The sequence below is a fragment of the Centroberyx affinis genome, unplaced genomic scaffold (assembly GCF_046629955.1).
Source record: "Centroberyx affinis isolate AG114_WGS23_722 - 3 ecotype Tasmania unplaced genomic scaffold, CSIRO-AGI_Caff_v1 ptg002399l_1, whole genome shotgun sequence".
NCBI classification, from domain to species: Eukaryota; Metazoa; Chordata; class Actinopteri; order Beryciformes; family Berycidae; genus Centroberyx; species Centroberyx affinis.
The window spans coordinates 59,812-131,900 of record NW_027280651.1 but is presented as its reverse complement, the minus strand read 5'-3'; the positions used below and the strand labels follow the sequence as shown (position 1 = coordinate 131,900).

Here is a 72,089-nt window from a genome sequence, read left to right as displayed (position 1 = left end):
TAGCGAGTGCTGACTGTGCCGTATATTTGCCAAAAGTGGCCCAAATTGTTGTCAAATATTTGGGCCATATTTGCCATATCATATGTGGGCCACTTCAGGCTCACATCCAGATTAGCCAGTACCAATTGTGCCGCATCTTTATCTAAAGTGGCCCATGTCTGTTTTATGATATTTGGGACATCTTTGCCATGTATAATGTGGGCCACTTCAGGCTCACATCCAGATTAGCCAGTACCAATTGTGCCGCATCTTTACCTAAAGTGGACCACGTCTGTTTTATGATATTTGGGACATCTTTGCAATGTATAATGTGGGCCACATTAGGCTCACACCCTGATTAGCGAGTGCTGACTGTGCCGTATATTTGCCAAAAGTGGCCCAAATTGTTGTCAAATATTTGGGCCATATTTGCCATATCATATGTGGGCCACTTCAGGCTCACACCCAGATTAGCCAGTACCAACTGTACCAATTGTACCAATTGTACCATAGCCAGTACCATCTTTACCTTAAGTGGCCCAATACTGTTCAACAATATTTGGGCCATATTTATCATTTCAAATGTGGGCCACTTTAGGCTCACACCCTGATTAGCGAGATTAGCAGCTGTTTCTGTATATCTGAGGCTTGAGGGAGATTAATAGATGAAAAGAATTTATGCATCAAAGCCTCAGAATGACAGTCTGATTCAGAATTGTATAAGCGTTCATAGAATTCTAGATATGAGTTGTTAATATCCTTGTTGTTATAAACTCTTTTACCAGATCTGTCTTTTATAACTGGAATAGCCTGGGAGCTAGCCTTTGCCTTAACTAAGTTTGCCAAATATTTACTTGGCTTGTTCCCGAATTCATATATCCTATGCTTAGCGAACAGAATGGATTTCTGAGCCTCTTTAGACAGGAGAGTATCCACAGCCGCCGCAGTGGCGTCAATTTGAAGTCTCAGGTCCTCTAAAGGGTTAAGCTTAAACTCTCCCTGCAGCTTGCTTAATTGTTGTTCAAGAATTTGTTGTTCAGCCCTCTGCTTTTTCTTTAGATTTGCTGAAAATGATATAGTAAAGCCACAGATAACAGCCTTAGCAGTTTCCCAGAGTAGACTAGGAGACACCCCTGGGGTGTCATTCTCAGTGATAAAATGATTAAACTGTTCTGCAAAATACAGTCTAAAATTTGGATTCTTAAGAAGATGGTTTGTAAACCGCCATTGCCCTTTGGGGCGTTGGGGCATGACCAGAAACACTGGCGAGTGATCACTAATAATAATATTACCGATCAAGCAGGAAAGCACCCTCTGGAGGGCAAACCGTGAAGAATTTGGGCGGCAGGATCTCCGAGGCAGAGACGAGGATTTCTAAGATGGAAGACGTGGAGTCGGAAAGGGGTCCCATGTTGGTTGAGTTGATGAAACAAAACCGACTTCTACGGGAAAAAATGACCACTTTGGAGGGATTTTCACGTCGTCAGAATGTGAGAATCGCGGGGATTAAAGAAGGCACAGAGGGAAGAGACCTAGGCGGATTCATTAAAACACTGCTGAATGAAGCCCTGGAAATACAGGTGGATGACTTCTAGGAGGTGGACCGCGGACATCGTGTGGGTCCGGCAGCGGGCATTACTTCAAAACCAAGGCACATCATTGTGCGGTTTCTGAGAGACCAAGCCAAGTCTGCAGTCCTGGCCGCAGCTCGGAAGAAAAGACAGGTGGTCTGGAAAAATACGAGGATTTATTTCTTCCAGGACTATGCGCAGGAAATACAGGAAAAATGCAAAAAATATGATGACGTGAAGCGTTTACTCCAGAAGCATAAAATTGACTATGCTCTGAGATACCCGGCCGTGATGACCTGCACCATAGACGAGAGGAGACAAGACTTCTCCAGCCCCGCGGAGGTGAAGAAGTTTCTCATCGGTATGGGAGTGACGGGGGACACACCGGCTGCAGGGAGCGCTGCGCATTGGAGGACACGGAGGACTGACAACCTTATTCTTAAGTGTCATAAATATCCTTGATATAAACTATTACTTGTTTTTATCGATTGTTAATATGTTCAAGAAAGGCTCTCCATCGTGGTATGGGATGAGGTGCTGACGGGGCTGGAGGGAGCCATCACTGGGGCCTTCAAGTGTTACGGATAAGAAGTTAGGTTCTGTGTTCGATTGGGTATTCTGCCAATTGTGTGTTTGTAGAGTTCATTGTTCTATAGTATCTTCCTTACTTTGTCAAATGCCACGCTTTATTTTTTTACATCTTGATATAATTCAGACAGTACCAATTACAGTGTATGGTCCCATGCATAAGACTATAATGGATAGATCATGGTTAGTGATGCCTTGTCTATTGATTCACATACGTATAGAGCATTTAGATATCAAGGTTAATGGGTTTGTTTAAAATAATATCTTGGAATATAGATGGCTGCCATCATGTTATTAAAAGGAAAAACAATCTTGACGTATTCGAAGCAAAACAAGACAGATATCGCTCTAATCCAAGAAACACATTTAAATGATGACGAATCTGCCAAACTGAAGAGGGATTGGGTGGGTCAAATTTATTATAGCACATTTTCTTCTAGGAAGAGGGGAGTAATTATCTTAATAAAAAAGAACATAGACTTCAAAGTACATGCTAGTTTTTCTCATCAGGAGGGGAGGTGGGTTGTGCTAGATGCAAGTATGGAGGGTCAGAGAATCACTGTTGCTGCTATTTATGCACCTAACATAACATCCTCAGACTTCTTTCACGAGGTTTGTGATGTTATTAGGAAAATAGGGAATAGTAACATAATTATAGGTGGAGACTTTAACCAAGTCAGAGACACATTGTTGGATATATCTTCTCAGCCTAGCATTATCAATAATAAAGGAAATATAGTGATAGATGTATTGTCGGACGAGCTGGGTCTAGTGGATATCTGGAGGATATTACATCCTCAGGAAAAGGAATATACTTTTTATTCTATTCCTCATTCCACATACTCCAGAATAGATTATTTTTTGGTCTCAAGTACGCTGGTGAGTCAAATAACTGATAGTATGATAGGCAACACTGTATTATCTGATCATGCACTAGTTGTGTTGGTTATATCATCCAAAGTGGATGGGCAGCGATCACTAAAATGGCGCTTTAACAACTCAATGTTAAATAGTGAAGAATCTTGTTCATCTATTAAATCTATGTTTAGCGACTTTTGGGAATTTAATGAGGGGTCAATAGATGATACCGGCATAATGTGGGATGCTTTTAAAGCTTATGTAAGAGGTCGGCTCATACAATATAGTTCACTCATAAAGAAAGCAGAGAATCAGAGACTGATTGAGTTAGATCAAGAGATTAAAACGCTTGAGAAACAACATAGTCAACAACCAGACCGGGAAATATGGAATAAGTTAAATACATACAAGTATGAGATGAACAATATATTTCAAAAGAAAGCTGAATTTGCATTGTTTTGTACTAAACAAAAATATTATGAACAAGGGGAGAGGGCTGGTAAAATATTAGCAAATAGGGTGAAGCAGTTACACAATCAAAATATCATACCCTCAATTCATACTAAAGATGACATGATTACTACGGACAAAAAAGAAATTAATAATGTCTTCAGGACCTTCTATCAGGATTTATATACATCACAAGCAACAATAGACCAACAAAAAATAGAAGCGTGTTCTTCTACTATTGAATTACCATCACTATCTGAACAACAAATGGAGTCGTTGGAAGGGGACATATCCATTGAAGAAATACAATCTGCTATTCGTAGTCTTAAAGTGGGAAAGGCTCCAGGTGATGATGGGTTTACACCAGATTTTTATAAGAGATTGAGTGAGGATTTATCTCCAAGATTGTTAAAGGTTTATCAGGATTCTTTACAGAATAACAGTTGGCAAGCTACCCTTGCCAACTAGCATGAGATCTGCCACTATTACATTACTTCAGAAGAAAGGTAGAGATCCCCAGTTTTGTGGGAATTATAGACCCATATCCCTCCTTAACATTGATGAAAAAATCCTAGCAAGAATTCTTGCAAATAGACTTGAGGATGTACTACCAACTTTGGTGCACCCTGACCAAGTGGGATTTGTGAAGGGTAGGAACTCAGCTGATAACATCCGTAGGCTGTTACACATTATGTGGAAAGTTAAGAATGATGTAGAGCCTATAGTAGCCTTTTCGTTGGATGCTGAAAAGGCATTCGACAAAGTTGAGTATTCCTTTCTGTTTCACACCTTAGAGCGTTTTGGGTTTGGACCATCATTTACTAGGTGGGTGAAATTGTTATATACAAATCCGTTGGCCCTCTGTTCTGACTAATGGGATAATGTCTTCGTCCTTTAACTTAGGACGGGGTACTAGACAAGGCTCGCCACTCTCTCCCCAAATGTTTGCTTTGTTTCTGGAACCGCTAGCCATTGCATTACGGGCATATCAAAATATCAAAGGGGTAATGGCAGGGCAAGAGGAACACAAATTGTTGTTATATGCGGATGATATTTTGCTGGTTTCCAGCAATCCTGAAACGGCAGCTCTAAATATTGGTTTAGTCACTGAGTCCTTCTCAGAAATATCTGGATATACAATAAATTGGAATAAGTCAGAGGCTATGCCTCTATCTAGGTTTTGCCCACCAGCTATTAGGAAAGACTGGCAATTTAGGTGGAGGCCTTCAGATATGACTTATTTAGGAATAAAGTTAATTCCAGGATTGAAATAAATAATGCAAGCTAATCTTGCCCCAGTAATTGAACATATTAAAGCTATGATGCAGAATTGGGCCAAAATGAATATTTCACTTCTTGGTAAGATCAATTTAGTGAAAATGATAATAGCTCCCAAGCTAAACTACCTCTTATATATGCTTCCCTTAACTTTCCCGCTTCAGTTGCTTAAGTTATATAATAAAATAGTTAGTGAAAGGCCGTTGTTTAGCCATACCAAACTATATGCAGCCAAAGAAAAAGGTTGGTGGTTTATCTCTGCCAAAATTAGACTGGTATCACTATGCATTCTCACTCTCCCAACTATCTAAGATGAATCATTCTGCAGAACAAGCACCAGTTTGGGTCAGGATTGAGGAAGAATTGGTGTTCCCCTCTTCTCTAGAGGCTTTCCTAACCCAATCAGGCAGAGCTGTGCCTTTTAAGAACCCTCTTCTGTATTTTGTTAGAGAAACTTGGAACCAGTCACATCAATTAACTAGAGCTAACCTGTATCTCACACCAAGAGCCTCCATATGGTACAATAAAAAACTGAAAATTGATAAGAGGACCTTCATGTGGGAGGAATGGGTCAAATCAGGAATTCATGTATTGGGGGATGTAGCGGGGGAAGATGGGTTAAGACCTTTTGAGGAAATTAAGAATGATTATAGTCTAAATAATAAAAATTTCTGGAGCTTCCTACAGATTAGGCACTGTATAGCGGCAGTGATTAAAACTTCACCTGACCCTATAACTGGGATTCAAGAATTATTTTATAGAGGTTGGCACAAAAGAGGGAGTGCTTCAAGGTTTTATGATTTTATTAGGGATGCTCATGCACCCAAGTTGAAAGGTTTGAAATTGAGTTGGGAAAACGATATACCGTATTTCCTCTAATATTGGCCCGGGCCTTTATTTACCTCAACTGCAAAGGGGACCAGGCCTTTATTGGAAGCAGGCTTATATTAGAGACAGGCCTTTATTTCTAATTCCCTCTGTTTGACAAGTATATTTGCTCATATTTTATTACGATAATTACGGTAATCGACGGCGGCATGCTCCAGAGACTTCCGTCAGGAGTTTACCGGTGTCCACCGTTGTTTTTAGCTGCGACCAGCAGCCCTATAGCTCGCTCTGTCGGTCGGTTGGTTCACAAAAATTTCCCCACCCTTTGGCGGCCTATAGCCGCACAGTACGTGGTCGCAGCTATGGCAAATTCACGCTTGTTTCCTTTGTTTTTTTCCCCGGCTTGTATTTGGAGCCTGCCTTTATTTGTTTGTGTCGACCATGGCCCCGGCCATTATCGGAGACCCGGCTTTTAATTGACTACTGGCCATTATTAGAGGAAATACAGTATGTGAAGATATTTCTGAAGACGCATGGAAGAACCTAGTGGCCATATGTGGTATAAATGCTCTTGGGAAGCACAGTCACAACTTATCTTGTTTAAAATTTTAAATAGATGTTACTGGACTCCCAGTAAATTGTCCAAACTTAAGTTGAGAAATAGTGACACCTGTTGGAGATGTGATAAATATACGGGTACATTGGTACATATGTTGTATGACTGTGAGAAAATAAGATATATGTGGAACAAAATTGTATTAGTGTTGAATGAGAAATTATCTAACTCTCCAGCGGTGTGCTTACTTGGACTGTTACCAGAAGATAATAGGTTATCTAAATACCAAAGACTGTGGTGTAGAATGGCCACGACAACAGGATGTAGAATTGCATTGAGACATTGGAAGTCATCCACTGTTATTACCTTTGATGAATGGATGGAACTAACGTTTCGCATGGCATCATATGAAAGGGTAACTTATAGAGTTGCTGGGAGAGAGGATATCTTTACCGAGGTGTGGGGTCACTTTTTGATGATAACTGAAAGGACCGAGATCTAGATAAGGATTTATCCTTTTTATAAAGTAAGTGGTTACTGTGAGGTATAGGATCTGATCACGTGGTATTTTTTTGTTATTTATTTGTTTATTTTCATTTTTACTTGTGGCATGAATGTTTTGTTTTGGTTTGTTTTTTATGTTGTTTTCTTTGAGAAAAATAATGTAAATCTGTATGATGGTGATGGTTTATACCATGTAAGGACTGTACTATATTGTAAGATTTACGCAAAAACATCAATAAAAAAAAAAAATGTGTGCACTAAACCAGTGCTCCACATGTAACAATATATAATTATAAACGTCTTGAAAAAATATTGTAATAAAAATAGGTTGTAAACAGAACAGAACCGAAATGCTATTCAGACTCACCACACTCAGTCATGTAGGATACTTACGACTTAAAAAGGAATAATTTTAACATGGGTCCCAAATGTCCTTAGCCGTCCAAAATGGTCAGCCTGTGCGGCTGTTATGTAACAGAAACTGGGAGTCGATGAAAAGTCACCCATTAGCGCCGTCTGCTTGACCTGCCAGGAGTGTCAGGGCTATGGTCTCCACGTAGAATTTCTCTGCCTCCTCCAGTGTGACAAAGCTATACTTCCCGCTGTCGAACGAAACCTGTAGCCGAGCAGGAAACAGTAGACCGTATCTGATGTGGGCAGCCCGGAGCTTCTGCTTGATGTTCTTGAAGGAGGCTCTCCGTTTAGCGACTTCAGTTGTGAAATCCGGGAAAATGTGCACCGGGTGTCCACAGAAGGTGAGCGGGCCCTTCTCCCTGGCCAGCTGGAGGATGTGCTGCTTCACTCTGAAATGGTGTACCTTTACAATCATGGGTCTAGGGGGAGCATTTGGACCCAAGCCTGGCCGAGAAGCAAGGCGATGTGCCCAGTCTAACATCTCTGGTCCGTCAGGGATATCCATGCCCAGCGTCTCAGCGAAAAAAGTGCCAAGTGAGTCTCTCTTCATAGAAAGAGATGACCACCTGCGGACACTTCACATTGGCCTCTTTTGCCGGCACCAGGTCAGCTTCATCAGAATTCTTCATCAAAAGCGCTGCTGCTGTCCTCTTCTGTGCTGACTTCATTCTGCATCCCGGAGACACTGTCCACCTGTGATGAAAGATAAAGAGAAGTAGTATGAATTTATTGATGCAGTGAAAGAAAAGAAGAGGCCTGCAGGGCCCCTCACTGGCAACTCTGGCACACAAACACACACACAAGTGTCTCTTAATGGGCCTGCATTCAAACTATAGAGATGCTAATAAGCCACAACACCTTAGTCAAACTGATAAAAGGACTGTGTAACTTTACCTGCTGCTATGTTGGTCAGTCATCCAGCCACTCGAGGTCCAGTCCTTCTCCCCGGAAAGACTTCCGGTTCACTCCGTAGTCGAACCGGACCTCTTCGCTAATTGAAATGTCTTTGGAGGCCTGGAACAGGATGACATCCCTCGCTCCTTCTGGGAAGTTCATCTTGCAGTGGAGTGGCCTCGCATTGCCGTTCTTCCGCGAATGGTTCATCCTTCTGCCAAATGTGTCTTCAGATGGGTGACACTCGCAGGGGAACGTCTGGGCGTCGATGCAGAGATCGCGACCACCAGCCTTGAAAAAAAAAGGTAGCCCATCTCATCCTGCATGGACTCCATCATCCTCCTGCCCTCTGCTGCTGTGATTACCTTGCCATGATAATCACAAATGATGGAGCCCTTGGCAAAGGCTTTGGTGGCAACAACTCCTGTGGTCAAAAGAAGGTGACATTAGTGTGCTTGTCCATTATAGGCTTATAATTATCTAAGTGTTTGACTGCTGGATTAATGCTCTCCTGCTCACAAGACATTTTTACACTCTTTTATCACTCTCAACCTGCACCCTCTTGGCTGGTTTCCACTTTGTAACGATGTCCTCAGGACGGGGATGGTTGGCAGTCCACCCCTCATCCCTGATGACCTTTGCGACCTTCTGGACAGTTGGGGGGTGTCTTTGGGCTGTCCTTGGGCTGTCAAAGAGAGAAAATTAAAATTAAAATTAAAATTCTTGTCCACACTTGTGAATTCTACATTATAGAAATGTTGTTAATCGTTTAATTTAATCATTGCATAATAAAGTATTTACACTTACACAAGAGGTATTCCTCCCGCTTGCCATACTGCACAGCCCTCCACCTGCTGGCCAGTTGCTATCACCGGGAAGTGCTGGAGAAACGCTGCAACGTCTCTGCCGTCCTGTTCAGCGGTGTCTCTGCCTCTCTTCTGTCCCTGACCACTCCTCTCATCCCGACTCATCAGAAGAAGAGCTGCACGATGGAGAAGATTTCATGGTTAAACACTGACAAATAGCTGGACTGACCTTGGAAGCAGCTGTGAGAGAGAGAATAGTTGAATGTTGTGTGTTTTGGATGGTGACACATACCGTCCGAAACTGTTGAACAGGTTGGCGGTGGCCACGATACCCTCCAGGGTCCTAATCCTGTAGTGGACGTTGGCCACCGCTGTAGAGTGGGCCATGTAGTGTGCCGCTGCAGTTTTCTGCTCCTTTGCAACTTTTCTGATCTCTTGGCTGGTGATGTTTGGTAATTTGTAGCTGCAATGAAGAAGAAATCTCAGATTACAATCCCACTCTCAACCCTGAATTCTTTCAGTTCTTTTTTTTTTTACAGAAAATAATATTATTTGAATAATATTATAGAAAGAGTACAAAACCAGTCTATCAATGTAATCCTCTGATTCTGGTGTTACAGTTATTCATGGTGAGTTTTTTCAGCCTGTTAGAGAACTTACTGCAACCTCCTCCTCGGTGAGGGCAAATGTCGCAATCTGCATTGTGGCCGTTTTATGATGGCTGACTCCCACACAGACTCGTCCATTGACGGGCTTCTGGTTGACCCACTCTGACACCTGGAAAACAATGAAGGACACAGTGGGAATTAATGACATGAACAAAGTAACCCTGTTCTGTTTGAATCTGGACATGCAATATTTTCTACTGACTACATGCAATACTTGGTACCAAATGAGGATATCAGGATGGCTTCGCAGTAGTAGCGGAACAGCGTCTTTTCCTCTTCTTCCACATGCTGGTGCTTAAGGAGCTTCTTGTAGATGCCCAGCATGTCCCTCTTTGACTCGCGGAGGACTCTCTGGCAGTCATGGAGAGCCAGCTGGCCATTAATGAAGCGGTCGTACCTAGAATGATATGATAAAACAAAACACCAATGAGGAGGAGAGTTAGAGATTTTTCTGTATCACATAATCCTGGCAGCCTTCCAAGTACTATCCACATGAGAGAAGTCATTAAAGGAAAGAAAGAGTAGGGAGATTAACAACTCACCTTTTTTTGCATGTGGCTTTGCTGAGAGCCTTTGCCACTGGCTTCCTCAAGGTGTTGAGCAGCTCAATGTACGCCTGACACTTCCTGTGGAAGTCTGGGTCCGCTGCAGCCAAATTCAGGCGTGTCTTGAAATACTGGACAAACCAGATCATGTTCTTTATGTAGTTTATGATGGTGGATGGACCCATCTGCACTCCCTTCAGCCTGTTAAGGAAGTCTTGGGTTTCTTCAGGAGAAAGTCCATGCTCACCTCATTCCCGCTCGGCTGGATGTACCTCAGCATCCTGGAGACATTGTCTACCTGTGATGAAAGAGGAAGAGAAGAAGTGTGAATTGATAATGCAGGGCTAAATCAGTTATTATTGTGGTTATTACTGATTAATAACTGTTATTACTGATTATTGTGTGTAGACACACAGAGCTGCAGTCTCTGTGTGTATGGGTGTGTGTGTGTCAATGAGCCTGTTGTCACACTATAGAGATGTTAATAAGTCTACAGGCTGCAAAGAGCAACACCGGGAAATGTTTTCAAGTTGAAGCTCACTTTTTGCGTGTGTTTCAGCGGATGGACTGACTGTCACCAGGCTGCGCACTGGACTCATCCCTGACCACGTAGATACGCTCTTATTCTTAAATAAAACAGTAGATTGTCCTGCCATTGTTTCCAATACATAAACTGTGACAGCGCCACAATATCGGCATGGCCGGCACAACATAAACAGTTAATCAATGTATTGAAATGGATCTAAATCGCTCTGTAATGCGGCTGTGTGCATCACGTCATGTCTGTCATGTGGCGATGCAGCAGCTCTGTACTCAACCTGTCCGTCTCCTGTTCTGAAAACGTTCGTAAAAAAATATAAAATTCCACAATTTCGCCGAACTCGCACATGTTGTAACGGTAAAGAGTAACTTGATACTTTTCAATCGGACAATTCTAACGCTGCTCAACACTCATAAAGTTAACATGAGTGCAGTGCAGAGACTTCACTGCATATTCCACCAGTTGGGTTCTGTTGGACACAATGTAAAGACAATTTAAAGTAATTAACCCTAAAGAAAACATGTCCAGCCTGTGGGAAACACTAACGTCCGTTGTTGGGGGTCCCGACTCTTGAATTATGCTTGGTTGAGCAACTTGTTGAGTAGACCTAAAGACGGGTTACTTCCTTGTTTGCTGTGGCAATTATTGAATTTTTTTTTTTGTATAATAAATCCCTTTTGACTGAGAATGCCCTGCTTTTATGGTTTTATGTTGGCTTCTGGCACACCCATACAATTTTAAAGAACCTATTTGTTTTTATTGTATTTATTTAATTCGAGGGCTCCCACCTGTATAACAGGGAGTGGTGTTGTTGTAGTTCATTAATACACTTAGAATAGATTATTAGATTAGATTATTAGAATAGAATAGATTAGCCAAAATAATTTGGGTTCTTTTTTTTTTTAATGGTCCCTGGCCCGTTACAAGTATGAATAGGTGGGCCTTGAAGTAGAAAAGGTTGAGAACCCCTGGTGTAAGATGTTGGTGTTGCTCTTCATGCAGACCCTGGCCAGGTGGGTAGACAGTATGTCCTGGGGTTTCTCGCGCAGCAGGCACTGGATGATGCGTCGATCCTTCTCGCTGTGAGAGAAAAAGAGAGAAAGTAAACAGTGTTTATATATATATATAGTATAAGTAAGTAATAAGAGTAATAATAACAGTGAAAATTAAGACTGTTTTTCCTTAATTTGTGGCTGGATTGTCCATTAGACACATGTGAGAATCACCTTCTGTACAGTGAAACCAGCAAGAATAAACATAGTTCTATATACAGTGTGTTTGTGGAGTTTGTCTCTCTGACAGAGGAAATGCATTTCAGCAAATTTCACATGCAATAGAATAGAAACATCAAGAATTTTTTTCCCAAAACAACTTCAGAATCTTCTCAAGAAAATTTCCTCCTGCAGAAGAAAAATCTTCAGCTGTTTGAATAAAATCCTTTCAGAAAGGAAAAGAATCCTTTTCAAGTTTAAAACTTGTAAAGTCAGTGAAACGTTGGGGCTATGACATAGCCCTGGTTCTCTAAGGGAGAGAACGAGACGTCACCACATATGGGATAAGCCTTCCTGAGGCGCTTTGCTCCAAAGTCCTCTAAACCACGGCAGAATGGCTGATTGAGCTGTCAATCATCCCTCGTCAACTGAGCATATATATATGATGTGACAGCGGAAATTACCTCATTTACCCTTAATTCGCGGTGGCCAGAACACACTGAGGCACCGGACAGAGCGAGGCCCACTGTGGTGACGTCTCGTTCTCTCCCTCAGAGAACCAGGGCTATGTTATAGCCCCAACGTTCTCTTTCAGTCGAGACCTTGACGTCATCACATATGGGAACATATACCCCCCACACCGAGCTTGTCCGCGTCCCTAACCACACAGAGGAGATAAAATCCACATCTCGTGGCTCATAACACTATGACTGATGATACTGATGCACTGACCTAAATCATGGGGATCAAAAAACGAAGGCAAGGATGGCCGTGGGGAAATATGTATATATAGTAGGTTATATAAACATCGAACAAAAAGTTCGGAAATTTGTGTTTGGTAGATTATTTCTCTGTTGTAACAATGCTTCTTGGCAATACATTTTATACCGTTGGAAAGCCTGTTTATTTCCCTTTTAAATGGTGCCCCATTTGTAAGGAACATGCATTTGTGGGATGAGCAGCACAGCTGAGTATGTGGGTTGCGCTCATGAAAAATTTGCCAAATCTTCTCTGCCAATGCCAAACAGCTTATTCTGCTGTTGCAATTGACTCTTGTTTTGAGCTTCCGGTACCCCCAGGTGCTGACAATCAGGTACCTGATTGGCACCTGATTGGCAGCACCTGTGAGCATGGGCCCTGCTACAGTGGTCAATTGGTGTCTGCTCCAAGAATCGGCATGCCACGTTTGTCTGATCTCAATAAGGCCTGTGTGATAGGGCAACTTCAAGCTGGTGTTCCACAAAAGCAAGTTGCGGCATTATTTGGAGTGAGCCATAGTATCATCTCCAAACTGAAGGCCAAATTCCATGAAACGGGGGATGTCAGAGACAGACCACGAAGTGGGCGTCCCAAGAAGACGACACCCCAAGAAGACCGGTTCCTCACCCTTTCAGCACTTAGGAACCGTAGGCTGTCTTCTACAGATTTGCAGTCAAGGTTTGCAGGACGATATGGCACACGGCTCTCGGCCCAGACAATCCGGAACAGACTGCACGCAGCCAATCTCCGGGCTCATGGGGCTGCCAGGAGGCCTGCCATGACTGCCCTTCACTGTCAGGCCCATTTGCGCTGGTGTCGGCAACACCTGCACTGGAACCTGAACATGTGGAGGAACGTTATGTTCAGCAATGAGTCCAGATTCTGCCTACGGAAGTTGGATCGTAGGGTCAAAGTGTGGAGAAGACGGGGAGAACGCTATGCTGATTGCTGCACCGATAGAGTAACACCTTTTGGTGGAGGCAGTGTGATGGTGTGGGGCGGCATCTCCATCACTGGAAAAACGAGGCTTGTCATCATTGGAGGCAATCTCAATGCAGAGAGATATCGAGATGAGATTCTGCAACCGGTGGCAATCCCATATCTCCACAGTCTGGGACCGAACTCCATCCTCCAAGAGGACAACGCTCGCCCCCACAGAGCGGGGTTTATCAGAGACTACCTCCAGAATTTGGGAGTAGAGAGAATGGAATGGCCTGCCAACAGTCCTGACCTCAACCCAATTGAACACTTATGGGATCAGCTTGGGCGTACTGTTCGTGCTAGAGTGACCAACACAACCACGTTGGCTGAGCCATCCCACAGCAGTGTGTGACCAGGCTGGTGACCAGCATGAGGAGGAGGTGCCAGGCTGTTGTGGCTGTGTATGGTTCTTCCACACGCTACTGAGGCTCCTGACTGTTTGTTAAATGAATAAATTGTAAAATTGCCAATATGTCTTGTTTCTTCCTTGTTACTGATAGACTTCAATCATCCAATCCACCAAACAACACCAAACAAGAGTCAATAGCAACAGCAGAATAAGCTGTTTGGCATTGGCAGAGAAGATTTGGCAAATTTTACATGAGTGCAACCCACATACTCAGCTGTGCTGCTCATCCCACAAATGCATGTTCCTTACAAATGAGGCACCATTTAAAAGGGAAATAAACAGGCTTTCCAACGGTATAAAATGTATTGCCAAGAAGCATTGTTACAACAGAGAAATAATCTACCAAACACAAATTTCCGAAATTTTTGTTCGATGTTTATATACATATATAACTTATGATGGTGCTTGTGGGTTACAGGACGTCATTACTGACAACACACTATTACTGGGTCAAGAGGCAAAGGTGGTGGTGAGTGTGAGAAGCTCTGTAGACTGTGTGGAAGAGCGAGTGAAGCACATTCTCAGCGCTTGTAAGAGCCTTAAACCGAACCGCATGGCGAGACACAAGTTGTGTGAGATCTTGGCCCAAGAGGCTGAGAGGCGAGGCTGGCAGGTCTACAGAGAACCACACTTGACCAATGCAGATGGTCAAATGAATGTCCCTGACTTGGTCATGATCAAAGCACGAGTTGCGATGGTCATTGACGTGACGGTAAGATTTGAGTCGGCTGAGGGGACACTCAAGGATGCATACCAAGAAAAGGTTCTCAAATACACACAGCTGGGCAAGGCAGTGCGTCTGAGATGGCCACTTGTCAGAGAGTCAGAATTGAGGGTTTTCCACTGGGAGCAAGGGGCAAGTGGTTAAACAGGAATGAATGGGTGTTGGAGGGAATGGGAGTCCCGCTGCGAAGGCGGCAACAACTGGCAAAGCTGTTTAGCAGGAGGACTTTGCTGTATTCAGTGGACACCCTTAAGGTGTTCCATGCACTTGTTGCGTGATTTATTTGATTGTTCTGTTAGACTGTTATTTGGGGTTCATTGAGAAAGTTCGTTTGTGTGTTCTTTATTAAATTATTCTGAACAATAACAGTCAGTTGGGTGTGTTCATCCCCGGTTCTTTTAGGGCGTTCAAACCCGGTGTTCGTTGGGCGTTCATCCCTCGGTCGTTTTGTATAGGGGTGGCCGGGCCAGGGAAGCGTTTAATAGTAGCCGAACTCTGTCACAGTGCCTTAGGGAATTATTTGGTTGCGTTCAATAGTTTGGAAGAGCTTGGGCTGTTCTCCACCTCGGTGTGGTCGAATCCCCGACTATGGATGACGAAGGGGTGGGTGATCCCCTGAGGACGTGCCTCGTTAAATGTCACGAAATGGACGTATACGTTGGCTCAGTTCTTGAGTTCAAGTATACTCTCTGTCAGTCAATATGGAGAAGGTATCGGTGGCGGCTGGCAGAGCATCCATGGTTGTGGAGTTCGATGGTCAATAGATTGGTATTGGTGGCGACGAGCGGGCTGTCCATGGCCGAGGTCCTACATTGTTGCAGCTCCGCCTCGGTGGGGTTGACAACGATGTGAATTCTGCCCAGTGCTTCTGAATGTCAAAGTGAAGAAATGCAATAAAGCGCAGGTAACGGTGGAAGTAACTATGCCCCTCTTAAAATCAGCAACATCTTTGTCTGCCATGTTTCACAACTTCAGAGTGTACCATCAGGTTCAGGAATGGATGGGTAACTCGCTACCACTGGAGGAATGGGGCTGGAGGATCCAAGACTCATGCCTCATTCCCATCCATTCCGCTCCTCAGTCCTTGTTGGAGCTTGTGCGCTGCAATTGTCAGGTTGCGTCAAGGACTTGATTGCTCCCTAGCCTGTTCAGAGTGCAGAGGTGTGTGCGCGAATATGTCGGCACAACATTTGGATGAGGACATGGAGTGAAGATTACATGTAGGCCTACAGTCAAGGCATGTTTCAAGCTTGATCTCATTTAAGGTTTCAATCTGTGTGCTGATATGCATCATGGTTTTCATGGAAAAACATATTACTAAGACAAATTTGTATGTGAAAACCAATGTATAGACATAAATTATATGAAAATAGCATGTTCAGAAGCAGAGATACGCACTTCTTTGTGTGATGCTGTGACATGAAGGCCCCGAATTTCAAGTCCTGAATTTACATTGATCCACTAAGTATATAATGGTATACTTTTAATATGTTATTTGGATGTCCCTAGGGATCACACAAAACCTTGAATGATTACTATTGCAATTTTCCCTGGGTAAAACCACAGATTGACTGGACTATAATGAATCTATTCAGGGGTTAATCACTGTGGCACACTACAGGTCTCTGTTTTAAGAATGTTGACAAACTGCTTCTGGTTGAATTTTGCACTGGGGAGGCTATGTGCTGGGGACAGTGCAACAAGACAGACAGAGAAAAATGGTTTTAAACATGGAGAGAAAAATAAGACAGCAAGGAATTCCAAAAAAAGGAATAAAGTAATATATATGATTTGTTAATACATTTTATGTTTAAGTTTTCACTTAAATTTGAACAATGCTTACATCGTTGAGACTGGGAAAACATCCTCCTCCATCCAGCACATGGGCTGCATTTTACGGGGTCTCAACATATTCATGTTTCAATTTTCTTCCTGTTTTTTTACTCCTAAACATGATCCAATCTTTTAATGTTGTACATCAAATCAAAAGCTTACATTCTCTTCTTTCCAACAAGCCCAGGCTTTCCATGCTAGCACAACCTACCTGGTTAAAATTAACAATTTAGTGTGGTCAGTGAATTTTGCACTGGGGAGGCTGACTGAGTGACACTGTGGGATTATATGATATAAAGCAATGAATAAAAAACAATGAACACCTGGAATGGTAGATTTAATACAAAAATCTAAAGCTGTTCAGCATGCTTTAGAAAAATGGTTGGCAAAAAACATTCATGATTCATTCCCATGACCCACTGGGCAGCGTCCGGGAAACCAAAGTCTTTGGGTTCCGGGGGGAGTATGATTGCAAAGCTGAAACGGCCCTGCCCATTTGCCATACCCTGGGGTGTCCCATGGCAATACTTTTACATTGCAAATGGACTGTCCATTTGCCATACATTTGGGGTGTCCAATGGCAATACTTTTACATTGCAAATGGACAGGGCCATATCTCCAAAGTGCCTTGGGCTAGGAGGCTACAACTTGGCACACTAAGAGTACCACATGGGGGAATGAACATACTGCTTTTTCAGCCTCCTACCCCCAGGCACTTTGGAGATACAGCCCTGTCCATTTGCACTACCCTGGCTCTAATACAAATGTATGGCAAGTGGACAGATTAACTTTTGTTGACCTTTCAATCAATCAAGGGGTTTTAAAGTGATCCCCACTGAATTTCATGCCCAAAATTGAATCAGTTGATGTATGCAGACACCTATAGAAGTGTACATTGGTTGCACGTCATTCTGACACTCCTGGAAGAAAATAGCCCTGTGAAGGAGGTGGGAGCCTGGGGTTGAATATCCTACATCAGAGTGTGGAAAACAACTTCCATTGTCAATTCAGAGCATTTGGAGCTTTATTGTCCAAAATATGAGCTGTCCACTTCCAATACTTTTAAATGGAGTTACCCTTACTAAAAAACCCCATTCATTCTTAATGGCAAACGGACACTGTTTGTATGCCACACAGCATACAAACATCCCAGAGATATGAATGCAAGCTTAGATTGCTCTAGGGGGCCTGCGGATCAACATATGTTGACCTCAGCCCCCAACGATGCAGTAGAAAAAACGTTGCCCCACAATGACCGACTCCACACAGATCTTCTCATGCTCTAAGACGCTGACCCCGTCCGATGTGGGTAGAGGGAGAAAAATGGAAGGCTTTTTTTCTACAGCACCTAGAACCCCCAAATTTTAGGAGTGTAAACTAGATGGATCAAGGCGCCTGTACAGTAAATTTGAGGGTTAGGGTTAGTCCATAGTCCAGTTTGTCCATTACTAGTGTCCAATGGCAATACTTTAACATTGCAAATGGACAGTGTCCAATGGCAATACTTTAACATTGGCCAGGGTATGGTAAATGGACAGGGCCATATCTCCAAAGTGTCTTGGGGTAGGAGGCTGAAACTGCAGTATGTTCATCCCTCCATGGGGTACTCTTAGTGTGCCAAGTTCCAGGCTTCTAACTCCTTCCTAAGGCTACTTTCTTCCAGGAGTGTCGAAATGACACGGAAGCAACGTACAGTCATAGAGGTGTTTGCATAGATCAACTGAGTCAATTTTGGGGTTGAAATTCATTGTGGATCACTTTAAAAACCCTTAATTGACTGAGAGGTCAATGAAAGTTCGAGCAGATCGGAGAGAGCTCTCTCCCTCCACACTCCCTGCAAGTTTGTTTAAACATAAAAGGAGAAACGGTGTGAAAATTCAACTTGTTATTTATTGTTTGGTTTTTGCAGCATTGATTCCTCAGGATGAGAGGGTCTTACTGTTAAAATGTCACCCTCCAACTCACCCATTGCTGAGATATGACCCTGTCCATTTGCCATGCCTGAGGTGTTCAATGGCAATACATTTACATTGCCTTTGGCCTAATGTTAGGGTATTGCCATTGGACACTGTCCATTTGCCATACCCTGGGGTGTCCAATGGCAATACCTTTACATTGCAAGTGGACACTTTAATGCACTTTAATGCAAAAGTATTGGCAAGTGGACAAACTGTCCACTTCCAATACCTTTCAATGGGCAAAAAGTAAGGGAAACCAATAAAAATGAAGCACGCTTTTATTGAGGTCCATTGAGCTCAAAGTCGGGTCCCCCCGGAGGGCTGCCTGATAGTCGATCAGGCAGCCCTCCGGGGGGACCCGACTTTGAGCTCGGCAAATTTGGTGACGATTGGACAACATGAAAATTTCGAGCCCTCTGATTGGCCGGAAATGTACACTAGCAATTGTCTTTGGGTCTGCCATGCCACCCCCCGAATATCAGCTCGATAGGACGAGTAAAAAAAAAGTAAGCCACCCGGACTGCTTTGGGCCCCGTCCCCGCCAAAAGTGTTTTGTTTAGGTCCTTTGGGCCAAATTTAGCGAGTTTCCATGAAAAAATGGTGATTTGGGAGGAAAAAAACACATATACCCACTTATAGTCTAATTTCCCCCATATACAACAATGTAGTGTCCAATTAACATTGAGGGTATTGCCAGTGGACAAAGGCCTGGCCAGCGGACACCCCTGTGCTTCGCTGGTGCCCCCTGAAGGAAAAACGAGGTCGGCACGAGCAGCGTCCACTTGCCCATTCCCACGCATTGGCATTGTACACTTTTTTTCGTCTCAAAGCCATTGAGACCACATTGTTGATGATAAAACACTCAAAGAAACTGTGTCAAATCTCAAATCATCCACCTGTTGCCTTGATGTTTTACCCACTAGCTTCCTTAAAACAGTTTTGAGCAGCCTGGCAAAAGAACTAATACTTGTAGTTAACAATTCTCTCCAATCTGGCATTTTTCCAACGGCTTTGAAAACTGCAGTCATTAAGCCGCTCCTAAAGAAGAGCAGTCTTGATGCAACTGTACTGGATAACTATCGACCGATATCAAACTTATCGTTTTTAGGTAAAGTTATTGAAAAAGTTGTTCACCAACAACAGTAACTTTTTAATGCTGAACAATTGCTTCGATAACTTTCAATCAGGATTTCGGCCCCATCACAGCACTGAGACTGCACTCATAAAGGTACTAAATGACATTCGCCTGAACAATGACTCAGGTAAAGTCTCTGTTTTAGTACTGTTGGATCTTAGTGCTGCCTTTGACACTGTGGACCATACAATTCTATTACAAAGATTAGAAAACTGGGTGGGACTCTCTGGAACTGTCCTTAAGTGGTTCAAGTCATATCTTCATGACAGAAAGTACTTTGTCTCCATTGGAAACTGTGTGTCCGAGCAGATGGCCATGACCTGCGGGGTTCCACAGGGGTCCATTTTGGGACCTCTCCTGTTCAATCTCTATATGCTTCCGTTAGGCCAAATCCTACAAAATAATAAAGTAGCCTACCATAATTATGCAGATGACACGCAAATCTACATATCACTTTCACCAGGTGACTATGGACCTGTTGAAACTCTGTGTCACTGCATCGAACAAATCAATGACTGGATGCGGCAAAATTTTCTCCAACTAAACAGAGATAAGACCGAGATAATTGTCTTTGGAGGACAGAAAGAAAGACAGAATGTCTGCTCTCACCTTGACTCCCTGTCCCTCATAACTAAGAGTCAAGCCAGAAATCTTGGCGTTATCCTGGACTCAGATTTAAATTTCAATAGCCACATCAAATCGGTAACTTCGTCAGCTTACTACCATCTAAAAAATATTGCAAGAGTCAGAGGACTAATGTCCAAACAAGACCTAGAAAGGCTTACCCACGCCTTTATTTCCAGTAGATTGGATTACTGCAATGGTCTGTTCACAGGGCTTTCAAAAAAAGCTCTTCGGCAACTCCAACTTATTCAGAACGCCGCTGCCAGGGTCCTGACGAAAACTAAGAAATACGACCACATTACACCAGTTCTAAAATCCTTACACTGGCTACCAGTCACTCAGAGAATTGATTTCAAAATCTTGCTGCTTGTCTACAAATCACTCTGTGGCTCTGGGCCCAAATACATCTCTGACATGCTTGTGCCATATGAACCTTCTAGGAACCTTAGGACATCTGGGGCTGGCCTACTGGCTGTCCCAAGAGTTAGAACAAAACACGGTGAAGCAGCGTTTTGTTATCATGCAACACAGACCTGGAATAACCTCCCAGATGATATTAGACAGGCCCCGACTCTGACCGCTTTTAAGTCAAAGCTAAAAACTTTCTTATTTTACATTGCCTACTCTACCCTGTAATGGCTAAAAACGTATCTTTTCAGCTCAGCTTTTAAATAACCTTAATTTTAACTCTTTCTGTTCAGGATCCCAACAGAGCTGACACGGGCAAGTACGAATTTTCATTCGTCTTGTCCAGGTAATGCTTACTTGCTCATGAGTGAACACTATATGTGGGGGGGACAGAGCTTTACCCTGTATGATTCTCATCCATCTCTGGATGGTGAGGTTTTTGACCAAGAGGAGAATCTGTGATTCTCGTCTGCCTTAGGCAGTGAGATCTGACGTAAATATCAGATCAAGAGTAGAATCAGGAAGGACAGGGGAAAAGAAAATTACAGAAAAACATATGGGTTCACTCACAATGTGCATCTAAAAGTGGAAGTATTTGTTGTATTTGTTGTGTTCTTTCATCTTTCTATCTCATTTGATTTGAACTGCACTAGTTTACTTTTTAAGTCTTTTATCTTTTGTATCTCTTGTCTGTATTTTTGCACTTTTTACCTTTACTGTATTTTTATCACCCTGTAAAGCACTTTGAATTGCCCCAGTGTATGAAATTATACAAATAAAGCTGCCTTGCCTTGCCTTGCGTACAATGGCAATACGTTCCCATTCAAAATTTGTCCACAAAGTCCACATTTCCCTAACCCCCCGACATCTTTTAACTTGCTATTACATTCAGAACTTGATAGCTTCGGGCCTGATGGATCAACAGCCTAATATGACAAAACTGACAGTTATCTAAATGCAAACTTCCATGTTTCAGCTCTGACTGCTGTGCTGCCATGAACCCAGCCATCACTGCTAGTGGCTATATTTAATTAGTTAAATTTATTATTGAGTGTTAAAAAAAATAGTTCAGCTACATACCCTTTATTATTGAGGAGACAATCCCTAGAGGATTATGACACGGAGCGTGAGTGTTGGTGGTGATACGAGGGGAACTGGGGTCTCTCTGGGAAATATCCCCACATCATTGAAAAGGGGAAAATAAATATATATTATATATATAAATAAATAAATAAATAAAAATTTGACCAAGATGAACATAGAGCACAATATGTGATGGGCAAGCTCCTTCCTAAGGGTTGGGGGGCTGCCTCAGACGGGTGCACCCATGAATGCTGGTCACCTGACCTCTGTCCCCTTTGTCTTGCCTTCTCCCCTGCTTGTGTTTTGGGGCTGCCCACCCTGTGGTCGGGGTTCGGAGCTGGGGGGGGGGGGGGGCACTGTATCTGGGAGCCCCCTGCATTCCCCTCCCTCATCCCCCTTGAATTTGCATGGCGATTCATAGGGGTTGGGACGCAAGCGTATTCACCGGCAGTTACTGACATATACCTGATTGGACAGTCGATGTAGGCGGGACAATACTACGTATGACAACAGAGTGCGACAACAACTATGTTGTTATGACAACAAAATGGCCGTCATCAGCTTTGTTTTTGGCTGCAGTTTGAGAGAACGGTGTGAGTGGAGCGCTACCATCATTCTGTATCTGCTCCATCACTGATTACATTTGGGGGTTGGCATGCTGGTAAGACTAAGACATCACTCTGGGCTCTGGCAACTTGTGATGAGCATTTGTCGTTATTTTTTACATTTTATAGACTAAATGATTAATCAGTTTATCAAAAAAATAATGAAAATAATCATAGTTGCAGCCCCAGTTCCAGATGTAACCACTTACTGATACAGATACTATAGTGTAGGCTCATGAATAAAACGCCAGACTCTTAACAAGTGCCGTTTACTTCAACAGGCTAACAGCAAAGAAAACATATTCTCAGTAGCGGCATAGCATCGTACATTCAGTAGTAGCCATCTTGAATCTGTCTATACACAGCGTCTCAACTAGTACCTACTTTACGACAGTGCCGCCTAGTGGTAGAAAGTAGCACTAATATAAATGATGGAACACAACAGATACAGATACAGATACAGATGTAACCAATTGGTAAGGGTTCTAGATTAATCTGTCTTTGAAAGTTCTAAATCTAAACTTCAAAAAAGTACTACCTAGAGCCAGAAGGCGTTCTCCTATGAACTAAAAAAAAATTTGAGGAGGCCGCTGCCTGACAGCCTTTAGGTACAACTGTATTGAAAATGGGTTAAAATGGACAATAGTAGAACCCTTGCAAGTTGTCTGGTATAAGTTTTGAGTTTTTTCTTTTTCTTTTTTGGCAGCCTTGTATGCATCTTGTATAGACCAATATGGCTATTAATATGAAAAACTGAAAAATAGCATCTGTCAAAAATACAGAAAAGCAGCATCTGTACTTTCATTTACTACAAATTGCTCCTTAAATGCATTCTTTACTTTTTCTTCTCTACTTTGTATGACTCAAAAAAATATTTTTATAATTTTGAAAGTTGTGACCAGAAGTCCTTCTTGTTATTTTGGCTTGCTTGACACTAGTTGCCAAAATCCAGGACGGCCCAGTGAATACCTTCCCCTCCCTTCTCACTGTGCGTAACCTGGGAGTCTTCGCCACTGCTTTCAAACTGCGTGTCACAATGAATCCTGATTTTCATCTTCATCACAAGTGTTGAGGCCACACTTAATTTGGAATATTGCCCGGTTCACTGCCAGTGTGAATGGGACACTCATAGTGTTTCATGCTTCGGAGTTGAAGTCATGCCCGTTTTCCATCCCAGCACAGAGGAGGTGTAAGTTGCCAAAAATCTTTCAACAATGACTTCAGCTTGTGGATCACTATTTTATTATGGCTAAACAATTTAAATCCCACTAGAATGTGTATTCCCATTTCAGGTGGATGGTAGAGACGAGACTTTCTTCCATTCCTCAGGATGCCTTTGCCAATTTGGTCAACATTTCCCACATGTAAGATTTTCTTTTAAAATAGCATCATTTGCCATACATAACATAACTCTTTTACAAAGAAGAATAAACAATATTTATTCTTTATGTTGTAATGTAAACTCCATTTTATTTATTTTTGAAATGAACTGAACATTTATGTGTGGTATGTGTACAATGTTTGCACAGTCTAAAAAAACATGGTCATCAATCAGAAAAAAACACGCAAAGTCTGGCTGGCAGGCCTGACTGCAGCTAAGAAGATTGTAGTCCAGCATTGGAAACCTCCTCATGATATTTCAAGTACTCACTGGCTTCGGAGCTTTTTGGACATTCCTTACCTGGAACTATCATCAGCAAGAGGGGTAGACGGATAGTTGGGTTAAACAATCAAAATGTATTTGGCAACCTGTTGTATTGTCTGTAACTTGACGGCGTTACAATAAAAAATAAATGATAAAAAAAAAATAATGCAGGACAAAAATGTACAAGAGTAGTATCTTTATTCAATATCTGAAAATATTAAAACTGTATGCCTAAGTGCAAACCATGTCTCTGAAACCAAATGTAGAATGACCTTTGGTTTCTGATTTGTTTTTCAGCTACATCTCTGATAATGAGACTTTAAGACTTCTGGAGAGGCATTCTTTCCATAACCTGCCCTGGGCAACCCACATGTAAGTACCCTTTAAACATTGCAACTTGATTGTGATTAAAATGAAGCCACTCCATCAGCCCCACCATGAACACTGCGGTAGCCCTTGGAGTAGTTCTCCATCATGCTGCATCTATCCTGCATTAGTACTGCACTGGCCACTGTCCCACAATTTGGTTCAGAATCCAAATCAGAAGCACCTTTATCCGCCAAGCACTGTTCAATACATGCACAACAAGTTTGACTTGGTTTTCACGTCAGAGTTGTTACTGTGGAAGCATATTGCATTAATCTTGACCAAAAAAAATCACCAGGTAAGTACAGTGTAATTAGTCATTGTTTTAAAAAGTAATTGTTTTGTCATTGGTATTGATCAACAACCCCCCACAGATATGGGACAGTAAAAACTTGAATTACTATATCATTGCTACATAGCATAGAACTGCCATATGTAACACAAATTTTGTCTGGTTGTGAGGCTATTTCTTGAGCCTCTGGAGGCTGTAAAGTGAATAGAGAAGCTACAGTGCAGTAAACACCTGGGCCATATGAACCAAACTGCCTCATATTAACTCATTTTTTTTTTTTTTACAGCTGAATGTAACTAAAGCAAAATACAATGGTATGCAGCATGTGACACAACTTAAATCAGCACCTATGGATCCGAGTGCGTCTATTACATTTTATGGAAGAGCAAGATCAGATCTACAAAATGGTATGTTTTGTATTGAAATCTGAGAAAAAATGAGGAAGCCTCTCTGTGGTGGTCTAGGGTGGCCATTTATAACTGCAGAATCTACAAGCCAGCTCACACGTCATCAAGCTACTGGAAGCTAATGCCTTGAAACCTGGCATGTGAAACAGATTTTTTTTTTGTGTGTGTGTGTGTGTCTGTCTCTGTCTGTGTGTTTGTGTATGCGTCTGTGTGTGTCTGTGTGTGTGTGTGTGTCCAACAGAGAAGTAAGAAGTATCAAAACACTGGCACAGATTGACCCAGAAGCATTTAAGGATCTGCCTAATTTAAAGTATCTGTAAGTGAAATCTCATTTGCTTTCGTTAGTCTACATAAGTATATCACGTTTTTCACAGGAAAACCATACATAAATGGTGCTAATATGCTTGATGCTATATCGTTTCCTATCTAGAATTTAACTCTTTGGTGTCATTATTGCTAACTGAAATTTGTTTTGATACAGTGGTATTTTCAACACAGGTCTCACCTCCTTTCCTGCCCTACAGTACATTCAATCCAACCAAGAGGAGTTTATCTTGTATGTAGCATTTGAATACTGTATCTAATGGCACATCTCATTTGTTAGTCAAAGTAGCTGAACTTTACTCTTGTCTGGTGTGAAATATTTCATGTCCATATCATCTCAACAGGGAGATAGTGGATAATATCTTCATAGTAATACCTGCAAATTCTTTCAATGGAATATCTGAAAATAGGGATGTAACGGCATATCGAATTTCGCGGTATCGTGATGAAAAAATGTCTCGATGCCGTCGTGGGAAATCTACCACGATATTACATGGTTATTTCGCTAGTAGAGCTGCGTTCTACTATGTCTCCTTGTCGAAAATTGTATTGTTTTTGTTTGAACAGCAGCAGAGGGTGCAATCATACTAGTCAAGAAGACAGACTCCCGTCATCCTTTGCGTGCAAGTCAAGCACTGCGTCTTGTCTTGACAGGCTCAGAGTAGACCCAACGAGAAATGGCGGATGAAGAAGATGAACGTTGCGAAGAACCACGAAATGAAAAATGTGAAGTTCAGATTGCCGATGCTCCATCGACTTTTAGAGCTGATGTATGGCAGCATTTCGGTTTTCCCGTTTCAAGAAATGACAATGGCGAAAAGGAAACTGACAAATGCAAAACAATGTGCAAATACTGCCGGGCGACGGTCAGCTACAACACGGGAAATACATCAAACATGAGAAGCCGTTTGGCACATCACCACCCAGAAAAGCTCCGACCACAACAACAATGTACTGTGATGAAAAAGCTTCAGCCAGGCCAAAGGACCCTGAAAGAAGCATTTGGAGCCCCACTTCCTCATAACAGTCCGAGAGCTGAAGAAATAACAAGATGCATCGGTGAATACATAGCCAAAGACTTAAGGCCGTTTTCTGTGGTCGACAACGATGGATTTTGGAGGTTAGTAAACACGCTGGAGCCGAAGTATACTATTCCATCACGGCCATACTTTAGTCGCACAGTGTTACCAGCTCTGTACCAAGAGACAAAAGCGAAAGTGACACAGACACTATTGTCATTACAGACAATGCACGAAACATGGATGTAGCAGTAAGAGAGGCCGGACTGTCCCCACACATAAAGTGTTTTGCACACACTTTAAACCTTGCGTCACAAGCGGGTTTGAACATAGGCCGCGTCAGTCGTCTGCTGGGTGGAGTCAAGCGTGTAGCAGCGTTTTTTCACCGCAGTTCAACTGCCACAGCTGTGCTGGCCTCCAAACAGAGAATGTTAAACCTGCCAGTACATAAACTGATAATGGACGTAGTCACACGATGGAACAGCTCGCTCGACATGCTTGAGCGTTACCTGGAGCAACAACAAGCAGTCGCTGCAGCGCTACTGAGTGATGAAGTCAGGCGCAACGCACATGACATAGACACTCTGGACCAAGCCGACATAGTAAGGCTTCTCACACCGCTGAAAAAAGCAACCACCGTGTTGTGCGATGAGTCTCGACCTACAGTCTCTCTCATTGTGCCCCTCAAGCACATGATAGAACAGAGCATGGCAGAGTGCGATGAGGACTCCACCACCATCGCCAAAATGAAGAGAGCCATACTGAAGGACTTGACAGACCGATACCAAGGGGAGCAAAACAAGTTTCTGCTAGAAAGCACTGCGTTGGACCCCCGGTTCCGGAGCTTGCGCCAGCTAAACGACGGACAGAGGGAGGACGTTTTCAACAGGCTGAAGGTGAAAGCAACACAGATGCAGAACCAGGTATTTATTTAAATATTCTTTGTGTGTGTGTGTCCAATCCAATCCAATCCAACTTTATTTGTTAAGCACTTTAAAAACAACCACAGTGGACCAAAGTGCTGTACACAAAAGATAAAAACAGAATAAAATAGATACAGATATAATAAATTATTAAAAGGCATAAAACATAACAGCCATACAATAATAAAAACAATAAAATAAAATAAAATAAAAATCAACGTCTCACAAAGTGCCAAAGGCCAAGGAAAAAAGATGGGTTTTAAGAAGAGATTTAAAATCAGACAGGGAAGAAGCCTGTCTAATGTACAAAGGCAGGTCATTCCATAGCTTTGGAGCTACTACAGCAAAGGCACGGTCCCCTCTGAGCTTCCGCTTAGTCTTCGGTACAGTCAGGAGCAGCTGATCAGCTGACCTGAGAGAGCGGGTGGGCATATATACGTGTAAGAGCTCAGAGAGGTAGGGCGGGGCAAGACCATTCAAGGATTTAAAAGCAAATAAAAGAATTTTAAAATGGATCCTAGTATGTATAGGCAACCAGTGAAGTGAGGCTAAAATGGGGGAAATGTGCTCATATTTACGTGTGCCAGTTAAAAGACGTGCGGCAGCGTTCTGTACCATCTGGAGACGGGTGATGGAGGACGCAGTAACCCCAACATACAATGCATTACAATAATCCAGCCGCGTAGTGACAAAGGCGTGGATCAGAGTCTCAAAGTGGTGCCTTGAGAGAATTGGCTTTACTTTGGCCAGCTGCCTCAAATGGAAAAAGCTACATTTAACAACTGACCTGATCTGGCTGTCAAGCTTAAGGTCAGAGTCCACTTTAACCCCTAAGTTTGTGATGGTAGGTTTGATAAACTGGGCCAAGGAACCCAGATCTACAGGGGGGGTCCCAGTGGTGCCACCAAAAACCATCACTTCAGTCTTTTTATCATTAAAATTTAAAAAGTTAAAAGCCATCCAGGCCTTTATGTCATCAAGACATTTAAATAACATTTTGAGTGAGTGTGTGTCGTTCTTTTTAAGCGGCACATACATTTGACTGTCATCTGCATAGAAGTGGAAAGAAACACCATGCTTCCTAAGTATGGAGCCAAGTGGGAGCAAATAGAGGGAGAAGAGAAGAGGGCCTAGAACTGAGCCCTGTGGGACCCCACATGAGAGAGGGGCAAAGGAGGACACAGAGTCACCAAGGCTGACACAGAAAGTTTGATCCGCCAAGTATGACCTGAACCACTCCAGTGCTATGCCCCTGATGCCCACCCACTGTTCCAAGCGCGAGATCAGGATGTTATGGTCCACTGTATCAAATGCAGCAGTCAAATCTAAAAGCACAAGAACAACACAATCACCAGAATCGGTAGCTAAAAAGATATCATTAAAAACTCTTAAAAGGGCTGATTCGGTGCTGTGCAGGGTTTTAAAACCGGATTGGAAAACCTCGAGAATATTGTGCTCTTCCAAAAATGCCGTTAGTTGGCTGTGGACTATTTTCTCAAGGATTTTTGAAATAAAAGGCAGTTTGGAAATAGGCCTGAAATTAGCAAGAACTGCTGGATCTAGACCAGTTTTTTTAATAAGAGGTTGCACTACTGCATGTTTAAAATGTGCCGGGACCACACCTGAGGACAGGCTGCTATTCAAGACAGCAACAACAGATGGCCCTAAACTGGGAAAAACCTCTTTAAATAGTCGAGGAGGGACAGCATCGTTAGGAGAACCTGAGGGCTTCAAATGACCAACAATCTCCTGTAAAAAGGACAGAGTCACAGGCTCAAACTGGTCGAAGACAGCAGAGCAGGAGACGGAGATTGAGGGGTCATAAGCAGAGGGTGAAATAAGAGCCCTAGTAGAGGAGACCTTATCAATAAAAAGTGAAGAAAGTTTTCACAGACAACAGGGGAGGCCTCCATACAGACAGCCTGTGGAGCATTAAGAACTGAGTCAATGGTCTTAAATAAAACACGAGGCTTGTGACGGTTCAAAAGAATAATATCAGACAAGTGTTTTCTCTTAGCATTTCTCACAGTTGTCTGATAACTACGCCAGCAGTCCCTTAGCATTTGGAAAGACACCTGCAGTTTGTCCTTCTTCCACTTGCGCTCTACGGCACTCACGTCTGACAGCGCGAGTCCTGTCATTTAGCCAGGGCTCAGATTTGGTTTTAGGCTGCCTGGTTTTTAATGGAGCCACAGTGTCTAAAACAGTTTTGCAGGTGGAATAAAACCATGAGCTAAGCTCCTCTGTATTGTACACAGACTCAGGAATGGCGCAGTTGTGATTAAAAATGGCCAAGAACTGAACAGCAGTGGAAGAGTTAATGATGCGACAGCGCCGAGCAGCAGCGGCAGGTTTAAATGTATCACAGGCCAGAGCAACATCAAATACAACAGGCATGTGATCAGAAAACACTGCGTCACAAATCTCCAGGTTAAGAACAGGCAAGCCATGTGATAAAACAAGATCAAGTGTGTGTCCGTATTCTTGTGTGGGTCCAGATACAGTCTGCACAAGATTAAAAGAGTCAATAAGATGTAAAAAGTCCTTTGCCATTGGCTTATCAGGACAACACACATGAACATTAAAATCCCCAACAATAAGGACGCGGTCATATTTAGGCATAGTGTCAGCCAGGAAATCAGAAAAGTCATTTAAAAAGTCCTTATTGTATTTGGGAGGCCGATAGACCACAGCACACAACACTGTGTGAGAGCGACCAAGCTCAAATAAGCTCAGCTCAAAGCTGGTGTACGAGGATGGAAGCGATAGCTGCTTACATTTATAGTGAGTCTTAAAAACAGTGGCTATTCCTCCTCCTCGGCCCGACGTCCGCGGGGAGTTAAAATAGCAGCAATCCTGAGGTAAAAGTTCAGTGAAAGCGCTGGACTCACCAGCCACGTCTCAGTCACACAGAGAAAATCCAATCCTCGGGACGTGAAGAAATCCTTTAAAATAAATGTCTTGTTCGCTAGCGATCTAGCATTCACCAGGCCAAACCTGGCAGGAACCGGCGGGTCCGCGGCATTAGCTGTCAGGGGAGCCCGACACAGAGGGCGCAGATTGCCGTGATTCACCCCGCGCCAGCGGGGACGAGGAGAGCAGGGGCCGCAGGGCTGGAACATCTCATCCGGGCCGACGACAGGTACCAGCCAGGCGTCGACAGGGTCCAGCGATCGCCGAGGAATAACAAGGCTAGGCACGGCTCCATCCTTAGTCCAGGAAGCTGAAGAAGAACCCGCCAGACAAGCCTTTAACCTCACCAGCCGACCACTGCGTTTACCCCCTGGCGGCGGGTGCGCTTACGCCGCAGAGGTGGAACCGGGGCTAGGCACAGGTGAGCTGGGATGCTCGCCAGGAGCGGGGGCAAAGATCCATGTCCACCATGATCCAACTTTACTAGATCTTTGGAAGAAAATCGAAGATCTAGCAGTGTTTGGCGATCGTACACCAGTAAAGCGTTGACATTTTGAACAACAAGCGAGACAAACAGTTCAAACACACACAGCACTAGCAGTGACATACGGCAAGCCACACACACTGGCGCCATCTTGACTCCTGCCGTTTGAAGAGGATGCAGAGGGGTGCACTGGATGTTCCTGTTTCAGTCTGTGTGTAACTTGTTCAGGTAACTTTTAAGTTGTGTGTATGAGATAGTGAGTGTGACTGTGCAGGGCTTGCCTCTGTTGCTCTGTTGCTTTTGTGAAAAGAAACAAGATGAGACATTTAGGAAGTTTTTTCTACCTCTGCTTGCTTCTACAGAACCCTAATGAAACAGAAGGGGAAGGAGCAGCACTGGGCAGCCCCACACATGCAGCTGGACAGCCTGAGCCTGGTGATGGCCTGCCACACACAGCACATAGAGCTGAGAAGGAACAATCTCCTCCTTCCAAAAAGACAGCACTCAAAGATCTCCTTGGGGAATCTTTCACTGAAGGAGTGGACGGCGCACAGCCCAACATTGGGATCCAGACTGAAATTGACTTGTACCACAAAAAGACCTCTATTTTACTCTCTGACTGTCCTCTCAAGTGGTGGAGAGACAATGCACGGTTTTACCCACTGCTGTCATCCATGGCCAAAGCATATCTCTCTGTCCCAGCAACCTCAGTACCGAGCGAGAGTTTTTTCTACAGCAGGGGACATTGTCAACGCCCAAAGATCCCAGCTTCTACCTGGAAATGTGGACATGCTCATATTCCTAAAAAAAAACCTGTCTGATGATGAGTGAGTGAGTTTGAGTTTACAGTTTGTTTGAGTTGAGTTACTTGAAAAACTAAAGTGAAACTTGATTTATTTTATTGCAGGGTCTGATTATTTTATTTCCTTGTTTGTTATTTGATGTGTGAGATGCAGTGGCACTAAGAAAATGCCTACTTTCTGTGTGTAGAGTAGGTAAAAAAAACACTGGATGTTCCTGTTTCAGTCTGTGACTGACTGTCTGACTTGACTTTATGTTTTTGGCCCTTTAAAATAAATGCCTGCCTAGCCTACTAGGTAGGTAGGTAGTAGCATAGGGGGTACTAAAAAACACTGATGTTCCACTGTGAGTGTGACTTGTTTTGTTTACAAGATCCAGCTGCTGCAATAATATATTATTATTTTATTTTATTAAAGGACTGCTGCATTGTTTTTGTTTTGCAATTGTACATAGTTCAATCATTAATTGCCAAAGACAATTCATGCCAATTTTTTGCACATGCTTAGGTCATGGCTGGCTACTTTTATTTTATTTTATTAAAGAAGGAAAGCAGAAGCACTTTAAGTTAAAAGGAAAAACAAAGTAGTTTCTATGAATAAAAAATGCTGGACACGTCAGATTTATCATTTAATAAAGGACATTTTTTTCAAGTCATCATTTTTCTTAGTTTTTTTTTTTTTTGAATATCGTGATAAATATCGTATCATGGACTTTTTATCGTGGTATTATCGTACCGTGAGTTTTTGGTATCGTTACATCCCTATCTAAAAATGATCTATCCATGTAAGTAGGATTTAGACAGTTCTGCTTCCTCTGTATCTCAAATGTTGCTTTTCTTTGATATTACCATAATATGTACATTAGTCCAGCTCTGCGCTACTATTATCTACTAGCTGGGCCCCAAATGGCAGCGAGACTTAACTCTGAGGTCATTTTGAGGACTTCATTATCCAGATATCATCTAAGGTGATATCAGTAAACTGTACACAGCCCCAGCTGATCTGTGATCAATTCTGAAAAATTCATACCATGTGTTTTTATTTTAAAGATAAAACATGCATTTTCCATTTTGATTTGTCACTTCCTGTATGCAGAGAAGATTTCCCATCAGTGGTCCTTCCTGATCAAATGGGCTCATATGGGCAAAATCAGGAAGTCTCATGGATCACTGTTGGGTGGATTTTTTTGTTCAGCTCAAATACAAATTTTTGTCTTACGAAAATGCTACATAGTGAATATTTGTGAAGTTTAATGAAGATAGAGTTTTTATCTCTTATGGGGTTAGTGAGGTTGCATTACCTAATTTATTTCCTCATGATTTTGGCCATATTGTTGTGATCATCATATAGGCTCAGGGCAGTCTCATGAAGCATATCTGAACATCTGAACATATAACAGGAATAAGCCTTTCGCATATTGATCTGGATAAAGAATGTGGACAAAGTGACCCCAGGTGGACATTGCTTACATTATACATGAGCACATCAAAGTATTAAATATGTTACATCACATGGGACAGCCACAGGAAAGTACAACCTACTGCCACTGACAGACAACTTGAGCCCAAATATGTACTGTATGGAAATTGAGGTACTTCAGATTTATAACTGAATAACAATGTGTTTTTGTAGTATGTTGAATAGCAATGGCCTGAAAGAGATCCATTGCTACGCCTTCAATGGGAGCAGACTTGAGAAAGTGTATGCAGTTCTTAAGTATTGTGTTGTTGACAAAAGTTTAAAGTGGTAATCCACGAGATTGTAATTTTATTGATTTTGTCTCCATCTTTGGTGCTATGCAGTCATTGCTGTGGTGTTTAAATTTTGTCTCCATCTTTGATGCCAAGAGGTTATTGCTGTGGTGTTTTTTAAATTTTGTCGCCATCATTGGTGCTAAGCGCTCATTATTGTGACATACTTTTCCTTGGATTTTCTGTTGATGAAATTTGAGTTTCTGTAAATGTAGATTATTCCAAATAAACTGGAAACATAAAACGCATCACTTCCTGTGCACCAGACCCAACACCAGGTTTAGAACAGCAAATGTAAAAGCTTTCATAAACAGGGTTGGATCACTATTGTGTCATATCAATCAGTGATAGAGAGTAGCAAAACGGACATTTATTTATATGAAAATTTCGTGGATTATTACTTTAAGGAATGATATCAATTACAAAACTTCCTAAATATTGCCACTTTCCCCTGCCCCTAATCTATTCTCATTTGCTCAGGTATCTTCACAGGAATGTGGATTTGGAAAGACTAGATGAATTTGCTTTTTCTGGCGTGATTCATGGCCCAACTCTCTTGTGAGTGATTGAAAAGTATACAGTGTTTGCTAGACAGGGATTATCGTTAATTATCTGTTCTCTCTGAAGGAACCCCAAATCAGCTAGACATATGTTTTTTTTCATAATTTTGTATTTTACTGAATCAGAGAATATCCTAATTCTACCCCTACAAAACACACTGAGCTCAGACTGTAAACCAAAACAGGAGACAGGAACAGCCTTAGCCTTGTATCTAGAGCTGCAACGATTAATCGATTAATCGATTAGTTGTCAACTATTAAATTAATCGCCAACTATTTTGATAATCGATTAATCGGTTTGAGTAATTTTTTAAGAAAAATAAGTCAAAATTCTCTGATTCCAGCTTCTTAAATGTGAATATTTTCTGGTTTCTTTACTCCTCTATGACAGTAAACTGAATATCTTTGGGTTGTGGACAAAAAAAGACATTTGAGGACGTCATCTTGGGCTTTGGGAAACACTGATCAACATTTTTCACCATTTTCTGACATTTTATAGACCAAACAACTAATCAATTAATCGAGAAAATAATCGACAGATTAACCGACAATGAAAATAATCGTTGGTTGCAGCCCTACTTGTATCCATATAAATTCAGCTTCGTTCTCTTTGTCTTCCCAGAGACCTTTCAGAGACCAGAGTGAACTCTTTGCCGTCAATAGGACTGGAGGCCATTGAGAAATTCCAAGCTAAAAACACTTGGACCCTCAAGAAACTACCCCCACTTAGAGCCTTTCTCCATTTACAGAGTGCTGAATTGACCTTCCCAAGCCACTGCTGTGGCCTCAAAAAGTTGAAAAGATGGAGAGGGTGAGTAAGAGAATAGAAAGTCCTCTAAAAAATGTTTTCCACGCTATACTTGATTACTTCTGGTATTTGTTCTTCTTTTTTGTACATTTCCCCCATCTATTGAGTTACTGTATGTTCCACAAGAGTTATGTCAGTTGGGGTATTCATTTTTATGCATTTTAGTTTAAATAATTTTTATAATGATTTTAGTTCAAACTTCAAAGTTCATATGCATTTAATTAATTTGCAGTTAATTACTTGTTATTCTCTGATGAATAATCCTTGCCTTCTGTGCTCAAGACACACTGAGGCAGTTATTTGCAACCTGACCAGGGCTGGCTCGGGACAACAATTGCAGAAATCTTCTGGAACTGTCTCTCAGAGTTATAGGAGACACAAAACCTACTACCAGCATCCACATCTGAAAGATAGCTATGCTCTCCAAACCACTGGCAACCCATATCACTATCATTACTACTACAACAGCTACATTTGTCCTCCGGATGAGTGTCAAAATGACGGCTTTTACACAGAGTTGTCTACGGAGCGTCCTGACAAGGATTTTGACTATGCACTGTGCAATGAACTTAACACAGATGATCATGGGCTTCCCTGCAGCCCCCTTCCTGATGCGTTCAACCCATGTGAGGATGTGATAAGCCAAGGATTCCTGAGGGTGTCTGTCTGGGTAGTTAGTCTGTTAGCCATTCTGGCTAATCTCCTGGTAATGTTCGTCTTGCTGACCAGCCACCAGAAGCTGTCTGTCACCCGTTTCCTCATCTGTCACTTGGCATTTGCAGACTTCTGTATGGGGATGTACTTGCTGCTCATTGCATCTGTTGACCTCTACACACGCTCCCAATATTACCACCACGCAATTGCCTGGCAGACAGGAGCTGGCTGCAATCTAGCAGGGGCGTTATCCATCTTTGCCAGCGAGTTGTCTGTTTACACATTAACTGCAATCACCCTTCAACGCTGGCACGCCATCTTCTTTGCAATGAGGCCAGAGAGGAAACAACGACTACGCCATGCAGCTGTGTTGATGCTTGTTGGTTGGGTGCTTTGTCTGATCCTAGCGCTGCTGCCAGTGGTTGGTGTGAGCAGTTATCAGAGGGTGAGCATCTGCTTACCTATGGATACTGAGACAACTGCTGGTCAAGTTTATGTGGTCTCTATCCTGATGCTCAATGTCTTGGCTTTCATAGTGGTATGCTTGTGCTACTTCCACATATACTGTATGGTGCACAATCCCCAGCACCAGTCGAGCAGATGTGATGCCAGCATGGCCAAACGCATGGCTGTTCCTTCTATGGCTTGTCTGCAACTCTCCACCGACCACTAATCACTGTCACAGATTCAAAGGTTTGACTCACTCTTGAGTTTGAATTCAGTAAATTTTCATTATTTCTTTTCCTGATAGCTAAAATAAGGACTAATCTGTTTGTCCCCACAGGTGCTGCTGGTGCTCTTCTATCCTATCAATTCTTGCGCACAGCCATTTTTCTATGCTATACTCACAAGGGGATTTCACTGGGACATCCTGATGTTGCTGAGCCGGATGGGGCTATGCCAGCGCCAAACACAGCTCTACCGAAGCCAACTTGTCAGTGTTACTCCCCACATATGCTTTCCTCACAAGCCAGCGTTCAAATCTCAAAATTTGTCAGTATGGGAAACACCAGGCAACAAGCTGTAGGTCCCCCCTTTGATCTCCCATCCCCTAGTAGAGCATGAAACTCAAAAGGGATAATTGTCTTTCTGTTCATTTATAAATGTGATGAAATTAAACATGTAGTATGTAGAAGTAACATACACAACAGTAGCAAGCAGATGCTGCCTTCAAATGCAGTTGGAAATATTGTAATTATGGGTAGAGCACGCTTGAACTACCCAATAAAGTGGTAAATATGACTGGGAAGGTCAAATTTTACATGATTTTAGGTGTCACGGTGCTTTTATCCAATAAACTTAAAATATCAATTACAGCACTGATGCAAACATTCTTCTCTTCATTCTGCCGTTGCAGCACAAAGTGCCTCTGTACCACATGGTTTCTAAAATAGTCACCAATAAAGCTACTTTTGTTTCAGGGTCTATTGTTATTTCTGACCAAAAATAACAAGATGTATTTACGACTTTCCACTCAGAAGTAGGAGCTTACAAGGAGCACTTGAAGGCAGCAAGACTCTTTTGCCAGATCGCTGAAGGGCGGCCAGAGCTTTGTGAGTGGGGAAAATCAAGGACAATGAGGTAAATATTGGCGTTTTTTTGGTTTGTTTTTTTTACATTTTTGTTCAGGGATAGCAAAGTGTACACATATAACACACATATAACAACAGTTCAGGCATAATAACAACACTTTCCCCCTTTTTTTTCATGTCCACATACATTAACCCCACACCCTAGCCCCTACTGCCTAGTAGTAGTAGTTTGTCACAATACCAAAATTTTGACTTTGATACTGATACCAGCTTAATCATCGCGATACTGGTTTCGAAACAATACCATGGCAAAAACCTAAAACATAAGGAAAAGTAATGGAATATTATATTAGATAACAGAACATGGAACATAAAATTATTTATAAAATTATTTCAATAACAGAACATATTTTGACACTGTTGAAACTTAAATAATATTGATGTTTTTAATTAATAAATTAAATGAAATTAATTTAGTTAATCAAATAAGTTGAGCTATGTGTGTGTCATATAGGTACCATATAAGAATACTAAACCTGTCCATTCTGTAATCATCTTTGGCATCAGTGTGTGAAATTAAGAATCCAGTCTGTAGAAATCCAATAGGCCTACAACAAAAAACACTTTAGAAAATCCAATAGCCTAGTTCAAAAATAATTCCACATGTAATAATCTTTCCAAAATAACAGATCAGTTACTCAAGGACTTAAGGCTATTGTAGTTATATTTAACTAGAAAAGGCTAAATTTTCTAAAGAAAATTTAATTGTGCTTGCCGCCCTTGCTTCTCTCTCCGGCGCTACCCTGCCACCACGACCACGGGCTGCACTGTACACCGGGTTAGCTTCAGTTAGCTCCGGATGCTAGCCCTGTTAGCTCTGGTACCATACATCCATACTATATCCGTTCCAGCTCACCCCGTCTCCTCCAACTATCCCCGTCTCCGGATCCAAGTCCCCGTTCGCCGGCTTCTCTCACCGGCGCTGCCCTGCACTGATACCCCGGGTTAGCTTCAGTTAGCTCCGGATGCTAGCTCTGTTAGCTCTGGTGCCCACGTTCGCCGGCTTCTCTCTCCGGCGCTGCCCTGCCTTCGTCTGTGTCACAGCTTCCTCCATGCTTGTCTGTCCGCCACAGAACAGAGGGCCGTCAGGTGGACTGAGCTCGCGCATATGCATCGAAATAACTGGTGATACGATATAATTGTATAGATTCTACTTTAGCTTCAGATAGCTTCAGTTAGCTTCAGCTTACATGCAGGTCAGCCTGCTTAGAGAAACGGGCTCGGGAGCTCAGCGGAGAGCAAGATGGCGGACAGAGTGAAACCTAACTGGCGGACAAAGTGAAACTTAACTTTTTGGCTCTGTGATCCTATGATTGAGTCCCTCTGGTTCTCATCATTTTCTCATGTATTGCGTCTAAAATGGCATTTAATCATTAATATCTCAAAAACCTTATTATGAATCTCTTAGAAAAGTAATAGCACACTTCCCCTAAATGAGCCACACATTTTGATGTCTCATATGTCTATGTACTGTAAAAACTGTAGGAGTAGCGCGCAGAAGTTTCGGGAAAAATAATAATAAGTATGTGAGATAATAGTTTGCCTACGGCAAGCACAATAACTAGAAAAGGCTAAATTTTCTAAAGAAAATTTAATTGTGCTTGCCGCCCTTGCAATGTCCCTGTCCTGGCCCCTGTCCAATTTGACAAAGACTAGACTCACTAAATACAAGAGCCAGTTGTGTTCAAAGGCATTGGGATACTTTTCTCAACACTCCACAACAGTATGTCTGCTATCGAACAAAACTAGGGATTCCCATCTTTCCAAGGACACTGAATGCACCACAAACAACAGCAAGCCCATGTGGAGAACTCATGGTCTTTGTCCCCATCTGCTGGCTGTGTCGAAGCACTGAAGGAGAAGACAGACTGTGACCCACTGAGAGAGAGAGAGAGAGAGATAGAGAGAGAGAGAGAGAGAGAGAGAGAGAGAGAGAGAGAGAGAGAGAGAGAGAGAGAGAGAGAGAGAGAGAGAGAGAGAGACCCACAGAGAGAGAGAGAGAATGTATTCCCCATGCCAATAAAGCCCCTTTGAATTGAAATAGACTAGAAAAGGTTACATTTTCTGAAGAAAATTTGTGGGCTTGCTTCAGCAAGAGAGGTTGAAGACAGTTGAATTGATGACAAAGTGTTTAAATGTCTGTATATTTTGAGTATTTTGATCTGCTGTTTGCAGTAGTAGCTCATAGCTACTAGTAAGAAGAAGTAGTAGACTACTACTACTACTTCTAATACTACTATTTCTAATAGGTAGTAGGTAGGTAGTAGCAGTAACAGTAGTAGCAGCAGTAGTAGTAGGCCTAGTACTACTAGTAGTAGTAGTAGAGATGTGTGTGTATGTTACACAGTGAAATACACTGTAGATGGTCATGTTTGACTACAGCAAATGACTGGATCACTTTAGAAAAACTTTAGAATAATTAGGTGGCAGTGACTATCAGAAATGACTGAATACAAGTCTTCAATGTTAACAGTACTAGGGTAAACGTCCCTATTAAGCCCACGTACCATATAAGCCCACTTGCAACTTCTGAGTCAAATAAAAAAAAACTACATCATCATTTTTTGCTGTGTGATGTTTCTTCCAATGAGGATGCTTGTTATATAAATTACACTTTTTATTGTAAGCCAATCAGATTTGTCGATATTGAGTTATCGACGTATATGTGTGACATGCGCCTGCTGATCCCAGAAGAAGTTGCAAAAAAACTTTGGTGATTTTGGTACCCTCAGAACATTACATTTTTTGCATATTTCTACTCCTGTTTTTGGTTAGTACTCATTTGTTATCAGAATTTAAGTCATTAGTGTTTTGAATAAGACATATGTTAGAATATTACTTGAATTAGAAATATTGTTTCTTTTGAAATCAAAATATGAGTTTTAGCATGCTAGCAAACAGACCACATGCTGCATCAGTACAGTAGCTGCATAGTATGGTTCACTGCATTGACATAAAGCATGATAAGCATGTATAGTTTACATTTTTGTATGCACTTTATATTATTATACTGTTAAATAGACAATAAATGTGTTTGATTATCTTCATTTATTTTTTAATTAACATTTTTACCTGGTGGGCTTAAAGGGGACACTAGCAAAAAAATCACACTGTCTGGGGTGGATGTAAATGAGTATAGCTAATTACTTCTCTGCATGATCAATTTATACTTTTCATGTTATGTTAGTGCACCATATATAGATTTATTTCATATAGTTGGTTTTTTAATGTCATGTGCGTATAATAAAATATTCTGTCTTTTAACCATAAATTCACTGATGTTCCCTTTAAGCCCATCTGCTCCCATTAAGCCCACCTGACTGTGTTGCAATAGGGATTTTCTCCCTTTTGACCTTTGAACCATTTTCCTCCCTAATTTTGACCTCACCTGATGTATCAGCTCCATAATCCACATAGTTAATACCCATATTTAAATATCAGTGATATTGCATAGGTTAATTCATTCTGGATAGGCCTATATTCTATCCTAACATTAACAATATATTTTTTTTTCAAACTGTTTTTCTTTCAGTCAGTCGGTCTTCAGAAATCTTCATAAAAATATCTGCACTTTTAACCAGCTGGCTGGACCAGAAAGTTTGGCCAATTTCAAATGCCAACAGCACTCCATAGGATAGAGATACAGACAAAATGACAACACATATTGAAAGCTGAAGTATTGAAGAGTAATTTCCACTATAGTTTTGAATTTGTTCGTAAATAGTTTTTTGGCTACATTCCAAAGACGACATGTTGTACAGGCCATAGGATAGGAGTGGAGACAAAATGAAAAAAGCTATTGAGAGCTAAGAGATTACAGATTTGAATAGAACAAGTTTGTATTGTTAAGATTTTTTAGATATTTATTTATTTATCAACAAATCATGAAGTGGGCTTATTTGGAACACCCATGGGCTTAAAGGGTACGTTAGGTACCCATTAAGCCCATGCCAGACTTTTGACATATTTTGACAAATTAAACAATAAAAACATTAGAAATTGGTATAAATGAATTATTGACACTTCAAATGAGAAATTAGACTTTCATTTTAACTAAAATGTTCTCACTTAAATTGGGGCAGTATATATTAGAAATGTCTGAAAAGCGGATTTGGTGGGCTTAATAGGGACGTTTACCCTATTTCAATAGGGCTCCCACTGTACAGGGAGAATCAACAGTGCCATGAATAGGCCACCAGGTGGAGCAGCAGTAGTTGTAATGGAAGCAGAATCAGTCATTTAATGTTAATTACACCTGTATTGTGTGTGTGTGTGTGTGTGTGTGTGTGTGTGTGTTTCAAAACTACAACTGCTACCACTTAGATATTGGCATTGTGAGAGAGAGGAGAAGTATATGAACAGTTTGATGTAAAATAAATGTGCTGTGAAAATTGTGGGAATAGTGGCAGTTGCTGAAGCAAGCCCAACTAAATAAATAGATAGATAGATAGATAGATAGATAGATAGATAGATAGATAGATAGATAGATACACAGAGAGAGATATCTACTGGGTGAAGTACAGCAATGTGCAAACAGCAGCAAGATTTGTGAGCGTTGTGACAGGAAAAGGACATCCAATGGAATACAATCACCGTAAAGACTGTCAATCATCGGTGTATTCCTGCACTGTCTGGTGCGCAGTGGTCGCTACAGCGTTCCTAGGCGATTGCTAGGTGGTTGCTAGGGTGTTGCTAGGTGGTTGCTAGGGTGTCACTGGTGGTTGCTAGGTTACTAGGGAACAAAAACAATCCAAGGGAAAAAATAATTGTTTCCAGGATTTACGGTCACTGAGTTACGATAATTTAAAACTTAACAGGTCGCTGTAGCGCCCCCTATTGGCGAAATTACACGAAATTTTACAGGTCGGCTGAGACATGATATGTGCACAACTGTACAAGATGGGATAGCATAATGCATTCATGAGTTATACCAATTTTTAAATCATAGGCCCCGCCCACAACATGTGATCAAACTTTGGAAGCGTATAACATCAAAACGGTATGGAATATCATAAAACAAATCAGCAAATTTGAGCAGGACGGTCCAGACATGCTGTGCGCCAAATTTGGTGAAGATTGGACAACATTTGTACGAACAGTAGCCAAAAAACTGTTTTGGACAAAATTCAAAATGGCGGAAAATCTAGTTAGGAGGAAATGGGCCCAGGGAATCCAAGGAAAAAAGAATTTTGATTCTACATGCTATTGTTCAAAAGTTATTGACCAAAACGTAAAAAGGGCTGTTATAGCGCCACCATCAGGTCAATTGGTGTGATTTTTTACACCAGAGTAGAAGGGGAGACTTTGAACCTATCCACCACCTATCCAGCTCTTATGGTTTCTGAGCTACAGCTGCTTTTATGCAAAATCCTGCACAATCCCATTCAAGTCAATGGGAAAAAAAGTTGTACTTAATCACGAATATCTCAAAAAACCCACGACGAATCTCTTAGAAAAGTAATAGCACACTTCCCCTCAATAACCCGCACATTTTGATGCCTCATATGTCTATCTACTGTAAAGACTGTAGGAGGAGTAGTGCGCAGAACAGAAAAATAATAATAACTAGAAAAGGCTAAATTTTCTAAATAAAATTTAATTGTGCTTGCCGCCCTTGCAATGTCCCTGTCCCGGCCCCTGTCCAATTTGACAAAGACTAGACTCACTAAATATGAGAGCCAGTTGTGTTCAAAGGCACTGGGATACTTTTCTCAACACTCCACAACAATATGTCTGCTATCGAACAAAGCTAGAGATTCCCAGCTTTCCAAGGACACTGAATGCACCACACACACCAGCCGAGTCTGACAGAGCGCCTATGTGGGCAACTCATGGTCTTTGTCGCCATCTGTTGGCTGTGTCGAAGCACTGACATGAATGAGCTCAAACATTTAATTTGTATAGCCTAGCAAGCTCTTGTAGCCTAAATAAAAATTTAAATGGAAAAAAATAGGACCACACACCAGGGGCAATAACGGCAGTAACGTTAAATGTACAGATTGTGTGTGTTTGTTTTGACTTACCGCGGTCCTTCTCTCCCAAATGCATCAGTAGAGCTGATAAAAACTCCGCTAGCCCTGTTAGCTCTGGTACCATACATCCATACTATATCCGTTCCAGCTCACCCCGTCTCCTCCAACTATCCCCGTCTCCGGATCCAAGTCCCCGTTCGCCGGCTTCTCTCTCCGGCGCTGCCCTGCACTGATACCCCGGGTTAGCTTCAGTTAGCTCCGGATGCTAGCCCTGTTAGCTCTGGTGCCCACGTTCGCCGGCTTCTCTCTCCGGCGCTGCCCTGCCTTCGTCTGTGTCCATGCTTCCTCCATGCTTGTCTGTCCGCCACAGAACAGAGGGCCGTCAGGTGGACTGAGCTCGCGCATATGCATCGAAATAACTGGTGATACGATATAATTGTATAGATTCTACTTTAGCTTCAGATAGCTTCAGTTAGCTTCAGCTTACATGCAGGTCAGCCTGCTTAGAGAAACGGGCTCGGGAGCTCAGCGGAGAGCAAGATGGCGGACAGAGTGAAACCTAACTGGCGGACAAAGTGAAACTTAACTTTTTGGCTCTGTGATCCTATGATTGAGTCCCTCTGGTTCTCATCATTTTCAATGTGTGTGTATTGCGTCTAAAATGGCATTTAATCATTAATATCTCAAAAACCTTATTATGAATCTCTTAGAAAAGTAATAGCACCCTGCTACCCAACAAGCCGCACATTTTGATGTCTCATATGTCTCTGTAGCATTGCAATCCTTAGCATTTTGCTCCGTAAATCCGTAAACCAACTGTATTTTGTCCAAACTATGTCTGATTACAAAGAGTTTTAATAATAATGTCCTTAAAAAATGTTTTATTTCCTTTATATAAACAGGTCAGTCCCATTGAGATTGAGATCTCGTTTTCAAGAGAGGCCTGTATACACAACAAGTAAACAAAACAACAACCAAAAGAAAAACAAGAGCAATCCCTATACAATGCATCACCCTGCAGCACCTTAATCAAGCACTGATATAACTGTTGCTTGGACAATCTGCATCCTACTACTCATGGTAAGGCATTGCGTATTTCTAAAAAAAACAAAAAAAAACCCAGTTTAAATTTTTGTTTCTTAGTCAGTTCATTGACATGGGTTTTAAAAGCTTTTTGCGAAATATTTTCATCTGAACATGAAGTTTAATTTAAGACAGCTGTAGAGCGGAGGAGAGAAATTTGCTGTATGCCGCCTCACTGCCCGGTAGAGACAGAACGGGGCTGGAGGCAAAACGGCTGGAGAGGCTCGAGGCGGGGTAGCCGGCGGACACGCAAAACGACGTTGCAACTCTAGGAGAGAAAGGCTGTCCTCAAACACGTCCGCTTGCCTGTGAGGGGCGGCGACTATGACGTCTGCAAAACGGTCCAATGAGCGGGGGAGCGGAGTATTTTGAAAAATTGTTCGCTCTCGCTCCTCGCTCTACGCTGGCCAGTGTCTAGGACAGATCAAGCCCGCCGCGCGGGCGACTCATTCCCCGTGCGTCACGAAGGATCTGCCGTCCGGCCGAAATGCTTGAGAGCTCCGCTCAAAGTGTGTGGCTCATAAGCAGTGCCCTATTACTTTCCTGAGATATCCATTATAAGGTTTCTCCGATATTCATTATTGATTATTGATTAGACAAATGCTATGCTTTGACCCAACACACATACACACACACAAGACCATAATGACTCGGTCCCTTTCTAGATTCAACTAGCCTACTGTTGTCCAATCGCGTGCAGGGAATCACACAGTTTCTTAACATAGCCTAATTGGAGGACCATACCACAGCCTTTTAGAAGCTCTCCCCTTGCAATGCAGTTCAATGCAACCTCATGTCCACATGGCGTTGCACCTGTTCAAATTTACAGTGAATAATTTTCAGTTGGTGTGCAGTTACGACAGAGGATACAAGATCCCAGGTTTTTAACCTCCACAAACTGCCTTAAATCAGTAGCCTACGGTGACAGTAAAGCAGACACAGCTGAATCACATAGGCTGTATTACTAGTCTATTTCCCCCATATTTTGTATTACAGTGGAAATAGGCTAGTCACACTTACGACAGCACGTCACTATCTGTCACCTTGATATTGAAGTTATTTTTTTATTTTTTAGGATAACAGGTCATCGTTTTATGTGTATAGTAGGCCTAGGCTATACAAAAGCAGGATTTCCTAATCATGAATAATAATGAAACGGTTTCATCATAAAATGTAATTTCCATAAAAAACACTGCATTAGCTGCCATGTGAGAGTCAGGAGTAGCCCACAGGTGCCCGTCACCTCCTGATGTAAGTTAATAGGTTAATGCTCTTTTGATGAGAATGTGGGTGGCTCTTAAAAGAGCCTTTGAGGGCAGACAGCGTGATCAGTGGAGCTCGAAGGCCAGAGCTGTGCAAATGTTTTGGAGAAACACTCTATTCCCCTCTAAATTTAGATGAACGCCATCCCTAACTAAATGATTGAAGCCAATGTTGGGATGCAGAATGCATCCCATACCCATGTCTGACATAAAGCCAAACATGACCCCGTTTAGCCATCGCCTGGTCCTTTCGAGGCCGTACCCGCTCGCAGCGGTCTGACCCCTCCAGTTCCAGCGAGGGAGGATGTCCGAGAACATCAATTTGGTGTTGGGAAACAACAAATCAATTTCCCTGATATCTGACTTCATCCGCCACATTAAACTAAGCCTGTCGTTCCCTGCCATGCCAATGCTGTTCCCGCCGAGGTGAACCACCATCACATCTGGGTCGTCGCGGGTGGTTGCCCGCGCCGAGAGGAGAAGAGGCAGCAGGTGCTCCCACCATCTACCGCCTCTACCGTCCCAGGTGATGGCAATTCATCCCCAGGTTCTGGTCCAGTTCAAACGCTTCTAAATGAGCATGCAGCCTGGTGATCAGGGAGCTCCCGACGATCCAAACGCATGGAGCGTAGTCAGCCATAGTGAGGAGACCTACAGGCTATGGCGAGATTTGCTGCATTTATAGCCAGCCCCTCACTGTGATTGCCTCAAACGTTTCAATCGACACTGGCCAATCATGTGAATGCTATAAGAACAACCCTCCACGCCCACAACCTGATGCCATCAACCTGATGTGTTTGCAGGGACCCCTTGCTGGCTGGGGGCTGTAACTGCAAGGCTGAGCCCCGTCACACTGTAAATTTGAGATGCTTTGTGTGTTCATTGTTTTAAAATTGGTGTGGTGGTGCTGCCGGACGATTCGTTATGTAGCTCGCTCCCTGTCTCTCAATTTCCTGTCTCACTGGTTACAGGCATGGGTTAAAGTGGGCCGGAACGATCCGGAACGGCGTTCTGGCACCTCCGATTAATAAGTAAATAGATCTGATTGGCAGTTTCATACATAATAATGTCAAGCGAGTTCACGGGGCTGCCGACTCTCACGCACTGACCGTGCGACTCACGCAATTGACATTTTTCACACGCTCTCAGCCACAAGTCCATTTTCTCACGCAGTGAAAAACAAATTCATAACTGATAACGTTGTGAAAAGAGATACTAACAGCAGGACAGACGAGACAGAGCAGCACCGTGCAGCAGAGAGTTATTCAGACCATCTGAATAGCGAGAAATATACACAAATCTATTATATTATTATATTATATTAATCTATAGCTATATATTGTAATTTATTCCCATGCATGCTGCTCAGAGTAATCTCAGTCAGCTGCTCTTCTGCGTCTCTCCCTCTCCTCTCAGGCAGGAGTGAGAGTGAGTTGCTATGGTTATGGGGACACTCTGTGTCTGTCGCTCTGAAACGTTCTCGCGAAGGTTTTTTAGGTTAGTATGCCTATGCAAAATCATGAATGTAAGCACCTCAATGCTGAAATCTAGTAATGTAACATAATTTTACATTTTTGGTTAACATTATACAGGGTTGCTGTTTCTTGACTTAATCCAAGGGGTTAGGTGGTGTAGAAATGCAGGAAATTTGTTTTAAATTACTATTTTTTTTGGACCCCCCCCACCAATTATGTATCTATCCCCCATAGAAATGCAGGAAATTTGTTTTAAATTACTATTTTTTCTGGTGTAAAATGTTGGCCATTCAAATTAATACAAAAATCATGAATGTTGTGCAGTATTTAATATGACATCATTATGTAGACTTTCTCTCAGCACCCCCAACCCCCAAATCTAATTGTGAATACCTGAAAAAAAGAATACGATGTAGCCTATTAGAAAAGTAACAGTACACTCATTGAGCCGCACATTCATAAATCTGTCATTGTGAGGTTATAGCCTGTTCCAATGGTCTATTACGCTACAAGTTTGAAATGCGCGCCGGCGCCAGATACAAAGCAATGTCACGTGCGCATGAGCGACTATAAAGCTGCCCGCGAAGGCGTTCCAGGATTCCTACAACATGTCTCGCAACATGATGCCGTCATCGACAAAGCTGTCTGAACAATGTTTTTTTCTCTCTTTGAGATGATATGATCGCTGCCGCCGCCATTGCCGGTTCCCTAATCTCTCCCGCCGCAGCCGCCGTCATGTCCCCCACCCCTCCCGCCGCCGATGTCCTCCCCACCGTCGCCATGTCCCCACCGTGAGAATGAAGGATTCGGAGGGAGAAGGGGACATTTGTTGAAGTTGTTTTTATTTGCATTTATTTGAAAAAGTTTAATAAAAAATAAGAATGTTTAAACTTTTGAAATTGTATTATTATTAATTATGGGTTATGCATGGAATCGATACAGTTTTTGGTCCTATTGACTTCACGGGCTACCTTTATCTGAAAAAAGCACAATGACCAGCAGGTCTAATGGAGTAGGCTATAGTAATTTAATAGTCTTATAGGTTTGAAACCTCAGTGTTTCATCTGGTAGCTTAAATGGGGTTACTACTGTAAATACATGCAACACTACCATGTCAAGCATGTCTCCAAAGTTGGCCTCAACCAACCAGGTACAGAGTAGGCTAATCAATGCAGTAGCCTAATACTGCAATGTAGTCTTGCAGGTGATTTATGGCAATGGCATACATGAGCTCAAATATGTTTAGGACAGTTTTGGTGGGATCATGATGACTGTGCTAAAACATGAATATATGAGACCAATTGTGTTTTCACTGAAGTGGCTTCCTGTGTCTTACAGGGTTGAACAGAAAGTAGGCTAATCTTGCTGACCTACCAATATATTAACGACCATGTATGTAACTGAAATAACTGATTACTGTATCTAATATGGTAAGATGTATGAATTTCCATGTAGTACAAAGTTGGATAATATAGTTTATGTTTTAGCAAAGTCTATACTTCATATACTTTGAGTGGTAGCTTGAAAATGTTTTCTTCAACAGAAAGTACCATATGGTTAAGTCTGACATGGCAGTAGGCTATATGTGATCAATTATTTTTTTATTTCAAATTAATTTAATAAGTATACAGTGAAAATAGAACATAGTCAGGTACTTAGTTATTCATTCAGTGGAAAAGTGGAAAAAGTAACAAAGAAGGTAATTTGTCATTTGCTTTCAAGATTTATTTATATTTGTTGCGTCAATCATAAGGTTTTTGAGGTAGGTGTGTTCACAATTAGGCAAATGTTGTTGTCTCAAGTTTCTTTTTTGAGTCTTAAGCTGTTAAGCCCATGCCCCAGCCCTAGGAAAAAACGCCTAAAATACCATACCCCAAATAACTCTGGCATAGCTCTTCAACCATAAGGCCTATATTTCTGGTCTCTGTTGATAGGTAAAAAGCTATGGAATATGATGTAAGTAAACCTATATCTGTTACCATTCCAGAGTAAATGGAGCTGCAATAAAGGAAAAAATACTATTTTCATCCTTGCCTAGTATGTAATCTAAATTTCAAAGGCAATATCACCATTATAACCAAGATCCCATGGATAATGATGCAACTGAATGTCTTCTCCTACTGTTTGACTACAACGGTGACTGTGCATTTGATGAAAATACACTAATAGGCTATACAACAGTTATGTGACAATTTAATATACAATGCAAAGATATACTCAGTTGGTGTCCATGTTTTGGCTATGTTTACTGTTTATATGTTGACTGGGAGTTTTACTTCAAAACAGTATTTATTTCCATGTAGCCATGTTACAAAAAATATAAATCTCCCAAAAACAGTGAAATAGTAATATGAATACTGATGCGCATCGAATGGTAAGGCTCATGGGTGTCAGTACTTCAATACAGCCACCAGATGGCGACGAAGGGGTTAATATAGAACGTCATCGAGGAATTCAGTCTAGCTGGTAACCTCTCTGACGATCGCTGTGTACTTCCCGTTGGTCCTGTTGAAGTCTGCCGTTTTTGGCGAAAAAAACACAAGCCTTGGGGAAATATTTTGGAAAGAAGATAGATTAATATTAGTGCGACTGAAGTTTGACTGCAAAGTTTCCCCGTCTCCGACGTTGTATCCTTGAAATCGTGGTGCGTTTAGGGTCATTGGAAAGCTCTGAATTTCTAGTTTCCAGCTGTATCAAGCATGTTATTCTAGACTGACGAGAAAATTATCCCGGATCTTTTAATCACAACTCGCTCTTATATTTATGAAGTTTATATTTGTGCAACGTTACCGTTACAATACTTCCTAATAAGACGTAGTTTGGACAAGATACTACTGGTTTACAGATTCTGACAGCTGAAGACCCCATGTTTTCAAAGCAGTACGACATTCATATCTTCTGTAAATAGACCATCTTCCATCGCGATTTTTCGTAATTACGGCTTAACAGGTTTATTGCTGGCCAGAAATACCCGAGACCCAGACAGCTTTTAGCAAGTAAAATAAATGCTCACTTGAATAGGCTATACCGCTGTGAGAGCAGTGTTGTTGCTGAATCCTGGACTGAATCCTCTACAGTGTATTTTCACTGTGTAAGATACACACACAGCTCTGTATCCCTCTATTTGGTTCTCTGTGACCTAGTGCCAGTGAAAGTGCTACTACTACCATTACTGCTGCTACTACCACTACTACTAGTAGTACTGCTGCTACTACCAGTACTAGTACTACTACTACTGCTCCTAACACTCTAGCAAAATGCTAACAATTGCAATGCTGCACTTCTTAGCAAAACTAATGAACGCCAAGTCTAAGGGACTGTTGCAAGGGCAGCAAGCACAATTATATTGTCTTTACAAAATTTAGCCTTTTCTATAATATAGTTTATGTTTCAGCTAAGTCTATACATATACATTGAGTGGTAGCTTGAAAATGTTTTTTTCAACAGATAGTACCATTATATGGATAAGTCTGACATGGCACTATATGTGATCATTTATTTTTTATTTCAAAGCCATTTAATAACATATTGTATACAGTAAAAAGAGAATATAGCCAGACAGTTGTTAATTCAGTGTAAAATTGAAAACAGTAACAGAAGTTAATTTGTCATATTTGGTGTCAAGTAACTAGAATAAATACAGAAAGTTCTACACTACCTTGTACACACTCAGGATAAATGAAATACATAGCAGAAATCTTTCATTAATGTACCAGTCACCATCATGCACAGTACAATCCATAATAATGAAGCTACAAGCTTTGACATTAATGTAAACCTGTGTGCACTTCAATAGATAGAGACACCCCATATGAAACAATAAATTGTAACACTAGGCTTTACCAGTGACTTCTATAACCTTTACCTTGATGTGTTCTTGTTTTTGTATGCTGCTTCCTCAGTGGAGCTGCTGCTGTTCTCTGTGTGGTCTTCACTGTTGTCATCTTTTTAGTTTATCTGTATCAGCTGTCCTGCGCCTGAAAATAATCAGATAACACACTGCAGAGTCAGTTCTATCACAGAACCCTCATAGTCACCATCATGCATTGTACAATGTATAATAATGAAAATATAAGCATGCACATCAATGTAAACTTGTGCGCACTTAGATGAAGAGACCACATATTACAACATGTGCTGTGATTGGTCTAAGCATTTATGGTTCTGTGTTGGTGATTGTACAGTATACCGTTGAAATACTATATGGCAGCTGTGTTCTTTTTTTAGGATGGAAGTAATAACAGGAGATGTCATAGTGTTTACATTCTGTGAGAGTTGAGTTCTGGGATATTTTTCACCATGAATACAGTTACATGTAGTAATCTTTCTAATTTGGGAATGAACTGTTTTCCAGATCTATATATTTGCAGCACTCCACACACTGTCTCTCAGCTACTGGATACAGGTAGGAGGAAATATGAAGCAGGCCAATGACTGTCGTTCTGGTCGTGCATCACATTGTGTAGTTTAATTTTTGGAGAGCTGTATGTAAGCTATGGCGAGATCCTTTGTGGGCAACAACACACATGCTTTGTACTGAGAGCGATGCTCCAGTGTGTATAGATATGGAAGTATAATTTTCCCATTACCAGTGTCATGTAGAATCTTTACCTCAATGTGTTCTTGTTTTGGTGTGCTGCTTCCTCACTGGCCTTTATCTGTATCCGCTGTCCTGCGCCTGAAAATAATCAGAGAACATCAGTAGTTCCATCAGTTCTAGTTGTTTTATATTGAAATTAGATGATGTTTCTTGTTTATGTGGTGATAATATAATTCATGGGAAATGGTGGAAATAGTGAAAACATGATTGTACAACATAGCAAAGAGAAAAACAGCAACAGTTAGCATTAGACATTGTCTTCCCACCTGTACCACCTGAAATACCAATGTATTTCTTTCCAGGAGGAAATGTACATTAGTAATGGTGACAAAAACGTCTACATTAGGCTTTAGCAGTGCTATTTTTCATAACCTTTATCTCAATGTTTGCTTGTTTGGGTATGCTGTTTCCTCATTGGAGCTGTTGCCATTGTGGTGTTCACTGTGGTCTTTGCTGTCCATTAACGCCTGTGCTGTGTCTGAAAAAAACAAACAAACAGAACATCAGAATCTTCATTACTGTTAATCCTTTTACATTTTCACTAGTGAAATGTTTTTCTGGGCATGTGTTGGTAACATATTTTAACACATGAAACACACTGCATACTCATTTCTTTACCCACACACTCACCGACATGCACAGTTTAATAACGACAGCCCAAGTGACACAATTTATTGTGATACTAGGCTGTACCAGTGAAATTCATAGCCTTTACCTCAATGTGTTCATGTTTTGGTGCACTGCTTCCTCTGCTTCCTCACTGGAGCTGCTGCTGTCCTGTGTGGTCTTCATTGTCTTCACGTCATGTTCCTTTATCTGTATCCGCTGTCCTGTGTCTGAAAATAATCAGAGAACATCAGTATCTCCATTAGGACTAGTCCTTTCATATCGACATTAGTAAAATGTTTTCCTATCTATCAGGTGATCTCATATTTTATGGGAAATTGTACAAATAGTGAAAAGATTAAAAGGAAAAATGCAACATTTAGCATTAGATGTTGTTTTCCAATCTGCACATATCCATGGCTGTACAGAAGGAAATATTAGTAATGAAAACAAAAAGTTTTACACTAGGCTTTAGCTGTCCTATTTTTCCTAACCTCCATCTCAATGTTTGATTGTTTTGGTGTGCTGCTTCCCTCTGATTCCTCACTGGAGCTGCTGTCATTGTCAATGTGGCATTCACTGTGATGTTTGCTTTGGTTTAACAGGTGTGGCATGTCTGAAAAAAATTACAGAACATCAGCAGCTTCATTAGTCCAAATTTTTCTTTTACATCTTCATTAGTGAAATGTGTCTCTGGTCATGTGGTGATAACATATTGTAACACATGAAAATACACTGCAGACTCGCTTATTTACCCACACAGTCAACATCATGCACAGTACAGTTCATAATAAAGAAGATATAAGCATGCACATCAACATAAACCTGTGTGCACTTCAACAGATACAGAAACCCCATATGACAAAATATACTGCGACACTAGGCTTTACCAGTGAAATTCATAACCTTTACCTCACTGTGTTCATGTTTTGGTGCACTGCTTCCTCTGCTTCTTCACTGGAGCTGCTGCTGTCCTCTGTGTGGTCTTCACTGTTGTCATCGTCTTCCTTTATCTGTATGTGAAAATAATCAGAGAACATAGAACAGAGAACATAAGTAGTTCCGTTAGTGCTTATCCTTTTATATTAACATTAGTTAAATGTTTCTCTGGGCATGTGGTGATGATATATTTTATAGGTTATTGTGAAAATAGTGAAAACATTTTAACATATAATGGAGGGAAAAAACTGCAAGTTGTAGCATTAGTCAGTGTTTTCCCATTTGCACCCTGCCATGATGCTGAAAACTGTTTTTGTGGCTATACACAAGGAAATGTACATTAGTAAAGAGGACAAAAACAGTAAACTGTATACACTGCATTGTATACAAACTTTCAAACACACAAAATGCACTGCATGCCTCCCCTCTACTGATTTTTCCACACACTCATGACCATGCGTACAGCAATCCATAATACTGAAGATATAAACATGCACATGTGAATATTTGTTGCCTTACACAAATACACACACTACATGACTAAATATACTGCAACACTAGGCCTTATCAGTCATATTATAACCTTTACCTCACTGTGTTCATGTTTTGGTGCACTGCTTCCTCACTGGAGCTGCTGCTGTCCTCAGTGTGGTCTTCACTGTCTTCACGTCATGTTCCTTTATCTGTCTCAGCTGTCCTGTGTCTGACAGTAGGTCCATTAGTCCTAGTCCTTTTATATCACTATTGGTGAAATGTTTCCCTGTCTATGTGGTGATAACATATTTTATGGAAAATTGCAGAAATGGTGAAAACATTATTTTACAACATAGTAAAGAGAAAATGGCAACATTTAACATTAGATGTTGTTTTCCCATCTGCACATATTCATGGCTATATAGAAGGAAATGTAAATTAGTAATGAGAACAAGTTTAGCTGTTTTTTCCTAACCTTTATCTCAATGTCTGTTCAATTTGGTGTGTTGTTTCCTTACTGGAGCTGCTGCCATCGTCGTCATGGTGTTCAATGTGGTGTTCACCTTGCTTTAACAGCTGTATTACCTTGAAAAAATTAAGTAGTGGTCTATAAATCTTTTCTTCAGTAAAAAACAAAAAAGGTTATTTGTCATATTTACTGTCAAGCAATATAATTCAACATAATACTCAACAAGGGATGGAAATGCAAAGTCCATGTTTCAATACAATGAATGAATGCCCCCCTTAGATACTCAATGTGGACACAAAAACTTCCACAAACATCTCATTAAGGGAAAAATGGAAGAAGGGCCTCACAAATAGGGATCCCCTTTCCAGGAATGTCAGGCATGCAATGAGTGCCAAGAGTGGGTAAACAAATATTAAATTACAAAATGTAACATACACAGAAGTAAAAAGGAAGTGAGGAAGTAGGTGATTTCAGTGGATTGGAACTCTGATGGATGAAGTAAATCAGTGTTACAGTGGTCTGGTGCTCAAACTGTTCTTCTGAAACTAAATGTTACGCCCGGCTTAGGGGAAAACTGAGCACAACACAAAAGTGACTCCCCCATTTTCCCACTCCCAAGGATGACCAGTGCCACGGCAGATGCAGTCCAAACATAATTGACTTATTCATCAGAACAAGGTAGAATAGGCGTCGGGGAGAGCACGGCCCAAAACAATAAACAAAACAATCTATAGTATTAACAACTATCTTACCTAACTTCATCAAAAGAAAACAAAAGAAAATACAGGTCTCTTACCTACCTCCCTAACATAAACAGGAGAAAAGATGTCAAAAGAAAAGGCTTCTCACCCCTACAACTACCAGGACTGCTCTTTTAGAAGATATTTACAGTATGTGCAACAGAGATTGGCACATTAACAATCCTAACATTGGTGATTGCTAGGCAGCACAGCACAGTCTGGTCGGGAGTCAGGAAAAGAGAGAGAGCGAAGCTGGCATCAGCGGGCGCCATTTTAAAGCAGGCGGCATCAGTCTCCGTCCAATCACAGGCCACCAACTGCAACTTGGCACACTGAGAAAACACACAGAACAGGGTGAACAGCACCACCCTCAGGCAGGCAGGGAAAACAGCACAAAAACCACAGTCAAATACAAATACACATTATGGCCTGGGGTCATAATACTAAATAAAAGGAAATACATGTTAGTAATTACAATAAATAGAAAACTGTACACACTACCTTGTACACAAACTCTGAAACACATGAAATACACTGCAGACACCTCACTTTCACTTGCCCACACGTCTTGCACAGTACAATCCATAATAAAGAAGATATAAGGATTCACATCAATGTAAACCTGTGTGCACTTCAATAGATACAGAAACCCCATATGACAAAATATACTGCAACACCAGTGAAATTCTTAACCTTTACCTCAATGTGTTCATGTTTTGGTGCACTGCTTCCTCTGCTTCCTCACTGGAGCTGCTGCTGTCCTCTATCTTCACTGGTGTCGGCAGTTTCCTTTATCTGTATCCCCTGTCCTGTGTCTGAAAATAATCAGAGAACATCAGTAGTGTAGTGGTGATAGGTATTAATGGTGTCTGATATCAATATAATTTAGAGTTAGCTTCAATGAGAATTAAGAACGGGGCACCAGATAACAGACAGCATCAACAGGTCTCATCTGAAGGAGTGACTTCTCTGCATGTTTGAATTTAAACCCACACACTGAACACAGGAGGTGACTTTATGCAGAATAATATATTTATTACTAAACTAAGCACACTCAATAATCATACAAGTGAATATAGTACAGTATATACAAGAGGTATACCTATGAATTGATGAATCAATGGCAATAGGAATAGATGATCATGTAAATATGCAATACTGATAATTAAACCAACATTTCAGCAGACACAATCATGGAAGATGAGCAGTGGAAGACATGAGTCGGCAAGATAGGAATAAAGGGCGACAGTATAACTATCTGGAAAACTCAAATGAATCTTTGAATAACTGAATGGTCACTATAACTATAGGGAGCCGTAATAAGGTGTGTGATATGTGTGTGAAGTGTGAATGTAATGGAATAGCTATGTGTGATGTATGATATGATGCCCCGTGGACAATGATCAGTACATACGACACCAGCGAAGGTCCGGAGGGAGATGAAGCACGCTGAGGCCGGGAGGCTGTGAGGAGTCTCAGCTCGACGAGGTGCTGGAGGATGAAGCTCCGAGGTCTGTTCAGTTGATCTCAGCAGGCCGCAGCAGAGTGAAGCACGCAGGCTGGAGCACGCAGGCTGCTGGACAGGGCTGTGGGTCTCTCAAGGCTAACGCCGACCCACTCTGGACGTTTCGATGATTCTTCAGAGTTAAACTCAGCAGGATAGCTGATAGTGAGGTTGTAGCAGGTAGGACACACAGACACATGTGCTGGTGTGTGTGTGTATTTGTCAGGCAGATAGGCAGGCAGCAAGGCAATCTTCACTGTTTCGGATGAAACAGGCTTCTACTTGGCTTGATGATGATGATGCAGTTGAGTCCGTCTTTGGAGACAAACTTTGGAACAAAGTTGTTGTCAGACTCCGTTAGCACACGTGTCGCGACCACGTAAAGTGCATGAAATCCGCTTGGAAATGTGTGTGTTTGGTTTTGTTGTGATCAGTTGAGGGGTGTGTGCGTGGGCTGGCATGTCTAGTTTTACGGCTCATTACATATGCATGAAACCCTAATTTTGGTTCCCAGATCTATACACCATAATTGACCGTCGTAACATTAACATTATTAAACTCAGCACAAATTCCTGAACACTTTAATATCAAACATGGCTATCGAAGCCCTATGTAAAGATAACGAAATTGAATAACGTAAATAACTATTATATAAAACATCACAGTTACACATAAAATTAGTCATATACATTAGAGTCCACCACAATGTGATACCCAAAGTTTCATGAGTCTGTATCAAAGATTTCTCTTGATTTTGGCAACATTCCAATGGGTGTCATCTCAGACTCTCTGTCTCTTTGGGGATTACCAAAGACAGGGCTGAGTGTTGGTGTTTTATGGTTATTTACCAGGTCTGGTCCTTGATATCAGCTCTTAGGGTGAAAATGGAGTGATTTACCAAGAGGTCAGTGGCCTCCTTTACGATCCAACCACTTTCCATCCACTTTCCTGATCCGTTATCAGGGAAGAGGCTCACACACAGGATGCAAGGCCCTTCCAGATGTGTGATGACAATGACGGTGTGGGTGCAGTTACTACAGTAGCTCCATTAGTCCTAGTCCTTTTATATCGACATTACTAAAATGTTTTGTTTGTGAAAACATTATTTTACAACATACTAAAGAGAAAAACTGCAACATTTAGCATTAGATGTTGTTTTCCCATCTGCACAAATCCATGGCTATACAGAATGAAATGTACATTAGTAATGAGAACAAGTTTAGCTGTCCTATTTTCCTAACCTTTATCTCAATGTCTGTTTACTTTGGTGCGTTGTTTCCTCACTGGAGCTGCTGCCATCGTCGTCGCGGTGTTCACCTTGCTTTAACAGCTGTCTGAAAAAGTAAAAAAAGTACATCAGCAGCTACAATAGCCCTAATCCTTTTACATCTTTATTAGTGAAATGTTTCTATGAGCATGTGGTGATAACATATTTTAACACAAAATACACTGCAGACTTACTTATTTACCGACATAGTCCCCATCATGCAGAGTATAGTTCATAATGAAGAAGATGTAAGCATGCACATCAATGTAAACTTGTTTGCACTTAACTAGATACAGAAACCCCATATGACAAAATATACTGCAACACTAGAATTTACCAGTGAAATTCATATCCTTCATGTTTTGGTGCACTGCTTCCTCTGCTTCCTCACTGCTTCCCCATCTGTATCAGCTGTCCTGCGTCTGAAAATAGTTAGAGAACATCAGCAGTTGAATTAGTCCTAGTCCTTCTTTTATATCAACATTAGTGAAATGTTTCCCTCGGTATGTGGTGACAATGTATTATATGGGTAATTGTCAAAATAGTGAAAACATTAGCTTACACCAAAATATAATGAAGTGAAAAAATGCAACACTTATCATTAGATGATGTTTTTCCATCTGTACAATGCCATGATGCTTCTTGGTAAGCATGGTGTGGTGGCCAAAGTCTTTCTGCAGCTATACAGAAGGACATGCGTATCAGTAATGAGAACAAAAACAGGGAATTGTATTAAGTACGTTGTACACTCTCTCAACTTTCAAACATGTAAAATGCACTGCACATTTTCCTTTATTCACCCACATTCATTAGCATGTGTACTAGAATGCATAATATTTGACATATACTGCAAATATGCCCTTACACACAGCACATGACCAAATATGACACTGGCTAAGACACACTGGATGCAAAAGTAGTCTTTACCAGTCATTATTCATAACCTTTACCTCAATATCTACTTGTTTTGGTGTGCTGCTTCCTCACTGGACCTGCTGTCATCGACATTGTGGTGTTCACTGTGGTCTTCATCTTTGTTTAACAGCTGTGCCGTGTCTGAAAAACAATCAGAACATAAACAGCTGTATTAGTGCTAATTCTTCAGTTGTATCTACATTCATGAAATGTTTTTTTTGGGTAAGTGGTGATGCCAAATTTTCTGACAAATTCTCAAAGTAGTGAAATGTTATTTTATAACATTTATAAGATGCAATAATAAGATGAACAGAAAAAATGAACACTTAGCTTGAGATTTGTTTTTTTCCCATCTGCACGCCGCCATGATGCTTCTTGGTAAGCATGGTGTGGTGACCACATTTTCTGTGGCTATACTAAAAGGACACATATGTTAGTAATGGCAACAAAAACAGGAAACCGTATACATTATAATATACATAAATTATTCAACATACAAAATATATTGCAAAAACTCTGTTCCACACATGAATCTTCATGTACACTATAGTCCATACTATTGATGATTTAATCATGCAATTACATGTGAACATTTATGCACTTAGCAGTCCTATTCATGATTTTTACCTCAATGTCTTCTTTTGTTTTGGTGTCCCGTTTCATCACTGGAGCTGCAGCTCACTTTTTGTTTACTTTATGTTGCTTGATCTCATCAAGGCAGTGTGCCCCCCACACACTGCCATGATACTGCTTGATAAGCATAACATGTTAATCTTGAAAAGAGCAGTAGTATAATGAATGACAAAGGAAGTCTGTCCAGCCAATATAGAACACTGTGCCAGTATGAGCCCGCTGTACTCATCTGTAAACATCCCCAACATGAGTAAATAATGTGCAATCTCACTCCTGATTTAAACAACAATAAGCTAAAGGGACGGCTGACACTGCTGGCTTGTGACAGCCCGCTCAGCAGGTCAGAAACCGAACACCTAGAAGCAAATCATTGTACCAAGAGCTGAGAACAGTGCATCACTCCCCACTGAGTGACATGTGTGTACTATCATATGATACATTACTCTTTTATTGATCATAAGATAGCACAAAGGTTTCACAGAACCCCCCAAAAAACATAAACATTAATGAACAATAACAATGTGGAAACATTGGTGTGATACAGACATTTCAAGAGTTAATGACAGTGTAAGTCCACTGGAGCCTAAACAGTTCATTGTAGTGGTATGAGCCCTCTGTACCCTGAACATTTCCAACATGAGTGAATAATTATGTAATCTCACTCCTGATTTAAACAACAATAAGCTAAAGGGACGGCTGACACTGCTGGCTTGTGACAGCCCGCTCAGCAGGTCAGAAACCGAACACCTAGAAGCAAATCATTGTACCAAGAGCTGAGAACAGTGCATCACTCCCCACTGAGTGACATGTGTGTACTATCATATGATACATTACTCTTTTATTGATCAAAAGATAGCACAAAGGTTTCACAGAACCCCAAAAAAACATAAACATTAATGAACAATAACAATGTGGAAACATTGGTGTGATACAGACATTTCAAGAGTTAATGACAGTGTAAGTCCACTGGAGCCTAAACAGTTCATTGTAGTGGTATGAGCCCTCTGTAACCTGAACATTTCCAACATGAGTGAATAATTATGTAATCTCACTCCTGATTTAAACAACAATAAGCTAAAGGGACGGCTGACACTGCTGGCTTGTGACAGCCCGCTCAGCAGGTCAGAAACCGAACACCTAGAAGCAAATCATTGTACCAAGAGCTGAGAACAGTGCATCACTCCCCACTGAGTGACATGTGTGTACTATCATATGATACATTACTCTTTTATTGATCATAAGATAGCACAAAGGGTTCACAGAACCCCAAAAAAACCATAAACATTAATGAACAATAACAATGTGGAAACATTGGTGTGATACAGACATTTCAAGAGTTAATGACAGTGTAAGTCCACTGGAGCCTAAACAGACCTTTGCCTGTCTCTTTTGGAAATCAGGATCTCTGTTGTATCTCCTGATCATGTATCCCTTCTGTCTCTTTTGGAAATCAGGATCTCTGTTGTATCTCCTGATCATGTATCCCTTCTGTCTCTTTTGGAAATCAGGATCTCTGTTATATCTCCTGTTCATATATGCCTTCCGAAACTGTGAACAACTGACATATTTGTTTTTGTCAAATTGTCGTTTTTTCTCCTTTCTTAGTTCATGAGAGGCAGCTGCTTCTTTATCTTCTACACATTGCTTTTTCATGTTCCTTTCCATGCGCATTGCTTCTCTTTTTCGCCGTTGTTTATTTAATTTGCTCATCTTTCTGTATTGTCCTTTGTTTTGTGGGTTTTGGGCTCCTACACTTATTTGCACTTGTGGTACAATTGAACTCTCTTGTGAGATCTGCAGATGAGTTGACTGTCCAGAATGTTGGCTGGGTCGGGGCTCTCCACTTGTCTCTGCTTGTGGTACAGTTGAACTCTGTTGTGAGATCTGCAGATGAGTTGACTGTCCAGAATGTTGGCTGGGTTGGGGCTCTCCACTTGTCTCCACTTGTGGTACAGTTGAACTCTCTTGTGAGTTCTGCACATTAGTTGACTGTCCAGAATGTTGGCTGGGTTGGGGCTCCAGTTGAAATGACACAGGCATGAAGTCATATTGGGTTTTATCACCACGATGTTGGAACAACATGTGTATCTTGTTAATCATGTCACTCAGGTGTGTGAAAGTCAACATCACAGCAGTTCCATGACCAGTAGGGTGGGGCAGTCCATTGGGAGTCCTTGAGTGAGAGTCAAAGAAGCCATACCATCCAGATCTGTCTCTAAACACAGCAATGCACTCAGGAGGAACAATGAGTAATGCGTGGCTGACAGATGTTGAGAGACACTGAAGTCTGTCGGAAAGATTCAACCACCAACTCTGCATGCGATCAGTACGTGTGGCTCTCAGGTATCCCATCTCCGCTGGAGACTTGAGTACACTGTATGTATTTTGGTTTGTTGTAACACTCTGTGGCACATCTTCCATGCTCAAGTGGTTTCCTCGAAATTTCCCCTCAACAATAAGGTTTGCCTTAACACAGGTGTACAAAGAATCACCCTCCTGTAGTATTTTGTCAAGGTCAGGCCTCCTCAATTGTGCTCCTTCATTGTGGTAGGCCAGAAATGTCAGAGCTACACATGTGCACTGATGATTTCTTGAGAAGGGAGCATATCTGACATCATTTTGACAATGAGATGCCTGCACAGATGTAATCCTGGGTGTGATGACAGCTTTTGCATGTCCTGTGCCAGAAATCTGAACTACAGGTTTACCTTTGCTTGGCTGTTGAATCTGTGACTCTTCAGCTGTCTGATCAGGTAGCTGAATGAAATATTAAATAATGGTGTGACACCATTATTATTTGTGCAAATGCGTTATGTTTATAGTATTGAGCACAATTATAGAATATCTTTCTTTTTTTGATGGGCAACTAGGGCTGTCCCTGACTAAGATTTTTCCTAATTGACTAAGATTGATCAATCAAACCAGTCTACCAGTGGTATAATAAGTGTTTTTTTTTTTTCAACTAGGCATTTTCATTTTGAAATGTCAGTGTTTATTTTTCAATGCTGCACTTTGTAAATTAAAGCTGCAATCAATCCAGTGCATGGTCAAACTTAGCAATGACATCTGAACACTCAAATGTCTGTAATGAGAGTAATTGTGGTTTTCAAATACCAGATTGTACAGTAGTACAAGGGCAGTGCCTGAGTTTTTTTTTTTTAAATGCTATGTTAAACAGCCAAAGGCCACAGGGGATGGTCATCCATTGCCGTAAATTCAATGATAATCCTCTCGTTTTTTCTTTTTTAACTGCATCCTCTAATGTTTGCTGCCTCAGTATATTCTTGTTGTGAGCTAGCATATTGTGTGGGATCTTGCTGTACTCCATCAAATAGTGTTTGTTCAAATACCCAATTAAATTAGTAGTATTGTAATTAGCTTTGCTGCTGTCACCCTTCCAAACACAACAGTGTAATTAACTGTTTGACTATGATCAGTGCAGTCAATATGGGGGTCTGTTGGTTGATCCATTGAATTGTTGATTTTTCGGGGACAGCCCTAGAAGCAACTAACATGTGACTGGTGCAGACAACAACTTTATACTTTTATACCAAATACAGTGGTGTTACATTCTAAATAGGGAAGGTACATAATGCCAAAGTGCATGTGGGGGGCATTCTGTGTGAAAAACAGTAGCTTCAAATAGAATTGCATTACAATCAATGACATGAGATCTTAACATGTTCAGATACATGCAGCAACCAAGGCTGAGAGAGAGTAAACATCTCATCACACATGATCACTAGAGTCTGAGTGAAATGGTATTAGGGAGTTATAATTTGTTATTCTTCTTTGAAGTTTCTATTGTTTCAGTCTATAAACCATGTGGTTGACTTACTGTAAGTTAAATCCACATTAGATGCAACACCACTGTACAATTGAGCATTTGCCAAATAGTGATTGATTAGGGAATTGTAGTAAAATTGTAGCAGAATCCACGTTTCAATCAAAGGTTTGGAAATATTGACAGCAGTAACGAAAGGGTGTAAGATTGAAGAATATTTTGCAAACAGACATTTAAAAGAAAAGTAACTTCACACATTATGTTATGATGAGCAGCCAAGTAAGATATAACCCTGGGTGTCAAGCCATATCTACAGTGTAACTGCTGCCACTGGACTTTCAAGTATTGTGTGATAATGACGAGTTAGCAAAGATATAACTGAGTGTGCTGCAAATATGCTGTGTCTGTACACTGTAGGACAATGTATGTACCTGTTTGACTGGTGCCTGTACAGTTGGCCCGTCCATCTTACGCCGGCGCTTTGCTGCCCCTTGGTCTGTCAGGCCTTCAGGTATCTGATGACAAATAGTAACATTTTCTCAAAGTGTTTGCTCTTTAAAGGTCCCAACAGGATTTTCCTTGCCTCTTTGATTATAAAGGAGTTGGATGTGCTATCTAAACATTGTGAAAGTATCAAAATGCACGGTCGCCAACTAAATCCACACAATCCATATTAGAAAAGCGAGCCTCTAAACCAGCTGTTTGGACTTCCGTAACTTTCATTATCATTTTTGTAAGAAATAATAGACTAACAGTGTTTTTTTTGTTTTTTTTTAAGTGTTTGAGCGGTTGTCATTGTTTATTACTGGAGAGTTTTCCCTGCCTGTCTGCTGCCTGCTCTGCCAGTGCTGTGGTGTGTCACCTTTGAAATTTGAAACGGTTAGCCAATCACAACATTGGGGTCATTAATATTAATAAGCCTTAAAGACACAGGAGCAGAAACAACCTGTTATTGGAAAGGCTTAGAGAGGTGGTGCAAAATTAACATGTAAAATGGATTGAGAGTGTTTTTGGTAGATGATACCAGACAAACAGCTTTTACAGTTTTTCTTGATTGCTAAGACACATTTCTTGAAATTATGCTCCATTTCCCAAAACTCTAAACACAAATGCATAACTGCACACTCATCTTCACAAACTTCAAACTTCCATGTCAAAATCAAACTCTCCACTCAAAACCATGTAATCTTCCATCTAAACCAAACTTTGCCTTCAGACATCACACAAAAGCCATCAAATACACACACAACACAAAGTAGCCGTTACACACTGGTGAGATCAATTCAAAACACTACTGTAAAAACCTGTTACTGCAATGAATAATGGCACTTATGGTTTTCCCCCAGAACAACCTCTTTACATGATGAACACAATATAAAGACACAACACATGTATTTATGTATTTTCAACATTTTTAATTCCTCAATGTACTGTAGTAAAATAAACTGAAATTGAGTGAAAAAGTAAATGTACTGTAAAAATATGCAACTGATAAAGAGCGTAGAATACAGTAAAATAATGTCCATGTATTTACCAATATAAACCAATTTTAAAAAAACAGTTTGTAGATAAAGAAAGAAATCACATTTATTCTGCCTCAGCATCCCAATTTAAGAATCTCATCAGAAACTATTTGTCTCCTTGCCCTTGCCCTTCCTCTTCCACCTCCTCCCCTGTGTCCTCTTCCTCTACCTTCAGGTCTTTGTGGATCCATTGTTCCAAAACAAGTGAACTGACCCATGGCTCTTTTATCTATCTATCTATGTATTTATCCTGAGGTTCTGATTGGTGGGTGAACAATTTTGAGTCTTAGTGTTTGCACCTGGGGAATTGTGTGTTAATTGGGTTTGAGCTGTGATGACTTGAGTTAATGATATTGAATACCAGTGCTTTCTAAATGAGCACATGGTGCAGCCAGTGATATATGAAGGGATTTGTGTGTAGAGTTTTTCACAAAAAGTTCAACAAATGTGAATATGTGTGAAAACAGGGGAATAGTGTTTATAGTTTTGGCAAATGGGTCTGTCTTTTGGTAGATGGCGTCATGGTTTGGGATGTTTAGTTAGTAGGCCCAGTTATAGTGTGTAAGCGATCGAGAAAAACTGTAATAGACCTCAAGACAAAGTAAAACACTGGAAAGTGTAGAATATGGGACCTTTAAGCAGACATTAGCAGACAAAGGTGCAAATATATCTTGGATATTATTGTCAAATGCAAAAGAAGGATACACAATTCTTTACAATGTACCTCTTTGCTGGTGCCGGGCGGACTGGTCTGTGGATCTGCCAGGTCCATCTTTGTCCAGCGGGTTTTTGCAGCCTGGGATCTCTTGCCTTTCCTTGGCATCTTCAAAAATATCAAACAAAAATGTTGTAATTACTAAATAATTCTTGCAAAATTGTGGCCTATCAAAAGTCTGCTAATGAAATGTAATATAATATATGTATGGAAAATATTGAAGACTGAAGCTTGAAATTGTTCTCTCTGGTAGATGGTAAACACAGGGATCCTGCAAAAAGAAACAGCAATTTAAAGAACAACCATTACTTTTTACTCAGTAGATTAACAATGACCTTAACTGCAAGCCACTGTATCTGTAATGACAATTTACCATATTGCATGAAGATAGAATGACACAGTAATGTGAGAGGTCAAAGACTCTGTGACACACTCACCAAGACAAGAAGTTGCAACACTAGAAAATCTGTCTCCTGAGCTGCTTTATCAGGTGTGACCCTGCAATGTAATAATGAAATAAAGCTGTGAAAAAGAGAACACTTCATAGGGACATGCAAAACTCCACTTATTCAAGGTGGAGTGGTTGGTGGGTTGTCCAAATGATTAGTAAAGTAGTCAGCTCAAGAGTGGCTATATCTAAATGGCGCTGTAATGTAGATAGCCTTAAGAATACGTTTCTGGGTTATCTTGTTGATGAAAACATGAACTGTGTATTTTTTAAGAAGAATGCAATTTCTCCTTAAATTAATTAAGAAAAGGGCAAAGTGAAATGTAAAAGATCTTTATGGTCTATTTCTTCCTTTGTGTTTTTGTTGAATATGGACCTGCAGCCTTCATCTAGTTTACATTTTCTACGTGACATATTTTAGATGAATCATGAAAGTTTAATAGGGCTGGTTTAAGACAGCTTTTCCCAATCTTTATGAAATTAGTGGGATTCGGCAACTATGACATCATCTGAAAAAACATATACAAATGAACTATAGCATGCAGTGGTGCATGCCATTGTGCACAGGCTCAAAATATAGATTTAACTTTGATTGGGTTATATAAAATTGGTAGATTACTTATTATTTATAGTATTTAGGACTTAGTCAATCAGCCTGGTCACATAGGGGCTGTTGACACTACTTGACTGGTCAACTATTGTGGCCAATCTTTACGCACAAATTTTTTTTTTGCTCAATTACTTTCAAATGGATGTTTATTTTGACACTTCTGACCTGGAGCCTATTCCACAAAGGAGGGTAAGAAAGGCAGATATGAGTTAAATTAGGTGCACAAGTGGGTCGAAAATGATCAGACTGTGTTTTCATGCAATTTGTTTTGCAATGAAAACATTTCACCACTTAATATTCAAAATTTGTGTTTTATATCTCCCTATTAAATGTTTTACCTTCACATTTTAATTTTGAAACACATTTTTTTGTTAAAATGCCAAGTTTACCTAGGTGGGCCAAAAATGACCTGCATGAATTTACTATTGAATGGGGAAATTGAATGTGAATATTTACTGTGCAGTACACTTCCAATGTCAAATGTGTCACCACTCACAGCATTTGCATGGTTTTTGTATGCCAGAAAATATTTAAAACATATATTTTGACATGATTTACCATTATATGAAAGATCATCTGTTTATTGTATTAGTGTAATTCATAGGTAGCCAGTTTTAAAGTTGTAGCTTTTGTACATATGTTGACAATACTGAATACCTTGATGTGCATAACATACAGACAGACTGTTAATGTGATATTTGTACTATATATGGCAGTTAACCTAAAGTACATAATTTGTTATGGAGCCAAAATAGTTGGGTGCTTCATGGGTTGCAAGTCTGGTAGATTACATTTACATGGAAATTCATGTCAATCTTCATTCAATATGCTCTGTGCAATTTAATTCCCTGGAAATATGATTGACTTGCTGAAATTAATCTAGTTGATCTGGTAATCTGGCTTTATGGAATAGTACTCTGACTGCTGATGTGTAGATTCACAATTTCAGTATCACTGGAATGATGCAACATTTGCCATAATGCCATGACAGTGTCCAAAATGTTTGTAGAAACATGTAACTTACTGAGGCACGGAAATGCAAATCAGATGATGAGTAGTCTCCTGGATTCCCTTAGCAGGTGTGACCCTGCAAAGTAGTAAAGACATAAAGCTCAAAATTACAGACAGCTGTAAGTTTAGCATTGTGTACACTTGACATGTATTTTTGTTCAATTACATGCGAAATGAGATTTCTAATTTGAAACTTTTGACTGGGCTGATAATGTGTAGATTTGAAAATAGTGCACAAACAATTTGCCATTTAATGGATGCTTTTATCCAAACCAGCTTTACTGTTGTAGCGTTGGAACATTTGTTTAACAAAGGAACAAACTACTGAGCCTCACAGAGATACAGTGATAGCAGCTACATGGAACTTGATGGAACTCATACCACAATTCCATTTTAAAATGTTATTTTCATTGTTATGAGCACAGGTCTTGAAAAAAGGTATTCAGTCACTCACCTGAAAAGTATTGGTGAATATCAAACTGCTAACATCAAACAACAGATCTACAAGATCTGCTCTGAGAGGGGATTGTGTAATCCCTTTCAGGTCCAGCTCCTTCAGCCAATCATGCTTTTCTGTAAGAGCTTCTCAATTGTGGAACTCCCTACCAACTGAAATAAGAAACTGTACCACCTACCACACCTTCACACAAAGTCTCAAGGCCTGGCTTTTGAAAAGTCAGACATGTGAACATTTCGACTCCACTTAGTACATTGCTCATTTAATGATTATCATTGTTATTATTGGCTAACCTGCTGCTAACTTGTCCCATGTCCTTTACCCGTTGCCAGGCGGCCAGCTTTGCATGGCTTAGGTATGTATGGAATATCTACTAGTATTTTATAAACAATTTGGTAACACTTAAATAAGATCTAAATAGTGATTGCTGTATTTTATTTATGTTTACTGGTTATTGCTGCTCTGCATGACTGCATGTACCATAAGTTGGTTGTGGTCAGTATTGCTTGGCTGTGTGTTGTTGCTTCATGTCGCTTGCATGACTATATGTGTTAATATGGTGTTTGTTGTTGCTGTATTGTTGTGCTGATGCTTTGCTGTTTCCTGTTGCTTTGCATGGCTTGTGTTCTGCCTTGAGAGTTCTTGTTTTGTTGCTGTCTCTATGGCGTCTTGTTGTCTTTGTTCTGTACATTTTTATCATTTTATAGGTTTTAAAACATCTCGCCACAAGGACTATAGTTGAAAATTAGCCAGCTGGCTAACACTAGCACATTTACAGAAATGTCGATTAATGTGTGTTGTCCTTATAAATAAATAAACAAATAAATAAATAAATAAAATAAACAAACCTAATATGTAATCTATCCTAATATCTATCCTAGTATCTATCCTAATCTAATAACCTGTTATCTAATCTAATGCAATATAAACTAAACTAATATAATCTAAACTACTCAAAACTAATACTACAATATAAACCTAATCTATGAATTACAAAATTAATATATAAGATTTAAGTAATTGGTCTCTCTGGTAGATGGTAAACACAGGGAGCCTGAAAAAAGAAACAGAAATGAATAAGAGCATCTTTACTTTCGGTACACAAAAACACACAATCATTTGTACTTCATAGTGCAAGTTCATGAAATTGTAATGACAACATGGCAAAGTCATGTTAACTATCCTGTGGCACACTAACCAAGATGTACAACTTCAGCACTGTAAATGTGCAACTTGTCTTCCGGACCCCTTATCAGGTGTGACCCTGTAGGTAATAGAGATATACAACTATTAATTAGAAATACATTTTTTTTTATCAAAACACATGCATGTTGAAATAAAACTACACACACAGAAAATATTCACAAAACTGTATTTTAAATTTAAAGTCACAGAAAAAGACTTAAATGTGTTAGTTAATGTTTGAATGAATATAATAGCAGTTGCAAACATGTAGTATAATATTTGCTTACATTTATTTTGTACAAAGACACTGCAGTCAGACATCTGACATGGCAAACATGACCAATCAGAAGACCATTTTTTTTAGTGATAAAGATAGAAGTTTTTAGATTGATAGGGACTTAACATTACAGTTATTGCATACACTGTCAGTGTGAGTCAGTGGGATTTGAAGGCTGGATCCTTGCAGGGTTGTTTCAATTGCTTTAACAGCTGACCTACCAATTATCCAACACAGGGCCAAATACCAACCAAACTGAACTTTAACATTTTATGTATGCCATGAAAAATGTGTTTAGAAATATGGAGGTGGCTTACCTGAAAAGGACTGCAGAAGTGGTGTAGCACTGGAACAGTAGTCTAACAACAAAGAAACAAAGTACTCAGCCTCACAGACACAAAATGATAGCAGCTAAACACAAATTGTGTAACTGACTGCATAATGTCATTTTAATAGGGGTGTAATGGTTTATCAAAATTAAGTTTGGATGAATATGGTTTACTCTCACATATAGATAAGAAGACAAAAACATGGGTCATTTTTTATACATCATATGTATTCTAGGGTTAACAGCATTGTTGGCATTTTGATAGGTGACTGTGAAACAAACTTTTTGCATGCAGAGCTGACTTGTAAGATTATGGAGGATCCAATTCAGGAGCTTCACCTCCACCGTATACTCATTCTCTGTAGGTTATTTTTTCCATATAAACACCAAATTTAAACAAAGAAATCTACTTTTATTTGTAGATTGCCTTCGTTGAAATGATACAATGGGGCACTTTTTTGAACAACTTAGCAGCTGTTTTTCATGATGAATAAAGAAATTAAGTTGTGTCACAACAAGCACATAGGGCACTTAAACAATCAAATGGCTATCAAATGGTTATCAAAACACTAGATACTAGTCTGTGCACTTGCTGTTGCACAGAGTTTGTTGAAGGGGCAGCAGTGTGTGGCAATAACCTAATATAGCACCAATAACGTTTATATTAATAAACAATGTTTTTCTTGTTGTTTTTGGTATTTTCAAAATATTTTAAGATGTTTTCACTACTGTGCAACTAATGTGAATTATATTGTCATAAAGTTACACTTGCCTATAATAAACGTTCAAATACTTCAAATGTCAGGTCATTTGTGTGTAATAATTCTTTCCTCTCCTATCATGTCTTTCATTTAAAATATGGCAGTTGTAACGTTAAAGCATCTGCTGCAAAGCAACTTAGACGTCATCTGCAACTGATTGAGCTATGTCGCCCCCTAGTCAATTAAAGGTGTAGCCGAACTGAGGCCCTGTACCAAATTAATATGTAGCCATTACACCCTTGTTTTAAAATGCCATTTTTATGAGCACAGCGTTTGTCAGGCGACTCACCTGAGAAGGATCAGTGAAGAGGCGCAAGCTGTATCTCAATCTATGAACAAAGAGATAAACTGCTGAATACTATACACAAAACAGTAGATTATTACACCATATGGTAGGATATACAATTTTCCAGGGCTGGTATTTTTTTTTCCATTGCTGGTATTTTGTCAACATAGCTCTATCTGGTACAAATTGCCTGGTTTATAGGTTTAACACACAGACAAACACTAAAACTAATAACATGATGCCATTGTTATTGCCACCAATGACGCACAGCATCAATCAGTTCTCTCTCTCTCTCAAACACACACACACACACAGTTACCATGCAAAACTAGAAAATAGGATCATCTACTATAAAAACTTGCACATGACTTCATTCCTGACATGCATTTACGCAATGTTAAATGCCAAAATCTACGTGTTCCCCTCACCATTAGGCAATGCCAAATGCGCAACGTACATGTCCCGTTTACCATCAGCACACATTGTCAATTGCTAAATATGAAACCTACAACTAAGAAAAACAACACAGTAAATATGTAAAAAGCACAGCCCAACAAAAAGTCAGTGGATGCACACGACGGCCAACCTACCCGACGCACACACACACATCCAAAACAATTTAGTCTCCCGGCAAATCCGCGAGGGTTGGCAAACCTACCCCAATCAGATTAATTACTCACATTTGAGGAGAAAATGGTGTCCTAGCTCTCAATACGAAAACCGTGGAAAATTGCAAAATACGAAATACGAAAATTGTGGAATTAATGTAGCCTAGCCTTCTTAGGAAGACAACCAGACTAAAACTGCACCTTTGCTCAGACAACGTTTTCTAACCACCACACATATTCAATTCCATTTCTTTTACCACATGAAGGAAAGTATTATTCTCCTAATCCAAATACTACAACAAATTCATAAAATTTACCTCACCTGAGAAGGACGCTGTTGCAATCAGTGTAGCTGTGAGGCCACTGTTTGAATTCAAGCGGGGGAGAAGCAATCAACTACAAAATAGGACTACACACCAGGGGCAATAACGCCAGTAACGTTAAATGTACAGATTGTGTGTGTTTGTTTTGACTTACCGCGGTCCTTCTGTCCCAAATGCATCAGTCCATCTGATAAAAACTCCGCTAGCCCTGTTAGCTCTGGTGCCCCCGTTCGCCGGCTTCTCTCTCCGGCGCTGTCCTGTCCACCGCCCCCGCCCCCGCCGGCTCCTCTCTCCGCGACCACGGTGATCCCCCGGGTTAGCTTCAGTTAGCTCTCGACGCTAGCCCTGTTAGCTCTGGTGACCCCGTTCGCCGGCTTCTCTCTCCGGCGCTGCCCTGCCACCGCAAGCACGGACTGCACTGTATCCCTGGTTAGCTTCAGTTAGCTCCGGATGCTAGCCCTGTTAGCTCTGGTATCCATCGGTGCCAAAAGCGCCGTTCGCCGGCGTCTAAACACCAGCCGAAATCTCCGTCCGACCACCCGGAACAATTCGGCGTCCAGCTACCACCACTGGCCGCCAGCGTGCCACCGGGAAACTCTGGCAAGCGTCGGCAGTGCACTCGGCCCCAACAGAAACCTCCATGCTTCGTCTGTGTCCATGGACTGAGCTCGCGCATATGCATCGAAATAACTGGTGATACGATATAATTGTATAGATTCTACTTTAGCTTCAGATAGCTTCAGTTAGCTTCAGCTTACATGCAGGTCAGCCTGCTTAGAGAAACGGGCTCGGGAGCTCAGCGGAGAGCAAGATGGCGGACAGAGTGAAACCTAACTGGCGGACAAAGTGAAACTTAACTTTTTGGGTCTGTGCTGAAAGTGCCTTTGGGGAGCCCCCTGGTGCCAAAAACACGATACTACAGTACAGGGAGAATCAACAGTGCCATGAATAGGCCACTAGGTGGAGCAGCAGTAGTTGTAATGGAAGTAGAATCAGTCATTTAATGTTAATTACACCTGTGGTGTGTGTGTGTGTGTGTGTGTGTGTGTGTGTGTGTGTTTCAAAACTGCAACTAAGGCTAGGGTG

The 72,089-nt window shown here is 41.0% G+C and overlaps 1 long non-coding RNA gene and 1 pseudogene across 1 annotated transcript; one reads left to right on the top strand and one right to left on the bottom strand.

Moving 5' to 3' along the window:
* The first annotated feature begins 14,393 nt into the window (after positions 1 to 14,393).
* On the top strand, positions 14,394 to 37,707 carry LOC139656174 (thyrotropin receptor-like; annotated as a pseudogene).
* A 12,707-nt stretch (positions 37,708 to 50,414) lies between these two features.
* Positions 50,415 to 54,557, bottom strand: LOC139656175 (uncharacterized). Its single transcript, XR_011696089.1, has 8 exons — positions 53,635 to 54,557; positions 53,275 to 53,388; positions 52,659 to 52,759; positions 52,241 to 52,362; positions 51,856 to 51,976; positions 51,513 to 51,618; positions 51,152 to 51,218; positions 50,415 to 50,517 (listed from the first exon to the last, which is right to left on the bottom strand). It is a non-coding gene; the product is annotated as an uncharacterized lncRNA (long non-coding RNA).
* Positions 54,558 to 72,089: the final 17,532 nt, after the last annotated feature.